We start from the raw sequence: 72,089 nt of genomic DNA, 5'->3' as shown, positions 1-72,089 counted from the left end.
TCCTCACATTTTGTAAAATTGTCATTTATAATGCATCTCATCCTTGGCTTTTATAGGCCAAGGAGGGAACATTGCCAGCAATAATTATGTTGGCAATGTTTATTTTGACCACCAAATTTCGGTGGTCTGAGACCATTGAATTTGGTGGTTACTTTCACACCATTTTCCTTTTTTAATTTTTTTAATTACAAATTACAAAAACAATCATTCATTACTATAAATTATAAAAATAGCACCTCATTAATTGAGACTTCACATCAATTTCCTTTTTTATTTAATTGTTTTAAATTAATATTTAATTTTTCTCAACATACATGTATTCGAGGTATGTTGCATAATTTCCATTAAATCATTGTCGTTACCTTTTTTTTATCAAATATCATATTGATTTTGGTACTGAAGTGTTCCCGGCCGAAACCAACGGCACCTTACAGAGAGAGAATTCTAATCAAGAAAGTGTTGACTAAATTATAATTTTATGAGGAGTGGATAGATAATTTGGGAAACTAAGAAGTACTCTTTAACTCAATTTTAATTTTTTTTCATACAACCTCATACCAAATAGAGACTCTTACACACACACACACACACATATATATATATATATGACTTAAACCATTTAACTTAATTTTGAACCACATGCTTGTCCAAATAAAAACCACAAATATAAGTCTAAACCTACACCATATATTAGTCCATATATCACATTATTGATCTATTTTCTTCACCCAAAATAAATGCATTTTTGACTTATGCATTCAAAGGAAGACTCCTCCCTCTCATCACGTGAACATGCTCAAGATTATCTTTTTTTTTAATTCAAAATTAAGTTTAATATTTTAACATACCCCTTAAACTTAATTTTTCGTGACTCCTAGTTGAGCTCTCAAATGCCTGAACGTATCGTACTTCAACTGCTTCGTGAAAATATCTGCAATTTGATCTTGAATCTTCACGTACTTCAATTTCACCTCTTTTTGCTCAATACACTCCCGAATAAAATGATACCTCGTATCAATGTGTTTACTTCGATCATGAAACACGGGATTTTTCGCTAATGCCAGTGCAGACTTGTTATCGATAAAAATCTCCGTTGGATCATTTTGACTCATCTGAAATTGTTTTAGCAATTTTCGGAGCGAAATTGCATGACAGACACATGAGGTTGCAGCAACATATTCAGCTTCACAGGTTGACAGCATCACAATTGTCTGCTTCTTCGAACTCCATGTAAATGCAGTATCACCCAGAAAAAATACAAAACCAGTTGTACTTTTTCGGTCATCCTTGTCACCGGTCCAATCACTATCACAATATCCAACTAATTTGAAATCGTCAGTTTTTGAATAATGTAATCCCAAATTAGTTGTACTTTTCACGTAACGGAGAATTCTTTTTGCTGCATTCTAATGTGACACCGTTGGGGCTTCCATGTATCGACTTACTAAGCCAACTGCATAGAGAATATCCGGTCTCGTACATGTCAAGTATCTGAGACTTCCGACCAAGCTTCAGAATAATGTCGGGTTGACTCTATCTCGACCTTCATCTTTTATCAATTTGATTCCACATTCGACTGGCGTGCTGACGGAGTTACAATTTTCTATCTTGAACTTCTTTAAGATCTCCTTTGCAAAACCAATTTGAGAAATAAAAATTCCGTCGTCATTCTGCTTCACTTCAATGCCAAGATAATATGACATTAGACCAATGTTAGTCATCTCGAACGCCATTGTCTTCTTGAACTCTTCAAACATCTTAGGATTGTTCCCTGTAAAAATGAGATCATCCACATACAAACAAACAAGTAACATATCTCTATTTTTCACCTTTGCATACAGTGCATATTCATGTGGGCATTTGACAAAACCATTTTCTTGAAAATATTTGTCAATGCGACTGTTCCAGGCTCGTGGTGCTTGCTTAAGACCATAAAGTGCCTTTTTCAATTTTAGCACTTTATTTTCTTGACCTTTCACAACATACCCAGGTGGTTGCTGGATATAAATTTCCTCTTCCAGATATCCGTTGAGAAATGCGGATTTCACGTCCATTTGATGGATTCTCCACCCGTGTTGAGCAGCTATAGAAATTACCAGTCTGATACTCTCCATTCTGGCAACAGGAGCAAAAACTTCATTGTAGTCAATTCCGGGTCGTTGACTGAACCCTTTCGCCACCAATCTTGCTTTATGTCGAACAATTTCACCGTTTGCATCTTTCTTTGCTTTGAACACCCATTTAACTCCAATGGGTTTTTGACAGGCCGGAAGTGATGTGAGATCCCATGTTTTATTTTCTCGATCGAATGAATCTCCTCTTTCATGGTTTTTCTCCATTTTTCATCTTTCATTGCTTCTTCTGGATCTGTTGGTTCATCATTAACAAAATGACAATAAAGAGTTAATTCATCATTGAGATTTCTTGTTACATCATAGAGATCTTTAATAGGTATGAATTTTTTAGGCTTTCCGGGTGGATGTCCATCTGAACCGTTTTCATCACTCGAGGACAAACTCGAACTGGATGAGCTTGCTGATGTCGAACTGGTTGCTGGTGTTGTGGCTGAGACTGTGGCTGGTTCTTCCTGGTCATTATCTTTATCCATCAAAAGATAAAAACTGTAGTTGTTTTCTTTTTCATTGGTCCAGTCCCAAACTGCTTTTTCATCAATGGTGACATCTCTACTGATGACGATTTTCTAAGTCTGAGGATCGAACATTTTGTACCCTTTGGAATGTTCTAAATAGCCCACAAACAAATATCTCTTGTTTTTATCATCTAGCTTCTTGCGTTCTTCATCCGGTACATAGACATGAGCAACACAACCAAAAACACGCAAATGAGAAATACTGGGTTTTATTCCACTCCATGCTTCTTGTGGAGTTTGATCCCAAACACTAACAGTTGGTGATCTGTTCAACAGGTAGACAACACAATCTACTGCTTCAGCCCATAACTCCTTCAGTAAATTTTTGCTTTTTAACATGCTCCTCACCATGTTGAGCACCGTTCTGTTCTTTCTTTTGACTACGCCATTTTGCTGAGGTGATCTGGGAACTGAAAGGAAATGACGGATTCTATGCTCGTCGCAAAATTGCTTGAAACGGATGGATATGTATTCACCACCTCTGTCTGATCTGAGTGCCTTAATAAAATGACCACTTTCTTTCTCTACTTGGACTTTGAATTTTTTAAATGTCTCAAAAACTTCTGATTTTTCCTTCAAAAAATAAACACAAGTTTTTCTACTATAATCATCAATAAAAAGTAGAAAATATTTATTTGTACCCAGGGACTGTGGAGTGATTGGTCCACACACGTTTGTGTGAACTAGCTCAAGTGGCGCCTTTGCTCTTGACATAGACTCCTTTGGAAAACTAGTTCTGAATTGTTTTCCAACAAGACATCCTTCACACAGTTGATGAGGCTGGTCAATGTGAGGCAATCCGTTTACCATCTGCTTCTGTCCCAACAGCTTCAGTCCTCCAAAATTGAGATGCCCGTGCCGTAGATGCCAAAGCCATGGAGGACTTTGCACACAAGCTTTCAAACATTTGGCCACATCCGTCTGAATGTTAATTGTGAACATTCTGTTTTTCACCATGGGTACTCGTGTAATCAACTCCTTTTTCTCATTCAACAGGAGTAGTTTTCCGTCCACCATGTGAACTTCATAATTTTTCTCCAGTAACTATCCCAAACTCAAAATATGGCTTTTCATGTTAGGAACATAATAAACATTATCAATGAACCGGTGAGCGCCATTTTTGAGCCGAATAAGAATGGTTCCTTTGCATGTAATATGAACCTTAAAGGAATCTCCAAATACAACATTACCGTGAGCGGATTCATAAAGTTCCACGAACATCTTCTTGTCACCACACATATGGTTACTTGCCGCATTGTCAATATACCATATATTATTTTCACGATTTTCTTCACCTTCGTAGGTAAGTAACACTGTGCCAGTTACTTCCTCATCTTGAATATTATTGGCAGTCTCTACCTCCTTAGGCAGACTCCAACATTCTACCACGTAGTGACCGTACTTAGATCAATTGTAACATTGAATGTTGGACTTGTCGCGTCCTTCATTCGGCCTCTAGTTTCCTCTTCCTTGACCGCATCCTCGGCCTCTTCCTCTGTGTCTGGTGAATTGAGTGCTTCTGTCATTGTTGTTGTTGTTGCCGCTTTCATTTCTGCCTCGACTTCTGCCACATCCTCGTCCTCTACCATTTCCTCCTCGACCTCTTCCACGTCCTCTGCCGGACTTACTATTTTCGCCATTTTAAACACAGTCTTCGTTACTAAGACTTGTTCTGTAGAATCTTCTCTTTCTTTTTCAAACCGCTCCTCACGTGCTTGTAATGACCTACAACTTCATCAATAGACATTTCGCTGATGTCTCTGGACTCCTCCATAGCCACCACTACGTAATCAAATTTTGGTAGTAGTGATCGCATAATTTTTTCAACAATTCTGGACTCTTCAATTTTTTCTCCATACTGCCGCATCTGATTTACGACAGATTTTACTCGGGATGAGTAATCACTAATGGCATCCGTCTCTTTCATCCTCATCGTCTCAAATTATCCTCTCAGCATCTGCAAATGAACCTTTTTAACTTTCTCCTCCCCTTGAAGAGAAACTCGTAGGATTTCCCACGTTTGTTTAGCGGTGGTAGCTTCAGCTACTTTCTCGAACATTAATTCATCCAAACCTGGGACTATGTAGCCTTTTTTACTGAGGGTATTGATAAGGAAGTTTGAGATCGCCTGACCTTTTTTATAGGGTCTGTTTGGCGGAAGACTGACTCTCGTAATATGGCTCTGATACCACTTTGTTGACTAAATTATAATTTTATGAGGAGTGGATAGGTAATTTGGGGAACTAAGAAAAATTGGCACAAAGCACTATTTAACTCAATTTTACCCATCATATATAGGGGAGGGATCAAGTGAGAACCCTCCTTTAGGTGAGAACACTTCTTAGGTGAGAACCACTTAAAACTACGTAGTAGGGTTCGAACTCTGGCCTCCTCACTTACACTCCACACTGCTTACCACTAAGCCATTTACTTTCCTTGTACATTTTGCCGTGCGCTGATTAATATACCAATGCCCTTGTAGCTTCTATTGTTTAATATTTGATGCATGCACTTATTAATATTGATTAAATTCGCATAATAATTATTAATAGAAAAAAACAAATGTGCATAATAATTAATTATTAATAGAAAAAAAAACCAAGAACATGCTCTAATTTCTTATTTATTTAATTCCTCTATATTTTTGTAATTTATGTTTTAAATTGTTAAGGACGATATTCTAAATATTGTTACATATGTTCTAAACTTTATAATTTGTGTTCTAAAAATTAAGATAATGTTTTAAAAAAATAGTAAATATATGGGCCATTTTTTTGTTCAAAAAAAACTCACATTCTAAATAACATAACGTATGTTCTAAAAAAACATAACATATGTTCTAAAGTTTATAGTTTGTGTTCCAAAAATTAAGTATAATTTTCTAAAAAAAACAGTAGATATCTGGATCATTTTTTCACTTGTTCTATAATATAATTTATAACTCATGTTCGAAAAAACATAACACGTGTTCTAAAAAACATAACGTATGTTCTAAAAAATATGTCGTACGTTCTAACTTCATAGTTCGTGTTTTAAAAGTTAAAATATATGTTATAATGTATGTTTTAAAAAATATATAGTTTGTGTTCTAAAAATTAAGTATAATGTTCTAAAAAATCAGTAGATATCTGGATCGTTTTTTCATTTGTTCTATAATATAATTTATAACTCATGTTCGAAAAAACATAACACATGTTCTAAAAAACATAACGTATGTTCTAAAAAATATGTCGTACGTTCTAAACTTCATAGTTCGTGTTTTAAAAGTTAAAATATATGTTCTAACGTATGTTTTAAAAATATATATTTTCTTATATAACATAAATTGCAAAAATATAAAGGAATTAAATAAATAAGAAATTTGAGCATGTTTTTGGATTTTTTTCTATTAATAATTCATTATTATGGGTATGATGGTTTTGAGAGTGTTGTAAATGCTAGAAATATGGGACATATTAGTTTTGTTGATGGTAGATATGATGATATTATTGGGAGAAATCCACATATCGATGATGATCATGCTAAGGGAGGTTATGTCGGAAACTTTGATAGGGATGATGCTTTTAAGTTAAAAATTGATTTTCCTTCGTTTGGGGTTGGACATCGAAGGGTTCTTGGATTGACCATCAGAAGTGAAGAGGTTCTTTGAGTATATTGGTATTCTAGATGAACGGAAGGTTCAGTTAGTAGCTTACTATTTGAAAGGAGGTGATTCGGTATAGTGGGACCAATTGAGAGAGGAAAAGAAGGGATCTATTTCGGTATTGGCTTCGGTATGGTGGTACCAATTGAGAGAGGAAAATTGTCCCCCATCCCCAACCTCATCCCCAATTTTTACGATTATTCCTCTTCCCGTCAGTTCGGATACCCACGGTTTTCGGATAATCCTCTTCATGTTGCCACCCCTAGATAAATGACTATATGTAAATAAAAAGAAGGAATTTGTAGGGTTGTGATTGACTATATGTAAATAAATAAAAGAAGTAAAAATTGTCGTAATTAAATGACACATATGAAAAAAAAGGAAATTATAGTAATTAAATTATCCTTGCACTTCAAAACGTTACAACTGACTTCCTCAAATTGCTTATTTGGAGCAAATAACCCCTCAAGTTGCTTATTTGGAATAAATAACTCCTAAACCCAAAATCATTCGACATAACATAAAAGATATTGAAAGTATCCGCTGCTACATCAAACTAATCTGCAATACATTAACAAAAGGTTAAAAAAAAACTCACAGAATCACGAATATTAACCTATTTGAGGGTTGATTTGTTCCAAATAAGCAAATTGAAATAGGTTAAGTATGACTTTTTGAAATTCGGGATCATTAGAAGTTTTTGAACGACTAGAGAGGTTTAGGCTGTTTTTTTTTTTAATTATTGGAACAACAAGAAATCTGTTTGGAAAAAATATAGGCCAATGTGTTGGGAAAAATTATAAGCTCAATCTGAGATAATTTGTTGCGGTCACGGTCACAACTAGGGATGGCAACGGGTAGGGTACCTACGGATAGTGACAATCTCAAACCCTTACTCGTTTATTTTTTAATTACCCATACCCTTTCCATTACCTTAACGGGTATATGTTTTGAATCCCATACATGTCCCATTTAATTCACGAGTACCCGCGGACACCCTTACCCGTTAAGAATCAATAAATAAAACAAAAAATATTCCAAATTTAACAAAGTATAAATTTAATAAATCATCCATCTAAAAATTGAAAAAATTGAACCTTAATCAATAAAAATAAAATAGTTTAGTGGTATCACTTAATGCTCGAAGAACAAAAGGTTGGTGTTCAAATCTCATATCTTACATCTAAAACACAATAATAGTTTTTAATATTTAAAAAAATTATGATGGGTAACGGGTAACGGGTACCCTGAGGGGTCTTCCCATACCCATCCCATTACCCTAACGGGTAATGGTTTTGATCCCATACCCGTCTCATACCCTTTTATACAGTACGAGTAGTCCCATTAGGGTCAGGTAGTGTTGGGTACCCACGGGTAGAGTACTCGTTGCCATCCCTAGTCACAACTCGTGTAGGGCTAAAATTCCAAATCAAATGTCAATCTTGAGGATCTTTTTTTTTTGTTGATTGAAATCTTGAGGACCTTTTGGAAGTATTGGAAAACGGTCACAAATCTTCGGATGCTTCTAGCGACTAGTGAGTATTAAAAACCTCTAACAGTAAATTGCTAATTCTTCTGGTTTAACCACATTTTATTTTGGGTTTTGCTATACGTCGCCCCTATTTTGCATATTGCCGTATCCTATTTGACATTTTCGCCCTTGTCATTTTTCATTGAAAAATCTAATATTCTCTCTATCTCGTGGCTAGTTGTGGATTTGCGAAAAAATGGACTCGAAAACTCCGAAAAAGGACGATTTCGAAGACGAGGTAAGCAAGTGATCCTAAAACTATTGAAATTTAACGAATTTAAATCGAAACGAATTTTTTTTGTTGAATTTGCTCTAAACAAGTAGCCCATGCGGCCCGGACCATGGTCCGACAGTATGAACTACCCATTCGGATCTAGGTCCGAACGGGTAGCCCATACTGCCGGACCACGGTCCGGACCGTATGGGCTACCCGTTTTCCCCTAGGGGAAAACCAGGGCCCATACCCGTTTTCCCTAAGGGAAAATGGGTACATCACACGTTTTCCCCTAGGGAAAAATAGGTGAGGGTCCCGTTTCCCCTAGGGAAAAAGGGGTTTTGGACCCGTTATCCCTAGGGAAAAACGGGTCCACCACCCGTTTTTCTTTAGGGGAAAACAGGTTTAATTTAATTTTTTTTAAAATTATGATAAATATTAATAAAAATTATGCTTAATTTATATAAATTATGAATTTAAGATATAATTTTTAATTTTTTGACTTGTCAATTTCAGACTATATAAGGATTTAAGATACAATATTTAATGTTTTGATTTATAAATTCCACACTATAATTTATCAATTTGAATAGCTTAGTATGTAAATCATAATTATTATGAATGATACGTTAATAATTATCATTTACGTAAATTTATCTAGTTTTATTCATAAATTAATATAGATATGCTGGAGTTAAAAAAAATTCAAATACGTTAACATTTAATGAATTTTTATCCGCAATGTATATATTTATTGAAGTGTTAACAATGTTTAAGATTATTATAAAGTTGAAATATTATGTTTACGTGTTTTGTATCCTAACAACTGATTTTGAGAATGCTAATATTAATTGTATTTCACCTGGAATTTACGTGCTTTGTACGTGTTACTCTATTTACAACTAATATAATATGCATTTAATTTCAGGTGCCATTAGAAAATTCATATGGCGACGGGATTGATTACAGTGTCCATTTCCAAACGGATATTGTGTTTCCTACAAGCTCTGACGCTATTGCATGGGCTAAAAGCATTGCAATTGCGAATGGATTCCAGCTAATAATTTCATCCTTCAAACATGGCGGAAAGCAGAAGCTCTTGAAATGTTCACGAGGTCAACGTTATAGAGGAGTTATACATATTGTTGAAGATTGTTTAAAAAGGAGAACTAAAACTAAAGCGTGTTGATGCAAATTTCAGATTAAAGCCATACAATACTCAGACGGTTCTTGTTGGAGGATATCGGCTAAGCCTGGGCTAACAGGTATGCACAATCATGGAATGATTGTTTATCCAGAGGGACACAGACAAACAAGCGGACTCAGTCCCGCCTAAAAAAATTGTTCGTGATATGAGCTCGGCTCAAGCAAAGCCGTGTGCTATATTGGCATCAATACAGGAAAAGAATCCAGGGGACCATCCAACAATTAAACATGTATACATGTATACAATTACAGGGAAAGATTGAGGAAGGAAGGGTTTCAGGGCATAGACGTGGCTAGTCAATTCTTTCATCTAGCATCTGAGAATGGGTACATTCATTCGACATTATTTGATCCCGAGTCTGGTGTGTTGACGCATTTGTTTATGGCACATCCAGAATTAGTATTATTATTTCGGACGTATTACTGGTACGTTGGCATTGATTCAACCTATAAAACTAACAAGTATAAAATGCCATTTGTTGAGATTGTTGGGATGAGTCCATGTAACACCAACTTTAAGATAGCTTATGCGATTATTAAGGATGAGACTGAGTTGAGCTATCATTGGGTCTTGGAGAATTTGAGGTCTTTGATTCGGGTTGATGTTAACCCGACTGCTATCGTGACTGATCGGGAGTTGGGGCTGATGAGGCCGATTAGAGAGGTTTTCCCACAAACAGCACACTTGCAATGTACGTGGCATATTAACAATGATGTAGAAGATAAAGTTTATAGATTACTCAATAAAAATAAGCAATATGCCAGTACATTCAAGAATGGAAAATGGAGAAGGATAATGCAATCCCAAACTGTAGATGAATATGAGAAGAATGTGTGATTGACGACGGATACGATGTCGAGGCAATACCCACGTGTTGTCTCATACGTTCAGGATACGTGGCTAGTGCACAAGGAGAAGTTCGTGGTTGCATGGACGAAGAATGTACTACATTTTGGCAACACAACATCTTGTAGGGTGGAGAGTGAACATGCAGGTTTAAAGCAATGGCCAAATTCATCTATTGGCGCCCTCGGCACGGTCTGGATGAAAGTGCACAAGGAAATTTAATCGCAAGTGACTAATATCAAGTATAGTACTGATAACACAGGAGAAACTTCTGATCGGATCACGTCCATGTGAGGCACCGTTGGGATCGGCCGGGGACACTCCGATGCCAAAGTCAGTATAATATATAGAGAATAAACTATATTGACGAAGCTTAGAGAATGTAAGAAAGTAAGTGTACCTTGATAGCCTAGAAAGATAGGCTATATATAGTTGGGAAATTCGTAACCTCTAGGTAACTAGAAAGTCTCCATTAATGCTCATTTAATGGCGGTTACAAGTTACTCTTAACCTGGCGGTTAAGACAATTAATGATTCGTTTAATGATCATTTATGGCAGAGACGGCGGCCAGCCGTTTATCGAGGTGAATGGAGAGATTCGCCTTAGAGATCCGCTAGCGGATCTCTTAGAGCTAATCCAGGGAGATCCGCCAGCCAGCCTCCTTTGCCACGTGGCATACTTAAGGCGATTATCTCTTTTGGTCCTTGCGATAATATCCCAATGTTATCAGAAGCCCCCCCCCCCCCAAAATGCCTTTAAAGTCCTTTAGGACTTTTGGACTTCTGCACGCCGTCATACGCTTCCTCATTAATGTGCACTTTGTTCAACGCCCCTTGATGGCCGACACGTGTAATAACACATTGCCCTAGGAACGCTAAAAAACCTTCTTCATCTTCGGAGTTTCTCTTTCTTCCTCATTTTTCATCTTCTTCCGTTTTCGAAGCTTTCCCCCAGAAATTTCAGAGATCCTACTCAAGCTTCTACATTTCCATGTAAGTGCTTTTTCTTTTATCCTGAATGTTTAGAAGTTCATCTTCATCCTCTGGGTCAACTTCTGAACTTTTTAATTCGACACCTCCTCTTAAGATTGAAGTAGATTTTAGTTGGACCACATCTTCATCGGAAAATTCTCAATCTTCTGTTGGTGTGATTAATTCTGGTTTAGCTGAGTTCAATAACTCGGCGCCTAATCGTTACCAGACTCGTTCCACCGGAAACCCTTCTTTCTTTTCCGGTGCTGCTCCGGCCGGTGCTCGTAATCTCGCATGAGTGCCGCGGATTTGGCGAATCTGTCGGATCGCTTTCCGTGGATCAAAAATTATGAAACCCAACTCGCAGCTTCTCATCAACGTCCTTCTAATCCGCCAAAAGACTTCTTTACCGTATTTTGTAGTCATGTTGAGAGAGGGTTTCGCCTTCCTCTTCCCAAGATGTTGGCGGATATCCTCTCATATTTTGACATTGCCGTCAGTCAGCTACACCCTAATGGCTGGCTTGACATGGCTTTAGATTGCTATCTTGCGTCAAATTTGGGCGTAGCGTATAATGACCGTATCTTTAGAGCCTTTCATAAGCCCTCCAAGAGGAAGTCGGAGTCTTATCTTACATTCGCCAAATTTGGTGTCTATTCGCCCTTTTACGACAAAATGTCCAACGTTCATAGCTGGGATGAGAGTTTCTTCTATGTGAAGATAAAGGAGGATGAACCGTTAGGTTTTCCTTCCGTTTGGAACTCTCGTCCGCTACATATGGCGGGTGACATGCGAATCTTAACACACAGTGATGAAGAGGTGGCGGATCTCATGAAGCAGATTAAGGCGGATGCATGGACGTATGCGGATGCCTTAGCCTTCATGATGAGTGACATTCCTCTGATCCGCCGAGTGGAAGATCAATTCGTTTATTCAAAAATTACTCAGTTTGATCAAGGTACCTTTCTGCTACTTCAGGAGTCTTGATTATTTTGATGTCTTTTTTTGGCAAGGGTGTATCTAAGGCAAATCATGCTCTTGCAGAGACGCGCAGGAAGTTTCTAGAAGATGAAGCACGCAAGAAAAGCCAAGCGGCTAACCCTCAACCTGATACGGGCAAGCGCCCTATAGAGACAGTTGTTGATCCGCCACTGAAGAAGAGGCGGCCCAATACTGTTGGTAGTACCAAGATAATGGCGGACGCGATTAGGTCCGCCAAACCTGCTGAGAAAATGGTTCAGGTAATTCGTCTCTTGATTTTGTTTCCTGCTCATCCGATTTTAAAGCGGCGTGTGGCTTTTTCTGTTTGCGCAGATGGCGAAGCCCGATATTGGAGGATATTGGTCTGTCAAGTTTGGGGCCCAGGGATCTTTTGAGAATGAATCTCTCCTGAATGATTTGGACGAGGCTTTAGGACAGGTGGGAGAGGTACAAAGGGATTACGACCAAATCCCTGGATCAATCCATGTCCATAAGGGAAAATCGGAGCTCCTCTCGGTGAGTATCAAGAGAATATGGGTATTGATGATTTCTTTTACTTCCATTTTGCCCTTGGACTACATCCTTTTGTCTTTCACAGCTGTACGCCCGCTTGCGTACTTTGGAAAATGGGCTCATCCAGAACGTGGCGGATAGGGCGACTATCGAAAAGTTAGAGAAAGATATAGCGAGTGCCAATTCCGCTATTGCCACCGCCAATGCGAACCTAGCTTCCGCCACAGCTGCTCTAGTTCTCCGAGACGAGGAGATACAAAGTTTAAAGGCAAAGATAGCTTCTGATGCTAAAAGCCACGAAGATGCTCTCGGGGAGGCTGAATACACAGCGGGTGAACATGAATTTTTTTATGGAGAGATGCTCATGGCGTACTTCTCCTTGGCCCATCCTGGAATTGATTTCACAGATCCTGAGTTCACCGTCCCCGAACCAGAGGACGTGGCGAAGTTCAAGAAGATGCCCGATGCCAAGGAATACCTCCGTAACTATGTACGGAGATGGATGAAGGGAACCCTGCCGGAAAACAAACCTTCTACCATAGTTGCGGCGGATAATCCCCCAGAGGTGCCGTCTAAGGCTGATTCGGAACCAAAAGGGGATAAGGAGGTATCTCCTGGTGGCGGATCTGTGACTATGGAGAAGAAGGATCCTCCAGCGAGTATTGTGGGCGAAGGAAGCACAGAAGGGGATGCCCTTATTATTTAGCTTTTACTTAGAGATAAAAAACCTTCTAAGTACAATTATGCTGTTTATTTATTTATTTTATCCTTACATTTGCGTAAAGAAGTATTTTTAAATATAAGCATGATAACATTAGGATATTATCATGAGGACCAAAAGAGATAATTACCTTAAGATATGCCACGTAGCAAAGGAAGCCGTCTGGCGGATCACCCTAGATCAGCTCTAAGAGATCCACTGGCGGATCTCTTAGGCGAATCTCTCCATTTACCTAGATAACGGATGGCCGCCGTCTCGGCCATAAATGATTATTAAATGAATCATTAATAGTCTCAAACCGCCAAATTAAGAGTAACTAATAACCGCCATTAAATGAGCATTAATGAAGGCTTTCTAGTTACCTAGGGGTTACGAATTCCTCAACTATATATAGCCTACCTTTCTAGGCTATCAAGGTACACTTACTTTTACATTCTCTAAACTTCGTCAATATAGTTTATTCTCCATATATTCTACTGACTTTGGCATCGGAGTGTCCCCGGCCGATCCCAACGGCGCCTCACAGGGACGTGATCCGATCAGAAGTTTCTCTTGTGTTATCAATTGGTGCGGTGAGCGTGGAATCCTTGATCAAATAAAGGATTTTTTCGTTCACATTGAAACATCATGACCGATGAAGGACCAAATCCCTCCTCTGGGATTGAATCACCAATAATTACACCATCTAGTGCTGGACGCACAAGCACAACTGCTCCTACAATAAATATTGATGGAAATATGCCCACTGCCTCTTTCATCGATATGTGTGCTCGGGATATTGAGGCACGATATGGGCTTGAGATAGGGAACCGCCTACGGGCATCCATGATTGTCCCTCCGCGTTGGAGTACGATATCTACGACAGCTGTCTCATCCTTACCTCCTTTAAACTTTGGTCTGGGACCGGGTGCCCATAGCTCTTCATTCCTTCAATCTCATAATATTGATTCCATGATAACCACTACGGCATCAGGTGACGGACGACAGGTTATCAGGGAGTTATTTCCTGGCGAGGGAAGTCGAAGGAATGATACGGTCCCTCCTGGCGGATCGGGAGTTCCAAGGTTTAATCTTGATGGACCAAATATACCCAGGCGTCCACGGACAAATTCGTCTCTTGGCGGATTTAAGGAGCCCATGCGTAAAAAGCATAAAAAGGATAAAAATAGGCGAGCAGGATCCCCACGCCGTGGCAGATCACCTCCATCTACTGGTCATAGAAGAAGTAAAAGGCCAGAAATAACATCTCATATAGGTGGACCACCGCCGCATCCATCTTCGGGAACTGTTGGACACACCTCGTCTGGAGGCCAGCAAGGAGGAAATGGTCTAACTCCACCAGGCAGAGGAGGCGGTGGAGGAGACGGGGGAGGAAGGGGAGGGAGCGGACGTGGTAATGCAGGAAGACATTCGCCATCAGATCCATCGTCTGAGTCAAGTTCTTCCTCTTCTTCTTCTCCAAGCAGATCGCCACGAAGGGGTCGCCCCAGAGCGGATCCGAAGAATTTTGATGATAGGGTGAGGGCCCTAGTACTCCAAATGAACGAAGAAAGTGCTAGGCATAATCCATTCGCCAATAGGGATTCGCCTTTTGCAGCCTGGATTGAGGCAGAGGAAACCGACAGAGCTTTCAAGATTCCCAATCTTGCAATATACACAGGCAAAGATAATTCGGAGGCTCATGTTCGAAAATACCGAATCTTGGCCAGACTCAATAGGGCCACTGAGCCCGTGCTTTGCAAAATGTTTGTCACCACGCTAGGAGGTCCAGCTTATTTGTGGTTTCAATCTTTACCTCCAGGCTCAATAAACAGCTTCGATCAATTGAGCAGGGAATTTTGTGCAAAATTTGCTGGCTGCATCCCTGCAGTGGTGAAATCCGGAAAGCTTTTCGAATTAAAGCAAAAGGCGAATGAACCCCTCCGAGATTATGTGGACACTTTCAACCAGTTGTGTATACAAATAGTTGATGTCGATATCTCCGTAGCTGTGGAATGTTTCGTGAGAAACACTACCTGTAAAAGTTTACAAGAGGACCTCATCCGCAAAAAGCCTACCAGCATGGCAGAGTTGATGGAGCGTTGCAAAGACTTTATAGAAGTTGACGATATTCGCCGAGGTTCTCCATCATCGCCAAAAAAGGACAAAGGCGAATCTCGTCCCCGAGATCGGGACAGAGACAAACGTCAGGATTCTTCTTCTCGGAACAAACGAAGGGATTCTAGGAACAAATCAACGTTTGTCACTTCCTTCACACCTCTCAATGCTTCTAAGAGCGAGGTTCTTATGTGGATCGAGAATAGTCAACACAAACGGAGCATTTCATACCCCGAGCCAAAAGGAGGGGAGTACACCAATAAAGGAAAGAATCCTAAAAATTATTGCAAGTATCACAGGAAAAATGGCCATGATACAGACGCTTGCTGGGAGTTAGCTCGAGAAATTGAGCGACTCATTGAAAGAGGAAAATTGGATCGGTTCATCCAAACAGAAGGAAAAGAAGATGATAGATCTAAGGAGGACCCAAAGAAGAAAGGAAAGGGTACCATCAATGTCATAGCAGGCGGACCTGGCTATCAGCCAGCATTGAAAAAGGCGAAGACAACCACCCTTGATAGGACATCGCTAAACCGCCCCTTCTCGGAGGCAGGTCCTGAGATTCCACCCCATGCGGACGCACTGGTCATCACTATGACGGTTGAAGGTTGGGAGATGAAGAGGGTAATGATCGATACGGGAAGTTCATGTAATGTCATTACCCGAGGAGCATTCGCCAGACTCCGGATTGATCCCGTCCAGGTGGAGCCAACGGTGGTTGACATTCTGGGAGTGACAGGTCATACCATTCAGACGAAAGGCCAAGTAACTTTGGATTGTGAGCTCGTTGATAATGATCAAGTTTGGAGAGGAGATTTGGAGTTCTCGATCTTGGATGGACAATTAGCTTATAACATTATCCTTGGACGACCTTTTATCTCCGAAGTTGCAGCTCTTATCTCTATTCGCCATTTGACACTTTACATTCCCACGGTCAAGGGAGGTGTGATGGTCAAAGGTTGTCAAAAGGTGGCCCAAGAAACATATTCGGCATCCTTAATGATTCGCCCTCAATCTAAAGAAGAAGATGAAGAAGAGCGTGTCACAATGGCCCTAGGTGAAACCGAGATGTACTTTGTGGCAGAGGAGAAGCAGGTGCGAATAGCTAAGGGGCTACAAGGCAAGATCCGGGATGCGATCACCAAAGTACTTTGTGAAGCTGAAGATGTCTTTGCATGGAAGGACGAAGTTCTCCCGGGAATCAGCCCAGATGTGATCACCCACAAGCTCAACATCGATAAAAATGCAGTTCCTGTGGCTCAGAAGCGGAGAAATCATGGTCCAGAAAGGCAAAAAGTGATAGAAGAAGAAATCGCCAAGCTCCAAAAGGCAGATGCCATTGAGGAAGTACTTTACACTCAGTGGTTGGCGAACGTAGTGCTAGTCAAGAAAGCTGGCGGATCTTACCGCATGTGCATTGACTTTACGGATCTCAATAAAGCTTGCCCTAAGGATAATTATCCTTTGCCATGCATAGACATGCTTGTAGATGGAACTGCTGGTCACGCAATGTATTCATTTACTGACGTGAAGTCAAGTTATCATCAAATCCCGATGGAGCCCTCAGATAGGATCAAGACCTCATTCGTAACGCATCAAGCGACTTATTGTTTTAAAGTCATGCCCTTCGGGCTCAAAAACGCAAGAGCTACCTATCAGAGGATGATGAACAAGATATTCGCGGACAGTAAGACTGATAATTATTCTGTCTATGTAGATGACATGATCATTAAAAGTACAACTGTAGAGAAGCATGCAGAGGATATAAGGGGGGTACTGGACGTACTTCGCCACCACAACATCAAGTTGAATCTAGAGAAATGCACTTTCGGGGCAACATATGGCAAATTTCTAGGGTTCATGATTAGCGAAAGAGGAATTAGCCCAAATCCTGACAAAGTCAAAGCAGTCCTAGAAATGCAACCTCCTCGGAATATCAGAGAAGTACAACGCCTCAATGGACGTATCATAGCCTTAGGCAGGTTTATCTCTTGCTCAGCTCGTAGATGTCAGCCTTTTTTTGAAGTTATCAAGGGACAAAAGGCGTTTGAGTGGAATGAAGATTGCCAAAATGCATTCGAAGGAATCAAGCGGTTCCTTACAGAGCCACCCATGATGAGTCGACCTATGAAGGGGGAGGATCTATACATGTATGTGTCAGTTACGGATAAAGTCGTATGCACAGTCATGGTGCGAGAAGAAGATGGCCAACAATTCCCTATTTATTATGTGAGCAAAGTTTTGAAAGATGCTGAAACCAGATATTCGAAGTTGGACAAAATGGCACTGGCTGTCGTGACCACGGCAATCCGCCTTAGGCCATACTTTCAGGCGCACACCGTGATAGTTCGAACCCATATACCGATGAGAAAGGTATTACAGAAGCCGGACACTTCGGGAAGGTTGATGGAATGGGCGATTCGCCTGGGCGAATTCGATGTAAGGTATGAAAGCAGGTCATCTTTGAAAAGTCAGGTCCTAGCGGACTTCGTGAATGAATTCACTGACGAGGGGATATCTCATCCCAAGCCTCCATTAGAAGAGTGGTCGATGTATACTGATGGAGCTTCCTCTGCAGATGGAGCTGGTGTGGGAGTTGTGATCAAAGGTCCCCACTACATAAGATTGCGATACGCAGCAAAGTTAAATTTCCATGCTACTAATAACGGTGCTGAGTACGAGGCTCTGATATTGGGCCTACGTCTACTTCAAGAAATCACCCCGGAACAGATCGTGATCTACAGCGATTCTAAACTAATGGTCAACCAAGTAATCAAGAATTACGAGGTGAAGGACGAGGTTCTGGCCAAGTGTGTAGCAGAAGTCAAAAAGATTCTGGATAACCTTGAAGCTAAAGAAACTAAGTGGGAATTGGTTCACATACCAAGGGAATCCAATACAGAGGATGATCAATTGGCCAAAATGGCTTCTTGTGAGGTAAACTGGGCGGATCCAGATTGTCCCTTCGAAGTAAAAATGGCTCCAGCATTTGCTGCTAAAGAAGTGTCCGTACTCACAACGGTGGAAGATGATTGGAGGACAGTCATCCGCCAATATCTACTAAATGGAATATTACCTGAGGACAAGGAAGAGGCGAGGAGGATTGTCAGGAGATCAGCTTACTTCTCCTTGATCAATGATGGTCTTTATAGAAAATCCTTTAGTCATCCTTGGCTGAAATGCATTCTACCAGAAGAAGGGCAGCAGATCCTCAAGGAGCTGCATGAGGGATCTTGTGGGTCGCATGAAGCATCCGCCACGATCTTGAGGAAATCCAGGATAGCAGGTTTCTACTAGCCCATAGCTGAGTTAGATGCCCAAAGTTTGGTAGAATCTTGTCACAGTTGTCAGATTCATGCGAATGAGTCACACACTATTAAGCACATTCAAAGGCCAATTATTGAAGGTCGTCCGTTCGCCCTTTGGGGAATAGACATCGTTGGCCCGTTTCCTCCAACTCGTCGGTAAAAGAGGTATGTAATAGTAGCGGTGGACCATTTCACCAAATGGGTAGAAGCCGAGGCCGTTTCCTCCATTACAGCAGAACAGATAGTGGAGTTTGTCAAGGATAACATCGTGGGAAGATATGGCATTCCACATACCATCATCACTGACAACGGGACACAGTTTAACTGTGGCAAATTCAAAGCTTTTTGTGAGGGATTGGGCATCCTAAACAGATTCGCCTCCGTTTATTATCCCCAGTCCAATGGAATGATCGAAGTGACCAATCGAACGATTGTAAAGGGGATAAAAAAGAGGTTGGGAGAACACGACAAAAAATGGGCGGACCAGCTTACAAGTGTTTTGTGGGCCTATCGTACCACCCCAAGAACTGCTACGGGAGAAACGCCATTCGCCCTTTCTCATGGAGTGGAGGCCGTAATCCCCGTTGAAATACAAGTCCCCAGTGATCGAGTGGCCTTTTATTGTGAAAAAGACAACGATAAGCGATTAAGGGAGCGTCTGGATCAGGTTGAGGATCGCAGGAATCAATCCTATGTACGCATGGCAGCATATAAACAGCGGATCGCATCCTATCATGATAAAAATGCCAAGCTTGTGGATCTAAAGATAGGAGATCTTGTGCTTCGCAAGGCTGATAAAGTCCAATCTCGAGAAGGCAAAGGCAAGTTGGGGATCAATTGGATAGGTCCATACCAGATAGTGGAGAAGGTGGGACCAGCCACATTCAAAATACAAGATACGGAGGGCAACACGCTGCCACGCACGTGGAATCTCCAAAATCTCCGCAAATACTTTGTTAGAAAATAAAGTATGGTCTTGAGTACTCTTTTTCCTTTAACAAGCTTTTTCCCATGGGGTTTTTCTTGTTAAAGGTTTTGATGAGGCTCATCTATAAAAGACCTGTCCGCTGTAATAAGGTGTTCATCCCATTAATAAATATCGTTGGTTTTATTATTCATGTTCTTTTTATAATTTACTGCTGCAATATCAATATTCCAGTCTTAAAAAGAAAGGGGAGGCACCCAATGCTCTCCACATTCGCAATATATCGCTATCTTAAAGCACATAAGAGGATCAATCTTATGGGCGGATCCGTCTCCGGGCGGATCCCAATCTCCAATAAGAGTTAAAACGATCATTGGACGCAAGGTCTTTACACTCTCCTATCCTTTTCAAAAAGGAATTCACAAGTCCTACGGGCGGCTCATTTCACCTCAAAGATAGGTAGCAAGTTGAACCCCTGGGCAGCTTTACTTCCTCTAAAGAAGGAATAGAACAGCTTCAAACCTTCACAAAGGTTCATACAATGAAGTATGGCTGGCCACCTACTTCAAACAAAAATCCTAAACATACTCACATTGAAAACACTGTCCTACGCAAGGATAAAAGTAACATAATGTTTATACATAGCAATGTTTGGAATTATACTTGAAAAGTTTTTACAAAAATTGCTAACTAAATGATAATAGGAGCATCTTCTTTTGTGCTTCCTTCGCCCCCAACGCTCGCTTGAGGGTCTTTCTTCTCCACAGTCAGGGATCCGCCTTCAAGAGATACTTCCTTATCCCCTTTTTGTTCAGAATCAGCTTTGGACGGCATCTCTTAGAGGTCATCCATCACAAATGTGGTAGAAGGTTTGACATCCGGCAAGGTTCCCTTCATCCATTTTCGCACATAGTTGCGAAGGTACTCCTTGGCATTGGGCATCTTCTTGAACCTTGCCACATCTTCCGGTTCGGGGACAGCGAACTCAGGATCTGTGAAATCAATTTCAGGATGGGATAAAGAGAAGTACGCCATAAGCATCTCTCCATAAAAGAATGCATGTTCGCCCGCCGTGTATTCCGCTTCCCCAAGAGCATCTTCATGGCTTTTAGCATCAGAAGCTATTTTTGCCTTCAGATTTTGTATCTCCTCGTCTCGGAGAACTAAAGCGGCTGTGGCGGAAGCTAGGTTCGCGTTGGCGGTGGCAATAGTGGAATTGGCATTCGCTATCTCTTTCTCTAACTTTTCAATAGTCGCCCTATTCGCCACATTCTGAAGAACTCCATTCTCCAGAGTGCGCAAGCGAGCATACAGCTGAGGAAAAACAAAAGGATTTAGTCTAAGAACGAAACAAATCATCACATTCTTTTAATACTCACCGAAAGAAGCTCAGACTTTCCCTTATGGACGTGGATCGATTCGGGGATTTGGTCGTAATCCTTTTGTACTTCTCCCACCTGTCCTAAAGCTTCGTCCAGGTCATTCAAGAGAGATTCATTCTCAAAAGTTCCTTGAACCCCAAACTTGGCGGACCAATATCCACCGATATCAGGCTTCGTCATCTGCGCAAACAGGAAAAACCATACGCCGCTTTAAAATCAGATGAGCAGGAAACAAAATCAAGAGACGAATTACCTGAACCACTTTCTCAGTAGGTTTGGCGGATTTAATCGCGTCCGCCATTATCTTGGTACTCCCAACAGTATTGGGCCACCTCTTCTTCAGCGGCGGATCGATAGCCATCTCCATAGGGCGTTTGCCCGTATCAGGTTGAGGGTTAGCCGCCTGATTCTTCTTGCGGGCTTCCTCTTCTTGAAACATCCTGCGCGTCTCTGCAAGAGCACGATTTGCCTTAGACACACCCCTGCCAAAGAAGATATCAGAATAATTAAAGCTCCTGAATTATACAAAGTACCTTGATCAAACTGAGTAATTTTTGAATAAATGAATTGATCCTCCACTCGGCGGATCAGAGGAATGTCACTCATCATGAAGGCTAAGGCATCCGCATACGTCCATGCATCCGCCTTAATCTGCTTCATGAGATCCGCCACCTCTTCATCACTGTGTGTTAAGATTCGCATATCGCCCGCCATATGTAGCGGACGAGAATTCCAGACAGAAGGAAAACCTAACGGTTCATCCTCTTTTATCTTCACGTAGAAGAAACTCTCATCCCAGCTATGAACGTTGGACATTTTGTCGTAAAAGGGCGAATAAACACCAAATTTGGCAAATGTAAGATAAGAGTCCGACTTCCCCCTGGAGGGTTTGTGAAAGGCTCTAAAGATTCGGCCATTATACACTACGCCTAAATTTGACGCAAGATAACAATCTAACGCCATGTCAAGCCAGCCGTTGGGGTGTAGCTGGCTGACGGCGATGTCAAAATACGAGAGGATATCCGCCAACATCTGGGGAAGAGGAAGGCAAAACCCTCTCTCAATATGACTACAAAATACAGTAAAAAAGCCCTTCGGCGGATTGGAGGGGCGTTGATGAGAAGCTGGGAGTTGGGTTTCATAATTTTTGATCCACGGAAAGCGATCTGATAGACTCGCCAAATCCGCGGCACTCATACGAGACGAAGTAGACTCCGCTCGAGGATTCTTTTTTCTAACAGGAACAGAAGAAGAAGCCATTAAACCCAGAAACCGATTACGGGCACCGGCCGGAGTAAAATCGAAAAAGAAAGAAGGGTTTCCGGTGGAACGAGTCTGGTAAGGGTTACGCCTCGAGTTATTGAACTCAGTTGGACCAGAATTAATCTCGCCGACAGAAGATTGGGAGTTTTCCGACGAAGATGTGGTCCAACTAAAATCTACTTCAATCTTAGGGGAAGACGTCGAATTAAAGAGTTCGGAAGTTGACCCGGAGGATGAAGATGAACTTCTAAACATTCAGAGTAAAATAAAAAGCACTTACATGGAAATGCAGAAGCCTGGGTAGAGTCTTTGACGTTTCTGAGGAAAGGCTTCGAAAACGGGAGAAGATAGAAAATGAGGAAGAAAGAGAAACTCCGAAAGATGAAGATGGTTTTTGAAACGTTTCTAGGGCAGTGTGCTATTACACGTGTCGGCCATCAAAGGACGTTGGACAGAGTGCACATTAAATGAGGAAGCATAAGACGGCGCGCAGAAGTCCAAAAGCCCTAAAGGACTTTAAGGGCATTTTGGGGGGGCTTCTGATAACATTAGGATATTATCATGAGGACCAAAAGAGATAATTACCTTAAGATATGCCACGTAGCAAAGAAAGCCGTCTGGCGGATCACCCTAGATCAGCTCTAAGAGATCCGCTGGCGGATCTCTTAGGCGAATCTCTCCATTTACCTAGATAACGGCTGGCCGCCGTCTCGGCCATAAATGATTATTAAATGAATCATTAATAGTCTCAAACCGCCAAATTAAGAGTAACTAATAACCGCCATTAAATGAGCATTAATGAAGGCTTTCTAGTTACCTAGGGGTTACGAATTCCTCAACTATATATAGCCCACCTTTCTAGGCTATCAAGGTACACTTACTTTTACATTCTCTAAACTTCGTCAATGTAGTTTATTCTCCATATATTCTACTGACTTTGGCATCGGAGTGTCCCCGGCCGATCCCAACGGCGCCTCACAGGGACGTGATCCGATCAGAAGTTTCTCCTGTGTTATCAAAGCACGTTTAGGATTTTGGTTTGGAGTAGGTGGCCAGCCATACTCCATTGTATGAACCTTTGTGAAGGTTTGAAGCTGTTCTATTCCTTTTTAGAGGAAGTAAAGCTGCCCAGGGGTTCAATTTGCTACCTATCTTTGAGGTGAAATGATCCGCCCGTAGGACTTGTGAATTCCTCTCTGAGAAGGATAAGAGAGTGTAAAGACCTTGCGTTCAAGGATCGTTTTAACTCTTACTGGAGATTGGGATCCGCCAAAAGACGGATCCGCCCATAAGATTGATCCTCTTATGTGTTTTAAGATAACGATGCATTGCGAATGTGGAGAGCGTTGGGTGCCTCCCCCTCTTTTTAAGACTGGAATATTAATATTGCAGCAGTAAACTATAAAAAGAACATGAATAATAAAACCAACAATGTTTATTAATGAGAGAAACACCTTATTACAGCGAATAGGTCTTTATAAATGAGCCTCGTTAAAACCTTTAACAAGAAAAACCACATGGGAAAAAGCTTGTTTAAAGGAAAAAGAGTACTCAAGACCATGGACATACTTCATTTTCTAACAAAGTATTTGCGGAGGTTTTGGAGATTCCACGTGCGTGGCAGCGTATTTCCCTCCATATCTTGTATTTTGAATGTGGCTGGTCCAACCTTCTCCACTATTTGGTATGGACCTATCCAGTTGATCCCCAACTTGCCCTTGCCTTCTCGAGATTGGACTTTATCAGCCTTGCGAAGCATAAGATCTCCTATCTTTAGATCCACAAGCTTGGCATTTTTATCATGATAGGATGCGATCCGCTGTTTATATGCTGCCATACGTACATAGGATTGATTCCTGCGATCCTCAACCTGAACCAGACGCTCCCTTAATCGCTTATCGTTGTCTTTTTCACAATAAAAGGCCACTCGATCACTGGGGACTTGTATTTCAACGGGGATTACGGCCTCCACTCCATGAGAAAGGGCGAATGGCGTTTCTCCCGTAGCAGTTCTTGGGGTGGTACGATAGGCCCACAAAACACTTATAAGGTGGTCCGCCCATTTTTTGTCGTGTTCTCCCAACCTCTTTTTTATCCCCTTTACAATCGTTCGATTGGTCACTTTGGTCATTCCATTGGACTGGGGATAATAAACGGAGGCAAATCTGTTCAGGATGCCCAATCCTTCACAAAAAGCCTTGAATTTGCCACAGTTAAATTGTGTCCCGTTGTCAGTGATGATGGTATGTGGAATGCCATATCTTCCCACGATGTTGTCCTTGACAAACTCCACTATCTGTTCTGCTGTAATGGAGGAAACAGCCTCGGCTTCTACCCATTTGGTGAAATGGTCGACCGCTACTATTACATACCTCTTTTGCCGACGAGTTGGAGGAAACGGGCCAACAATGTCTATTCCCCAAAGGGCGAACGGACGGCCCTCAATGATTGGCCTTTGAATGTGTTTGATAGTGTGTGACTCATTTGCATGAATCTGACAACTGTGACAAGATTCTACCAAACTTTGGGCATCTAACTCAGTTGTAGGCCAGTAGAAACCTGCTATCCTGGATTTCCTCAAGATCGTGGCGGATGCTTCATGCGACCCACAAGATCCCTCATGTAGCTCCTTGAGGATCTGCTGCCCTTCTTCTGGTAGAATGCACTTCAGCCAAGGATGACTAAAGGATTTTCTGTAAAGACCATCATTGATCAAGGAGAAGTAAGCTGATCTCCTGACAATCCTCCTCGCCTCTTCCTTGTCTTCAGGTAATGCTCCATTTAGTAGATATTGGCGGATGACTGTCCTCCAATCATCTTCCACCGTTGTGAGTACGGACACTTCTTCAGCAGCAAATGCTGGGGCCATTTTTACTTCGAAGGGACAATCTGGATCCGCCCAGTTTACTTCACTAGAAGCCATTTTGGCCAATTGATCGGTCTCTATATTGGATTCTCTTGGTATGTGAACCAATTCCCACTTGGTTTCTTTAGCTTCAAGGTTATCCAGAATCTTTTTGACTTCTGCTACATACTTGGCCAGAACCTCATCCTTCACCTCGTAATTCTTGATTACTTGGTTGACCATTAGTTTAGAATCGCTGTAGATCACGATCTGTTCCGGGGTGATTTCTTGAAGTAGACGTAAGCCCAATATCAGAGCTTCGTACTCAGCAGCATTATTAGTAGCATGGAAACTTAACTTTGCTGCGTATCGCAGTCTTATGTAGTGGGGACCTTTGATCACAACTCCCACACCAGCTCCATCTGCAGAGGAAGCTCCATCGGTATACATCGACCACTCTTCTAATGGAGGCTTGGGATGAGATGTCCCCTCATCAGTGAATTCATTCACGAAGTCCGCCAGGACCTGACTTTTCAAAGATGACCTGCTTTCATACCTTACATCGAATTCGCCTAGGCGAATCGCCCATTCCATCAACCTTCCCGAAATGTCCGGTTTCTGTAATACCTTTCTCATTGGTATATTGGTTCGAACTATTATAGTGTGCGCCTGAAAATATGGCCTAAGGCAAATAGCCGTGGTTACGACAGCTAATGCCATTTTGTCCAACTTCGAATATCTGGTTTCGGCATCTTTCAAAACTTTGCTCACGTAATAAATGGGGAATTGCTGGCCATCTTCTTCTCGTACCATGACTGTGCATACGGCTTTATCCGTGACTGACACGTACATGTATAGATCCTCCCCTTTCAAAGGTCGACTCATCATGGGTGGTTCAGTAAGGAACCGTTTGATTCCTTCAAAGGCATTTTGACAATCTTCATTCCACTCCAACGCTTTTTGCCTCTTAATGATTTCGAAAAAAGGCTGACATCTGTGAGCTGAGCAAGAGATAAACCTGCCCAAGGCTATGATACGCCCATTGAGGCGTTGTACTTCTCTGATATTCCGAGGCGATTGCATTTCTAGGACTGCTTTGACTTTGTCAGGATTTGGGCTAATTCCTCTTTCGCTGATCATGAATCCTAGAAATTTGCCATATGTTGCCTCGAAAGTGTATTTCTCTGGATTCAGCTTGATGTTGTGGCGGCGAAGTACGTCCAGTACCCCCCTTATATCCTCTCCATGCTTCTCTATAGTTGTGCTTTTAATGATCATGTCATCTACATAGACAGAATAATTATCATTCTTACTGTCCGCGAATATCTTGTTCATCATCCTCTGATAGGTAGCTCCTGCGTTTTTGAGCCCGAAGGGCATGACTTTAAAACAATAAGTCGCTTGATGCGTTACGAACGAGGTCTTGATCCTGTCTGAGGGCTCCATCGGGATTTGATGATAGCTTGACTTCACATCAGTAAATGAGTACATTGCGTGACCAGCAGTTCCATCTACAAGCATGTCTATGCATGGCAAAGGATAATTATCTTTAGGGAAAGCTTTATTAAGATCCGTAAAGTCAATGCACATGCGGTAAGATCCGCCAGCTTTCTTGACTAGCACTACGTTCGCCAACCACTGAGTGTAAAGTACTTCCTCAATGGCATCCGTCTTTTGGAGCTTGGCGATTTCTTCTTCTATCACTTTTTGCCTTTCTGGACCATGATTTCTCCACTTCTGAGCCACAGGAACTGCATCTTTATCGATGTTGAGCTTGTGGGTGATCACATCTGGGCTAATTCTCGGGAGAATTTCGTCCTTCCATGCAAAGACATCTTCAGCTTCACAAAGTACTTTGGTGATTGCATCTCTGATCTTGCCTTGTAGCCCCTTAGCTATTCGCACCTGCTTCTCTTCTGCCACAAAGTACATTTCGGTTTCGCCTAGGGCCATTGTGACACGCTCCTCTTCATCTTCCTCTTCTTTAGATTGAGGGCGGATCATTAAGGATGCCGAATATGTTTCTTGGGCCACCTTTTGACAACCTTTGACCATCACACCTCCCTTGACCGTGGGAATGTAAAGTGTCAAATGGCGAATAGAGATAAGAGCTGCAACTTCGGAGATAAAAGGTCGTCCGAGGATAATGTTATAAGCTAATTGTCCATCCAAGATCGAGAACTCCAAATCTCCCCTCCAAACTTGATCATTATCAACAAGCTCACAATCTAAAGTTACTTGGCCTTTCGTTTGAATGGTATGACCTGTCACTCCCAAAATGTCAACCACTGTTGGCTCCACCTGGACGGGGTCAATCCGGAGTCTGGCGAATGCTCCTCGGGTAATGACATTACATGAACTTCCCGTATCAATCATTACCCTCTTCATCTCCCAACCTTCAACTGTCATAGTGACGACCAGTGCGTCCGCATGGGGTGGAATCTCAGGACTTGCATCCGAGAAAGGGCGGTTTAGTGATGTCCTATCAAGGGTGGTTGTCTTCGCCTTTTTCAATGCTGGCTGATAGCCAGGTCCGCCTGCTATGACATTGATGATACCCTTTCCTTTCTTCTTTGGGTCCTCCTTGGATCTATCATCTTCTTTTCCTTCTGTTTGGATGAACCAATCCAATTTTCCTCTTTCAATGAGTCGCTCAATTTCTCGAGCTAACTCCCAGCAAGCGTCTGTATCATGGCCATTTTTCCTGTGATACTTGCAATAATTTTTAGGATTCTTTCCTTTATTGGTGTACTCCCCCCCTTTTGGCTCGGGGTATGAAATGCTCCGTTTGTGCTGACTATTCTCGATCCACATAAGAACCTCGCTCTTAGAAGCATTGAGAGGTGTGAAGGAAGTGACAAACGTCGATTTGTTCCTAGAATCCCTTCGTTTGTTCCGAGAAGAAGAATCCTGACGTTTGTCTCTGTCCCGATCCCTGGGACGAGATTCGCCTTTGTCCTTTTTTGGCGATGATGGAGAACCTCGACGAATATCGTCAACCTCTATAAAGTCTTTGCAACGCTCCATCAACTCTGCCATGCTGGTAGGCTTTTTGCGGATGAGGTCCTCTTGTAAACTTTTACAGGTAGTGTTTCTCACGAAACATTCCACAGCTACGGAGATATCGACATCAACTATTTGTATACACAACTGGTTGAAAGTATCCACATAATCTCGGAGGGGTTCATTCGCCTTCTGCTTTAATTCGAAAAGCTTTCCGGATTTCACCACTGCAGGGATGCAGCCAGCAAATTTTGCACAAAATTCCCTGCTCAATTGATCGAAGCTGTTTATCGAGCCTGGAGGTAAAGATTGAAACCACAAATAAGCTGGACCTCCTAGCGTGGTGACAAACATTTTGCAAAGCACAGGCTCGGTGGCTCGATTGAGTCTGGCCAAGATTCAGTATTTTCGAACATGAGCCTTCGGATTATCTTTGCCTGTGTATATTGCAAGATTGGGAATCTTGAAAGCTCTGTCGGTTTCCTCTGCCTCGATCCAGGCTGCAAAAGGCGAATCCCTATTGGCGAATGGATTGTGCCTAGCATTTTCTTCGTTCATTTGGAGTACTAGGGCCCTCACCCTATCATCAAAATTCTTCGGATCCGCCCTGGGGCGACCCCTTCGTGGCGATCTGCTTGGAGAAGAAGAAGAGGTAGAACTTGACTCAGACGATGGATCTGATGGAGAATGTCCTCCTTAATTACCACGTCCGCTCCCTCCCCTTCCTCCCCCATCTCCTCCACCACCTCCTCTGCCTGGTGGAGTTGGACCATTTCCTCCTTGCTGGCCTCCAGATGAGGTGTGTCCAATAGTTCCCGAAGATGGGTGTGGCGGTGGTCCACCTATATGAGATGTTATTTCTGGCCTTTTACTTCTTCTACGACCAGTAGATGGAGGTGATCTGCCACGGCGTGGGGATCCTGTTCGCCTATTTTTATCCTTTTTATGCTTTTTACGCATGGGCTCCTTAAATCCGCCAAGAGACGAATTTGTCCGCGGACGCCTGGGTACATTTGGTCCATCAAGATTAAACCTTGGAACCCCCGATCCGCCAAGAGGGTCCGCATCATTCCTTCGACTTCCCTCGCCTGGAAATAACTCCCTGATAACCTATCGTCCGTCACCTGATGCCGTAGTGGTTATCATGGAATCAGTATTATGAGCTTGAAGGAATGAAGAGCCATGGGCACCTGGTCCCAGACCAAAGTTTAAAGGAGGTAAGGATGAGACAGCTGTCGTAGATATCGTACTCCAACGCGGAGGGACAGTCATGGATGCCCGTAGCCGGTTCCCTATCTCAAGCCCATATCGTGCCTCGATATCCTGAGCACACATATCGATGAAAGAGGCTGTGGGCATATTTCCATCAATATTTATTGTAGGAGCAGTTGTGCTTGTGCGTCCAGCACTAGATGGTGTAATTATCGGTGATTCAATCCCAGAGGAGGGATTTGGTCCTTCATTGGTCATGATGTTTCAATGTGAACGAAAAAATCCTTTATTTGATCAAGGATTCCACGTTCACCGCACCAATTGATAACACAGGAGAAACTTCTGATCGGATCACGTCCCTGTGAGGCGCCGTTGGGATCGGCCGGGGACACTCCGATGCCAAAGTCAGTAGAATATATAGAGAATAAACTATATTGACGAAGCTTAGAAAATGTAAGAAAGTAAGTGTACCTTGATAGCCTAGAAAGATAGGCTATATATAGTTGGGAAATTCGTAACCTCTAGGTAACTAGAAAGTCTCCATTAATGCTCATTTAATGGCGGTTACAAGTTACTCTTAACCTGGCGGTTAGGACAATTAATGATTCGTTTAATGATCATTTATGGCAGAGACGGCGGCCAGCCGTTTATCAAGGTGAATGGAGAGATTCGCCTTAGAGATCCGCTAGCGGATCTCTTAGAGCTAATCCAGGGAGATCCGCCAGCCAGCCTCCTTTGCCACGTGGCATACTTAAGGCGATTATCTCTTTTGGTCCTTGCGATAATATCCCAATGTTATCAAGTACATTCAATCTTTAAAATGTTTTTATTTAATTTGCATTCATTAGTACATCTTTTACTGATAGTATGTTTTATTTCTTATCAGGTTCGGTCTTGAGCAGTCAAGACATCGTTCAAGCGTCGTGTTTTCAGGATTTCCGATGAACTACCTATCGTGCAGAGTATCCTACCACTGTTTCCAGCTGATTAGTGATTAGTACGGACGTATGTGTGGTTTGAGTGATGAAGTGAATGAGCGCTGCGATTGTATGGTGAGAACATCCCATCAGATCCCATGTGCACGTGAGATTAGGAAATGCATGGATTCTGGTAACGCGATCAGTGTTGACAGTGTCCACGTCTTCTAGAAGACACTTGTATACGATTGTGCTAACTCTGATGCCAACGTCCAATCAGACCAATTGACAGAGGAACGACGATACTTTCACTCACTGGTCGAGGAAGTCGAAAAATGTGACCCAAGCTTTATGCGGAACATTTCTATAATCATTCACAATCAACTACACCCGGAGCTAGCCAAATACAGTGAACCGGAGGTGAAAATAAACATTCGAGGATGACCTAGGGGTAGTTCATCAATGAAATTTATGCCGAGTGCCTGGGAGTATGCGACAGGGGTCGCGGACGTGGTCGGTCTTCTAGTTCATCTCGGAGTCGTGGGAGAAGCTCATCATCATCCCTATATAATGCTGGAACCACTGGTATTTTTATACACTTACTTATCTTTACTGTTATTATTTATGCAATTATATGTTTAATAATCTTGCAATATATTATAACAACAATGCAGATGGGAGTCAAGTTGATATTAGTGATTATGCACATTCAGATAAAATACCTGGAATAACTAAACCATATGTGGAATCATATCTAGATGTGGTAGCTGATGGCAATTGTGGGTTCCGTGTTGTTTCATCCTTTATTTTTGGAACTGAACACAGTTGGCGATTAGTTAGACAGTGCCTACGAAATGAACTTATTGCTACTGTGCTTTGTACAGTCCATTCTGCCTTGACGGGGTTGATAGTGCAATCACTCGGATTAGGTGGGATGGTTCTAATTGTACGGAAGCACATTGGATGCATGTTTGGGATGACTTGTACCTGATTGCAACGTTATATAATGTTGATGTCTTTTACTTCGGATACGGGAATGGGCAAAGCTTAATGGAGTGTTGTACCGTTTTACCGTTGTATGCACCCTCTACTGCTATGCGACCAGATCGGGAGATTGTTATAACACATTTAGGGACTCACTACCAACACTTTACTCGCTTAGATTTGATGCCTAGTTTTCCGGCACCCCCTATACTACAATACTGGTTCAGTTATCATCTGTGTAGCATAGAAGGTTGGGAAAACTTGTATACTGAATGGAGAGAACAGTGGGATATGTTGGTTAACCTTAGGGGAAGTTAGTGATTTTTGGGACGTTGTTATTTTTGCTTTGTAACATTAATTTATGTGTAGTGATACCACAAAACAGTAACATGACTGAAATGATATTATGATCTTAAATGTGAAGGAAGTTTAGACATTGCATGGCTACAACTGAGATGTCACAGTGAAATCTTAGTTACAGTATAAGATGGCTATATCTGTGATATCACAGTCATATCTCAGTTAAAGTTATGTAATGTGTATACTTTCTTCACCTTTAAGATCATATTATCGTTTCAATCATGTTACCGTTCAGTGACATCACTAAACCGTAACATGATTGAAATGATAATAGGATCTTAAATGTGAAGAGGTTTACACATTGTATAACTTTAATTGAGGTATCATAATCATATCTCAGTTACAACTTAAGATGTCCATAATTGAGATATCAATATGATATCCAGTTAAAGTCATCCAATGGGTAAACCTCATTCACATTTAAGATCCTGCTATCATTTCAACCATGTTTTGGTTTATTGAGATCGCTGAACAGTAACATGATTGAAACGCTATTAGGATCTCATACGTGGAGGAGGTTTACACATTGGATGGCTTTAGCTGTTATATCATATTGATATCTCTGCGTACAGGTGTAGATGGCCACAGATGAGATATCAACGTGATATCTCAATTAAAGCCATCCAATGCGTAGACTTCCTTCACGTTTGAGATCCTATTAGCGTTTCAATCATGTTACAGTTTATCGATGTCACTATTTTATTGATGTATAGTTTCCCATTTGTTATAATTCAATTAGATGTTACAGGTTGTATGATATCAGTTTAGAAATGAGATGATGTTACTGTTACAGGTTCAATGATATCAATTAATGAAATGTTACTGTTACAGGTTGAATGATATCAATTTAGTGATATTACTGTTACAGGTTGAATGATATCATATCAGTTTAAAAATGTTACTGTTACAGGTTGAATGATATAGTTTAGAAATGAGATGATGTTACTGTTACAGGTTAAATGATATCAATTAATGAAATGTTACTGTTACAGGTTGAATGATATCAATTCAGTTTAGAAATGTTACTGTTACATGTTGAATGATATCAATTAATGAAATGTTACTGTTACATGTTGAATGATATCAATCCAGTTTAGAAATGTTACTGTTACAGGTTGAATGATATCAATCCAGTTTAGAAATGTTACTGTTACAGGTTGAATGATATCAATTAATGAAATGTTATTGTTACAGGTTGAATGATATCAATTCAGTTTAGAAATGTTGCTGTTACAGGTTGAATGATATCAATTAATGAAATGCTACTGTTACAGGTTGAATGATATCAATTTAGTGATATTACTGTTACAGGTTGAATGATATCATTTCAGTTTAAAAATGTTACTGTTACATGTTGAATGATATAAGTTTAGAAATGAGATGATGTTACTGTTACAGATTGAATGATATCAATTTAGAAATGTTACTGTTACAGGTTGAATGATATCAATTTAGTGATGTTACTTGTTGAGCGATTTCCGCAAGTGCACGGTATACGCTTGTAGTAATAAAAGATATCGATCCCACAGGGAACGTTTTTTTTAACAAAAACTTATTTTGAATTGGTTAAATATAATTTTAAGATTTATAATATGGAAAATCGTTAAATCAGATTTGGTTTTGAAATTGCTAGATTGAGAATTAGATTAGAGTATAAAAAATATTAGAAAATACTTCTGATTTAGGAATGAATTTACAAGACAGGATTGTTTAGTTCTTTAGAAAAGTAAACAAGTGTATTCGTTTGCATTAAGCAAAGAAAACAACTTTAAACTTTGTATAAATTATAACGATGAAATAAATGACGGAACCTCTAATTTTTAGGCTTTGAACTGTAGTCAATCCTCCTACGGTCGGGTTAGATCGCTACCTTAACCAAATTAAAACTCTTTCGAGATAATAATTTGTCTAAGTGTTCAACAAAGTTTCCTTGTAAAGATTTTGAATTAAACTACGTTTTAATGAAAACACCGGCAATCCACTTCGGATCCTTTACCAAAGTGCTGCATGAAAATCTATCGAATAGAACAGACTTGATTAGATGAAATATAAATTGATACAAGTTTACAGAGAACAAGGAGCATGAAAACATTCGACGACTTGCAAGTGAACGGGTTGTCAATCCTTCCCTTGGGTTTCGTTAGAGTTTGTCAGACTCAGGGGCAGATTCTCTACTCAATCTTCTCGTTGAATCTTCGGAATAGAGACTGGTCTATCTACTACCAAAATGTAAACTAATATGAACAAATCTAAACGCTACTGTGTTTGTAATTATTGAATAAACAATGTGTGTACACCATAATGCTTTTTACAGAAACGAACTTCTAATCTCTGACTCATTTCTGAGTCAGAGTTTTTGCATAACTCCTGCACTAATCTTAAAATCTAACTCTCCCATCCTTTTTCAACTCTCAATCAATACTTTATTTATAGATGTTGAAGAGTCGTGATTGAAGTGTCGTGTTCGTTGTGGAGAGTCGTATCCGTTGCGAAGAGACGTTTCTATCCACCCGAACGAACGCGTTTCTTGGATTTTAAACATGTGTTTGTTGTGCTTGCAGAATTTCTGATCTTACCGAGAATAATTAATTCTCGACTGAGAATGAGGAACTGATTTTTCAGCCTTTGAACGAAAGAGAGAGGCACCAGACTTTAGCGTGTTGCGACCGAGAATTTGGGATTCTCGGTCGTGGCCCACAAATTCTGTACCGAGAATTTGGATTCTCAACCGAGAATATGAATTTTTCTTCCGTTTCTGACTTCGTTCTCGTCTTCCTTGTATTGGTGTACTGATTTCTTCGTCTTTTGGCTCCTAACTTAGAGTTTTTCCTTTGTTTTTGACCTCTTTTCGTTCCTATTTGGCTTTTACCAAATATTTAGGTACCTTGCATGAAAGAAACATATTCGGACGTAAAAGTACTCTAAATAGATATAAACAGCACAAATTCATAGCAAAACTAATGTAAATATTAATGATATTTTAGGTATATTTTGGGCTTAACAAATCTCCACACTTAATCTTTTGCTAGTCCCGAGTAAAATTTCACTGAATTTATTCTTTAACTAATCTTTTATTAACATAGAACATATATCTTGGTATTACCTTTTAAATTAGTTAAGCCGAAAAGACTAACTTCGCATGACAAATTTATACGCAAAATATCAAACTAACTTAGTATAAAGGCGATATATCATTCGTCTTGTATTTTCAATTTTGAATTGAAGTATTCGGGATGATATAAGCACACATGTTATTGAGTCTTTCGTCTCAAGGCATTTCAAAGCACAAAATTTCATTTTCCAAACCTAACTAATATATGAAATATATTAAATGAATAAGTACTTGGGTTAATCTTATTTGCTTAGTTACGCCCGAGATAAGGGTGGTCTTGATCGTAACTTTATACGTATTTTTATTGTTTAGCGTTCGCTTAAGAGGTACCGACAATGCCATTGGTGGACGCAATCGTTACTTTAAACTTAAACATGCTTAATTTTTGTCTTTTTTTAACGTTCCTTCCATACCTCGATTGTGATAAGGGTGGTCGCAATCGTGGCCAAAAGTAAACGGTACTTAATTTTCTTCCCTTTCATACCTCGATTGTGATAAGGTTGGTCGCAACCGTGGCCAAAAGTTAAGAATTCAACTAATTGATTAATTAATATGAAATTTTGAATTGTAAATTGGGAAAAAGAAAGATAGCACATTCATCCTATATTGACTTAAAATTCAACATGTATTATGGCTAAAGTTTCCTTAAAAACTTCAATTGGTGTTAATGTAAGACGAAATCAAACCGAGCTAAAATTGTTAGTTCAATTTAATGCCTATAAACCTAATTGAAAATTTAAAATAAGATTTATTGTATCATGAATTTCATGATATAAAATAGAGATTGAAAAGTTTATTTACTTAAATACATTCACTCGAGACGTTTTACTTAAAATCGTATCGGAGATTTATGAAAAATTTGAAAAATAATACCCGTATAGAAATATCATTTCTATCGATAATGATAACCTAAAAATAATCATAAGTTTAAATAAATTTGTAACGTTATGAAAAATAATGTTAAATAAATTGTGTTGCAATATATGTTGCATTTGCATAAAACAAGTGTTGCATTAATAAATGTTGCTTAAAAAATTTATGAAGTTGCATTTATTCGTATGTATATAAATGATATATGTATATCTCCTCCCACACTTAAATTGGACCATGTCCTCATTTGGTGCAAATATTGAGATACCATGAAAAATAAGCACGAAATAAAGCAAAAAGAAAATATATAAATATGAAATGGATTTTATCCAACATAAATAGAAATGAAAATTGTACCAAACTTAATAAAGAATAACAGAAGAGAATAAATGAGTGGACAAAAGATAAGATAAAACCTATTCTTATGAAGGTGAACCCGGTGGAGATGGTGTAGTCACTACGTTTGGACGACGGAAACATTGATAATAACTAGCGTCATGTTGACGTGTGATCTCTCCCCAAAGTATGGATATGTGCATCCACCGCGTTGAATCGTGAACTCATCGCTTGATTATTCTCCATAATAGCATCGAACCGCAAATTCATTCGCCGGTTGTGTGCATGCATTTGGTTCAAAATTTGATGCAAAGTAACGTGAGCATCAACATTGTGCTCTTCATCAACATTGTGCTTGTTAATGCATATCGTCACCCCCACCAAAATGTGTCTGCTTATTACCACCCCCTTGAATACCATTACCATGTGAACTTGGAATTTCAACATCGAAAAATAAGTAGGAGTAACTGATGGAAAACCAGTCCAAAATACTCGTATCATCCAAAACAAGACCCGTAATCAAAGTACACATAGTAACGTGCTTTATTGGTTGAAATGGAAACATGGACTCAATTGTCAAAAGGTAATCCAATTTAATCTACCACGAAATCCTAGAAGATGTAATCCAAAAATGAACAAACAAAGCCGGACTTCGAATCCTGATCTTTATAAACTTATCAAATCTAGGCAAACTATGTCCAAACCAGAGTATTTTGAAAATCGATGGGCTTAACAATAAATTATTTTGTATGATATCCAAACCATACACTCATCTCGTCATCCCCAACTTCATAAAATTAACCTAAATCCCTAAATGTAATCCTCACATTCCTCTTAGAATAGGAAAGAGTAACCAATACAATAACGTCTATTTCACTACGCACTATGTCCATAATAGTGCTTGTACCACGTGCCCAACCCCATCTTAAATAATGCTGAATGGAGGTAGAGGGAACCTGATGAGTAACCTTCTTATGTTTAGGCATGGTGTGGAAAAAGGGTTAGGATATGGAGGTGGGGTTTGGGAAAGATGTATTTTGGGTAGGTAAAAATTTGGTAAAAGTAAAGGTGATATGGTGTGGAATTAATTGTACTGGGAAGAGTTTGGATTGTGTAATTTGGGAAAAATAGGAGGTGATGTAAGGTTTGTGTAAGGGATGGGTATATATAGGTATGAATTTAGGTGTTTAGGAGTTAATGTAAAAATAGGAAAAGGTTGCAAAATTGGATAAATTTGTGCCTATACTCGTCCTACAGGGCGCGTGTCGCGACCGAGAATCCAGATTCTCGGTCGCGACTCGTCATTTTCAGAGAGAAAATCTCACTGAAAAATTACATGTCTTCGCTGAAGTTGCCGCCGAGAATCTGCACCTGGCAGCGACAAAATGTGCGTAAAAACTCCGTTTGTGCAATTTTCTGGGTAAATATGTCCTATAATGAAGTAAAGGTATACCTGAAACTTAAAAACATAAATTAAAACATTAAATTCAAGGTAAACCAAAGGTTTATCCTTAGGAAATTGGAATAAGGAAACAAATGAATGCCTTAAACATAGTTAATGTAGAATCAATGGTTCATTAATTCACATAAGTTGAATGAATAAGCATTTGAATCGAAATTAATCTTCTAAGATGTAAAAATAAATGTACATTAACGTAAGTTCAATTAGTCACCAATTCATGGTAAAACTTAAACATTACATCTTAAGTAGAAGATTTAAATTTCATACAGATTCATATGAAAAGATATATGCACTGGTACATGTTAATAATTAGCAATGTTAACATAAATGAATCAAAAACTAAAAAGTAAACTTGACGATTGAATTTAAAATGAAAATTCACTATCATGTTCAATAGTTAATATTGATTATAACTTATTAGCATTGACGATATATATGAACAGATTCATTTGCTAATAGTGTATAAATTTTAACAGACATAAACCAGAACATAAGATTAAAGTATGAAATGAATTTGAATTCTTATTGCATAACACATGTGTACATAAATGAAGAAAAACATATGTACTAGAAAAATTAAAAACAAACCTATATAAAAAAAATAAACAAATGAAAATTAAACAAATCAAATTATTAATCACTTATTCAAAAATGAACAAGAACATAAATGAACAAGGAACGTTTAGGCAAATCTGAATGCTTCAGATTAATGAAATGATAGACAGATTTATTTTAACATCATATACATATTTATGTTTGAAGTTTATACTAATACATTTTAATATTATAGACAGATTCATTTTAATAACTTGCATAGTTAACATATACTAATAAAAAATAACCAAAGAATCAAAGTTGATATGCTATCAAAATCGAAAAACATATGTACATAACAAAACTTAGAATTATCATACAAAATGAATGTTCATGAACTTGTTCAATAGTTATCAATGATTATACCGTATTGGTATGTAATATATATGAAAAGTCAGATTGTTCAGAAACATTTCTGAAATGAATACAGATTTATTAAAAATAATGACAGATTCATGTTAAAAGTTATACTGTTGCATTTAAACTGAGATTTGGATGTATTCGTATAACTTGTATGGTTAACATATTTTAAGCAAAAAGAATCAAGAATCAAACTTGATAGATTTATTAAAATTAGAAGAACACATATACATAAAATCACAAAGAACATACATATGTAAAAATGAAAACAAACCTATGTACAAACTATACACACAGAAAGTAAAATAAAACAAAATAAAGTAAACTAATTTCTCATCCCTTTGAATTGGGATACGCATAGCCCGGATAACGATCAATCTTTGCTTGCATGAAGATCTGTCTTTCTTCTGCAGAAAGAAATCGTGGGCCAACTCGGAAAATTCTCTAGACAAATCCCTCAGGAATTCATAGTCAATGATAGGGAATGGTTCTTTATCAGTCCATGGAACCGAAATAATGTGTTTGGTTCCTAAAATAATTTCACATAGTATATTCCCGTATCAAATTGTTCTTTCCATGGAACATGAAGCGGCAACTAATCCCTCCATTAAGATTTTTGAGGAATGAATGGTGTTTGCCTTGAAATATGTCTCCTAACATATATATTCCTTCATCATGAATAGAAATAAGAAATGGTTCTCCAAACTCAGAAGCTATACATTCCTTTATCATGTTTGGTGAATAAAGAAAAAAAATGCGTCTGTAACTTTTTGGAAAAGTTTGAATAATATGGAGAAGAATATCAGATTTTAAAGAGATGAAAAGTATGGAAATCTGATCTTTTCGAATTATTTATAATGATGTTAGGATGAATTAATGTGTCTGTTGGTGGCAAAAAGGTGCAAATTCACACCATTTGAACATGAAGAAACTTAATTGTTCAAAATTTTCAGAAATGGTGCATGAACTGAAGAAGAAAGAAAAGATACAGGTTTAATATACGCCCGTGTCGCGACCGTGAATGGCGATTCTCGGTCGCAAATTTTTTTTTAGCATTTTTTTAAGCGCTTTCTTTTTTAGCGTTTTCTCAATTTAAGAATCTAGTGATTTCGGTTGAATGTTCGAACTTCAGGTTCAGGCCTCGAATAAAAAACTACGCACATGAACTGAAACTTTCAAAACTATATTAAAAACATACAATTCCTTCCTGACGGATAAGGTAATTTCATCCTACTTCTGATATATCTTGTCTGAGAAGATGTAGGCGTTTAAGGTAGTGATAAAAACAGAAATTATTTGGGTTTAGTGTAGGAATTGAATAATTTTCTTAACAACGAGATATGATGTTTTGGTGAAGGATTTAGTGTATAGAAAAGAGGTAAATGTGTTTGGGAAGAGGTAAATTTTCTGGAAAAATCATCTGTCACGTCTGACATCCTGTTTCATAAAATTTTCTTTTCCTTCTGATGTAATTGCAGGCTTAATTTCTTTTCTGTAGACTCCTTCTGTGTATTTCATTGATAATCAAATCTCCAGGTTATCTTTGAAAAAACTTGAATTTTTTATCTGCAAACATCTAATTACAAACGTTAAATAACAACGAGGATTTAGTCCTAGTGACCATCCTCAAAATAAAAAACTATAAAAATAAATAAATACATATATTATAAACCAAGGTTCGAAATAAAACACGAAAAACATAAATTTTTATTAAAAAATTTGGCGTTCCCCGACAACGGTGCCAAAAACTTGTTGAGCGATTTCCGCAAGTGCACGGTATACGCTTGTAGTAATAAAAGATATCGATCCCACAGGGAACGTTTTTTTTAACAAAAACTTATTTTGAATTGGTTAAATATACTTTTAAGATTTATAATATGGAAAATCGTTAAATCGGATTTGGTTTTGAAATTGCTAGATTGAGAATTAGAATAGACTATAAAAAAATGTTAGAAAATACTTCTGATTTAGGAATGAATTTACAAAACAGGATTGTTTAGTTCTTTAGAAAAGTAAACAAGTGTATTCGTTTGCATTAAGCAAAGAAAACAACTTTAAACTTTGTATAAATTATAACGATGAAATAAATGACGGAACCTTTTATTTTTAGGCTTTGAACTGTAGTCAATCCTGCTACGGTCGGGTTAGATCGCTACCTTAACCAAATTAAAACTCTTTCGAGATAATAATTTGTCTAAGTGTTCAACAAAGTTTCCTTGTAAAGATTTTGAATTAAACTACGTTTCAATGAAAACACCGGCAATCCACTTCGGATCCTTTACCAAAGTGCTGCATGAAAATCTATCAAATAGAACAGACTTTATTAGATGAAATATAAATTGATACAAGTTTACAGAGAACAAGGAGCATGAAAACATTCGACGACTTGCAAGTGAACGGGTTGTCAATCCTTTCCTTGGGTTTCGTTAGAGTTTGTCAGACTCATGGGCGGATTCTCTACTCAATCTTCTCGTTGAACCTTCGGAATAGAGACTGGTCTATGTACTACCAGAATGTAAACTAATATGAACAAATCTAAACGCTACTGTGTTTGTAATTATTGAATAAACAATGTGTGTACACCATAATGCTTTTTACAGAAACGAACTTCTAATCTCTGACTCATTTATGAGTCAGAGTTTCTGCATAACTCTTGCACTAATCTTAAAATCTAACTCTCTCATCCTTTTTCAACTCTCAATCAATACTTTATTTATAGATGTTGAAGAGTCGTGATTGAAGTGTCGTGTCTGTTGTGGAGAGTCGTATCCGTTGCGAAGAGACGTTTCTATCCACCCGAACGAACGCGTTTCTTGGATTTTAAACATGTGTTTGTTGTGCTTGCAGAATTTCTGATCTTACCGAGAATAATTAATTCTCGGCCGAGAATGAGGAACTGATTTTTCAGCCTTTGAACGAAAGAGAGAGGCACCGGACTTTAGCGTGTCGCGACCGAGAATTTGGGATTCTCGGTCGCGGCCCACAAATTCCCTACCGAGAATATGAATTTTTCTTCCGTTTCTGACTTCGTTCTCGTCTTCCTTGTATTGGTGTACTGATTTCTTCGTCTTTTGGCTCCTAACTTAGGGTTTTTCCTTTGTTTTTGACCTCTTTTCGTTCCTATTTGGCTTTTACCAAATATTTAGGTACCTTGCATGAAAGAAACATATTTGGACGTAAAAGTACTCTAAATAGATATAAACAGCACGAATTCATAGCAAAACTGATGTAAATATTAATGATATTTTAGGTATATTTTGGGCTTAACATTACTGTTACAAGTTGAATGATATCATATCAGTTTAGAAATGTTACTGTTACAGGTTGAATGATATCAATTTAGAAATGTTACTGTTACAGGTTAAATGATATCAATTTAGAAATGTTACATGTTACCTGTGTCGCGCCCGTGCCCGCGGATCGCGAACTTTATATATTCGATTCGACATGGCTCTCGCTCTATTGGTTTGATAACGGTGCTAGACAGTCCCTCCAAGGAGACTAATCAAATGGGTTTTGAGTCGCCACCAATCAGTTTGACGGTCTGATTGGACACCGATTTAATTTCAAATTGACCCATTCGGGTAAGTTCGGATAAGGTGGTGGTCTGCGATGATTCTAAGTTCGGTTTCCAGTTACGTGTAGGGAAGAGATGTAATCTCACCCTACCTCGCCCGATAAATCGGTACTGTTGTACTTATACATGCTTGCTCTTATGTGTTTGTGTTTATTATTGCTTTGGAGAGTCATTAGTTGTATATATTCAAGCTATTGACAACGCTCGCAAGGTTTTTGTCGTATGTTTACCGAGATCACTATCCAGTGACCAACATGATATGATCGTTATATAATCGTTATACAACGATCGAATATTAAGACATAATAATGTATTAAAATATAATAATCGGTTTCAATTATTTGTCATTTATTTATACGAATCACTATTCAGTGATCGAGGTAATATGTTCGTCATATGACCGCTATTCAGCAATCAAAGCTTGATAATGGAAGTTGTATATTATTAATATTTGTTGATAAAAACATAGTTTTAATGGGATTGACAAGGGAAAATTATTATATTTATTAAAACATAATAATATACGATTTATTAATTATTTATACGAATCACTATTCAGGGATCAAGATACAGACCACTATTCAGTGATCGAGATAGTTGTTTAATAAAAGGATAAATTAGTGCAATGACTAAATTGCACCAAAAGTAGAAATAATTAGCTAATTAACCTAAATGCTTGAATTAAAATAATCTGATATGAATTATAAACTAACTAACTAAATTATTTATCCATTATTAAAGGAAATGGATTAAATTAAAGCTTAGATAAGTAAAAGGATGACAATTGTGATAGGGAAGGGGCATAATTGAATCCAATTTTAAAGATTGGGTCAGTGTGCATCAGATTGAATAATTGGGGGTTCAATTTGTAATAATAAAAAGAAATGAGGTAAGAACCTCACATTACGGATTAGGGTTGCATTCCAACCCATTCACCGCCTCCATTTCCTTTTCCTCTCTCTTCTCTCTCAAATTTTTGCCGTTAAAGAAGAAAGCAGCGGTCATCCGACCGGCCGCCGTTCTTTACCGAGTCTGCTTCATCGTTTCCCGTCCATCCCTTCATCGTTCACCTCGGTCCGCCGCTGATCAGATCGGTAACCACAGATTCTGGCTAAATGGCGGTTCGGCTGATCAGATCGGTAACCACAGATTCTGAACCCGGTAAGATTTCATCACTGTAACTAAACCTTATTTGTTTTTTTTAACCTTATTTTTTTTATTTATTTATTTAGTTAGATGTTAACTCATGTTTGGAGTTAATATCTTTTATCCGGATTATAATCGTTCTATTCTAAACCTTGCTCGTTTTTCGTAGCTCAGAATACTTGCTATATCAGACAGATAAAGGAAAAACTCGACACATCTAATGAGGACAAGAGTAAAAGGAAAAAGGTAATCAATCTAGCCTAACTAATTTTAATAGTTAATGCTAGCTTATATTTTCTTGGGTTATGACTGAAGTTGCAATATACACTTTACTGAAAAGAGTAAAAAGAGCTCAGGAAAGGGGGTACTGAACTCAGTTGGATTGATATCCTTAACAACGTATTTCAGAAATGATGTTATTATTGAAAGAGTTTCTGTTGTTTTTGCAATTTTAGACATTTTCAGGTCCTTTTTAGAGGTTCTTTTTAGTTTGGCCATTTTTGAAACTTTGTTTGCTGTGTTTCTTTTTATCCCCCATTTTATGTTGGCGTTATGTTTTGTTTTATTTCCAGAAACCCATTTTTCATTATATATTCACAGCTTCATTAAAAAGTAAGGATTAGTAAATCAAAAGTCCAAACAAGTTCCATTATGCCTCTGTTTTATTTTCTATGGACCTGATACATATAAAAAGGTTTTGATTTCATTTTATTTTATTTATTTCTCATTGTTTTGTGTCAACTATTTTGCTATTTGGTTGTTTATTTCAAAACGTAAATGCTATCTTTAAGGAAAGTATAAGGTTTCTGTATGTTAGGGAGAAAGAGCTACACAGCTCCATCTCCAGATACGCCCCTCAAGTAACCATCTGGTCACTTCAGGATATACTAAACACTTGTATTAAAAGGTCTCCTTTATTTTTACCCTACTGCATCTTTTCTGGTTTAGATGTTTGTTTTCTTAGGGGTATATGTACATGATTAGAATTCTTTGGTTCATTGTGTTTTTTCAGGGTCCTTCATGACTATGGATTGGGCATTTTAACTATCTTTTGGTTGAAATTTATTCAGCTGGAAAGGGCATTGTTGAGGTTGAAGGGGCTGAGGTTGAAGGATTCTTATCAAATTTGGGTTCTATCTTTCTAAACAGGTATATACAGTGGGTTTTCTCTTACAATTTGTGCTACTACTTGGTATTCTTGCTGGTTGGAACCTTAAATGGGGGAGTCCTTAATTAGTAGATCACATTTTTCACCAATATTGAAAGATAAGAAAAGGCTACATTCTTTCTAATCCTATGAGGGCTTAAGACCTTACTAGAACTCAGAACAAATAAATGGATAGGGGCTATTAAAGCTTTAAATTAAACAATGTGCAAATAATAAAGCTTTTAAATAAGAATCAGGATAGTAAACTTAAACATTCGACATGTACTGAAACTAAAAGACAGGGACTTAAACTTGCAATAGAAAACTGTATTGTATTACCAACCTTACAAAGTAGGTTTGACTTTGAGCCTGGAGATCCTTAGTTAGAATGCTCCTTGATTACAGATAGATTTTTACAGCAAAGAACCCTCAGTACAGAAGGTTTGATTCTTGAAAGAAAGTACAATTCAAATCAACTCTCTAAAATGTAGAACCCTCTCTATTACAAGCCTATTAGATTTTGCCTCTCATTTTCTTGCTTTTTTTCTGTTTTTTCTTGCTCTTTTCTTGCTGATTTTTGCTTCCTTTTTTGCCTCTTTTGGTCTAATATTCTTGCTGCCCCCCTGTTTCAAGTGCTCAACCCCTCTATTTATAGAGGTCCAAAACATCCTGGGATTGAGAAAGATGTTGTCCCTTTTGTGATGAATTGTCTTATCTTCTGCATTTTGCAGTGGCTGGTTTCAAGGTGCAGGCTGCTCAACTTTGGCTCCTTCTTCTTTTGGATTCAAGTCAAGCACAGATCTGTCTTCCTTCTCTCTTTGGACTCAAGCTAAGTAATGCATTTGTCCTTTGTTTCAGAATGGCTGTTTTCAAGATGGTTCAGGATGCAGGGACTATCTTCAAGATGGAGAGTTTGTCCTTTCTTGTTTGAATTTTTTGGATAGAAGATTGTTTTGGCTGTACTTTGTGTATGTATTGGCTGTAGAACATCGAAATTAGTTTTTGTAAATGTAGAATTTATTTTTCTTAATAATAATAATAATAGCACTTTATCTTATTTTTGATAGTGCCTTTATTTTATTTTTATTCCAGTGTATTTTCAGTTTATTAATTCATTTGTTGTAAGCTAATTTTGGAAATTATATTCTAAATATAATTTATGAACCAAAATCATTTTAAAAGTAATTATGGATAACTTTTAAAAATTGAATTTGTCATAGCTTTGTATTTAGATTATAGGGATTTTCAATATAATTTCACAACTAATGAATTAAAGTTGGAAAATTAATCTAACAAAAAAGATACAAGTTGAAATTAACTAATAAATTTGAAATATAACCATTCCAAAAATCATATTTAGAATACAACCAATTATATTTCAAATATAATTTATGACTGAAAAATAGTTCTATTCCAATAAATCACATCTCTAATATAATTTGATAATTATATCGAGATATAAAAAATTGGTATAAAATATAATTTTTCTTAATAAATTATACTCGTAATAGAAAGTTTGCATTTCTAATATAATTCACGAATTTGTTAGAATTCCAAATATAATCAGTTAAAGTTTTTTTTTTTTAAAAATGTCCCGGACAAAAATGGGTATCTACACCTGCCCCCCTTTGTATATCTGCATTGGAAATGCAGTATACAAAGTACACATAGATAGCCATTTTTGCATTTTATTGAGCGAAAAAATAAAAACTTAGAAACAATGAAAGGTTTAGTAAAACTCCCTGAATGTTTGGATCAATCTGTGTTGATCTGACTTGAGTCGTGTTGATTTGATTTTGGTTTGTGAGTGTTTAGAGCGGCTCCCCGCAACCTATATGTGAGTGTTTAGAGCGGCTCCCCGCAACCGATATGTGTGAGTTTTCAGAGCGGCTCCCCGCAACCGATGTATGAGTGTTTATAGCGGCTCCCCGCAACTTGTGTGTGAGTGTTTAGAGCGGCTCCCCGCAACTGATATGGAGTATTTAGAGCGGCTCCCCACAACTTGTGTGTGAGCTTTTAGAGCGGATCCCCGCAACCGATATAGAGTATTTAGATCGGCTCCCCGCAACTTGTGTATGAGCTTTTAGAGCGGCTCCCCGCAACCGATATGGAGTATTTTAGAGCGGCTCCCCGCAACTTGTGTGTGAGTATTTAGAGCGTCTCCCCACAACCAATATGGAGTATTTAGAGCGGCTCCCCGCAACTTGTGTGTGAGCTTTTAGAGCGGCTCCCCGCAACCGATATGAGCTTTTATAGCAGCTCCCCGCGACTTTGAATGAGCTTTTATAGCGGCTCCCCGCGACTGGGATATGAGCTTTTATAGCGGCTCCCCGCGACTTGAATGAACTGATGTGGTGGACTTTTTAGTCCACGATGATGTTATTTGAAGTGGTTATTTTTCTGTTATTGATGATGTGATTACGGACGTTCTCTATCCATTATTTACATTTGCTTTTGATTTTTTTCAAAGTTTGCTGGGACGATATTGCTGATCGTTCATCAAGCTCTTACTGCATTCCTGCAAAATAACTCGGTGGCTATGCAGGATGAAATGTATTGATGCACATGTTTAAATGCATGAAAAAGTTCTTTTTATCAAGATCATTGTTCGGAATTTTGGAAAAACAAAATTCATCGCCCTTTTTTTATTTTATATATGTTCTTTTATTTTTAATTATTTTGCCCCTTGGCTGGCATCGTCTCGTGTACTAATATGTTGCTCCCGAACATCGCTGTTTTAGATCGAGACTCTTGGGATCGAGGTAAACTGAAGATGTCCGGAAAGTGGTTGGGGAAGCTGTCAACTTGTTTTCAACCTAGCAGGCTCTTTATTTTCTTTGCCCCACTTTTGCCTAAGTTGCCCTTACGGGTTTTCAACCTAGCAGACTTTTTATTTTGCTTGCCTTAACTTTTGCCTAAGCCGCCCTTATGGGTTTTCAACTTAGCAGGCCCTTCATTTTGCTTGCCTTAACTTTTGCCTAGATCGCCCTTACGGGTTTTCAACCTAGCAGGCTTTTCATTCTTGTATGCCTTAACTTTTGCCTAGATTGCCCTCACAGGTTTTCAATCTAGCAGGCTTTTCATTTTGATACTATTTTTCTTTTTCTCTTTAAAAAAAAAAAAAAAACTAGAATGAGACCCCATTTCAATGTATTTTATGATTCAACAGTTTATTTATTTCCAGTGAAGTTTTCTTAAGCGCATGTAGATGAAAGGAAAATTTGCAAAAGGAAAGTGCGAAAGGAGGTATGGACAAGGGTCAGACGCACATTTTATTTATTCAGAAAAGATTACAATCTTGACATACATGAAAGTCATAATCTACGCATAATATCTCTTAACAGCATCTGAGTTTATGGGATTTTCAAGCTCTTCCCCATCCATGTTGGTGAGGACTAAGGCTCCTCCTGAGAATGCTCTCTTCACCACATATGGTCCTTCGTACTTCGGAGTCCATTTTCCTCGTGGGTCTTGATGCCTCAGGAAAATCTTCTTCAGGACGAGATCCCCCTCTTGAAAGTTTTTGGCTCTTACTTTCTTGCCATACGACCTTATCAGTCTTCTCTGGTATAACTGCCCGTGACAGATTGCAGCCAACCTTTTTTCTTCGATAAAGTTCAACTGATCATATCTTCTCTGAACCCATTCCGACTCATCGAGCCCTGACTCCAACATGATTCGTAGCGAAGGAATTTCTACTTCAACAGGTACAACGACTTCCATCCCATAGACCAAAGAGTATGGTGTAGCTCCACTTGATGTCCTCATAGTAGTTCGATACCCATGTAAAGCGAATGGTAACATTTCGTGCCAGTCTTTGTAAGTGAGCGCCATTTTTTGCACTATTTTCTTGATATTTTTATTAGCTGCTTCTACGGCGCCATTCATCTTTGGACGGTACGGGCTCAAGTTATGATGTTTAATCTTGAACTGAGCGCACATCTCCTCCATGGCTTTGTTATTGAAGTTCTTGGCATTATCCGTGATGATCCGTTCTGGTAACCCATACCGGCATATGATGTTATTCTTGATGAACTTCTTTACAACTGCAGTGGTTACATTGGTGTATGAGGCTGCTTCTACCCATTTCGTGAAGTAATCGATGGCTACAAGGATGAAGCGATGACCATTTGATGCTTTTGGTTCGATAGATCCAATAACATCTAACCCCCACATTGCGAAGGGCCATGGAGCCACCATCACATGTAATGGTGTGGTCGGAGCATTTATATTATCTGCGTATATTTGACACTTGTGACATCTCTGAACGTACTTGATGCAGTCCGATTCCATGGTGGACCAATAATATCCCATCCTAAGAATTTTCCTTGACAAGGCATGTCCTCCTAGATGAGTACCACAAAAGCCCACATGTACTTCTTCTATTAGTCGCTTGCTTTGTGCATGATCAACACATCTTATTAGTGTCGTGTCAGGACTTCTCTTGTAAAGAACGTCTCCGCTAAGGAAGAAATTTGTGGCCAATCATCGTATTGTCCGCTTATCTATTTCTGAGGCTTCCAAAGGGTACGCTTGGTATTGGATATATTTCTTAATATCGTAATACCACGGCTTCTCATCAGTCTCTTTTTCTATGTTCCCACAGTAAGCCTGAGATCTCCTGAGTTCAATCTCTATTGTTGGGAAGTCTTTGCATTTTTCTAGCTCGAATGCCGCAGCTAGCGTTGCCAAAGCATCTGCCATTTGGTTTTCTAATCGGCACACATGTTCAAAGTGAATGTCGTGGAATCCTTCAGCCATTTCTAAGATGTGTTCTTGATACGGGATTAGTTTGGCATCCCGGGTTTCCCACTCCCTATTTAGTTGATTGATCACCAAAGCGGAATCCCTATAGACCTTTAGCTTGCGGATATTCATCTCCAAAGCTGCTTGAATGCCTAAAGCACATGCTTCATACTCAGCTATGTTGTTTGTGCATTGGAAACAAAGTCTGGCGGTAATCGGAAAATGCTTTCCTTTTGGGGAGATTAGCACCATGCCTACACCATGACCTAGGGCATTTGAAGATCCATCGAACCTCATGACCCATTAAGTAGTACCATCTTCTTTTGTGTCTGCCACAGTAAAGACTTCCTCATCTGGGAGAGAAGCATCCAATGGGGTACCATGTTCCACCGGATTATCCGCTAAAAAACTAGATATTGCGGCCCCTTTGATCACCTTTTGAGGCACGTAAATTATGTCATATTCTGCCAACAACACTTGCCACCTTGCGATTTTTCCTGTCAGTGCCGGCTTCTCAAAGATGAATTTGATTGGATCCATAGGGGAGATCAAATGAGTAGTATTGTTCAACATATAATGTCTCAATCTATGTGCTGCCCATACTAACGCTGCGCAAGTCTTCTCTAACGGAGAATACCGGGTTTCACAATCTGTGAACTTCTTGCTGATATAATAGATGGCACGCTCCTTCTTCTCAGATTCATCTTTTTGTGCCAAGAATGCCCCCATTGAGTTCTCGTGCACCGTTAGATATAATAGTAATGGCTTTTCCGGATTTGGTGGGTGCAACACTGGTGCATTCTGTAAGTATTCTTTGATTTTATCAAAAGCTGTTTGACATTCTAAATCCCATTTTCCTGGATTGTTCTTTCGGAGTAACTTGAAGATGGGTTCACATTTCATCGTCATTTGAGCAATAAAACGGGCAATATAGTTAAGCCTTCCTAAAAAGCCCATAACCTCTTTCTTTGTCTTCGGCGGAGGCATCTCCGAGATTGCCTTGATCTTTGTAGGATCTGCTTCAATGCCCCTCCGACTAACAATAAATCCTAACAACTTTCCCGATGTTACCCCGAACACACATTTATTGGGGTTCAGCCGAATACTGTACTTTCGCAGCCTTTGGAAGACTTTCCTTAGTATTTCCACGTGATCTTCATTTTCCCTGGACTTGGCGACCATATCGTCCACGTAAATCTCCATTTCTTTGTGCATCATGTCATGGAACAATGTCACCATGGCCCTTTGATAGGTGGCTCCAGCATTCTTAAGTCCAAAAGGCATCACTTTATAACAGAAGGTTCCCCAATAGGTTATGAAGGTTGTCTTTTCACGGTCTAGCAAATCCATCAATATCTGATTATACCCCGAAAATCCATCCATCAAGGATAACATGTGAAACCCTGCAGTGTTGTCCACCAACACGTCTATATGTGGTAAGGGAAAGTTATCCTTTGGAGTTGCTCTGTTTAAATCCCTATAATCCACGCACATTCTAACTTTTCCATCCTTCTTCGGGACTGGGACTATGTTTGCAACCCAATCTGGATAATTTGACACAGCTAGGAAACCAGCGTTAAATTGCTTCTGAACTTCTTCTTTTACTTTAAGGAGAGTTTCTGGCTTCATTCTCCTTAACTTCTGCTTGACAGGTCTAGATTCTGGCCTAAGCGGGAGCTTATGCACTACAATATCTGTATTTAACCCGGACATGTCTTCATAAGACCAAGCGAACACATCCTTATACTCTCTTAGCAAAGCAATTAGTCTTCCTTTGGTTTCTGCATCTAAGGATCCATTTACTTTGGTCTCTTGTGGCTTATCATCTGTACCCAGGTTTACTATCTCGATATTGTCTGTCTGTGGTTCCATACTCATTTCCTGTCGTTCTAGCATTCTCTCGATTTCAATAGGGACTTCTTCTTCAAATTCTTCATCAGATTCGACCTCATATACTGGACAATCAAAATTATGCGTAGGTTTATGATCATCAATCATGTCAATTTTATGATCGTCCCTGAACAAACATTCATAAAGGAAAAAGGAAAAAGCAATAAGCAATGGAGGGAAGGATGACACAAGAAAGGTGGATTAAAAATGCGCTTTTTATTGATCAACATCAACGAAAACATTGCCTTTTATTTATTATCTTTAAATCTTAGGCATAATTTAAAGATTTCACACAAAATTATTACATCGAAATGGGAAACTCGTGAACATTCCAATTCTTTAACTCTTCCTGGCAGTCAAAAACCCAATCTTGATCATTTTCAGCTTCATTCCTCTCCAAGATTGCTGCGATTGTGGGCGTGTATGTCCCTGCCTTTGTGAAGGTGACACTAATGTGTGGGATGTCGAGGGGCATGTCTCGCACCAGCTTACCCTCAATCTTGGCTATGCGCTTCTCCTTCATGCGAGCATAGAACTTCCTCATGTCTTCTGGAGTGAGTTCATATCCTAAACCCTCTCGGAAGCGATTCCCCTTAACATCTATAACTTCTCCCATTTTGACTGGTTGTTGCCCCACAACTTGCCCCCGAGTCATTTCTTTGGTGACCATGATGGAAGCAGGTGAGAAGCGAGGCTCAAAATATTTGGGTCCTTTTGCTGTGTATACCACATTTACTGCCTCGAATACCTGAAAGGAGCTCTCGATGACATCCTCCTCTTCTTCTATGTAAGGAAATGACGAACACTGGCTGATTAGCAAATCTTCTTCTCCGGACACCTCCACTAGCTGATTGTCCACAACGAACTTTATCTTCTGGTGTAGAGATGAGGGAACCGCTCCAGCAGAATGGATCCATAGTCTCCCCAGCAACATGCTGTATGCCGGGTGAATATCCATCACTTGGAAAGTGATATTGAAAATGGTCGGTCCGATCTGTATGGGCAAATCGATGTCTCCTATTACCTCCCTTCGGGTACTATCAAAGGCTTTCACGAATATGCGACTAGGGCGTATGTAGGAGCTATCAATAGGCAGCTTGGCTAGTGTTTTCCTCGGTAGTATATTCAAAGCCGAACCATTATCAACCAATACTTTTGCCACCGAGAACTCCTTGCATTTGACGATTATATGCAGAGCTTTGCTATGGCCCGTTCCTTCACAGGGCAACTCATCTTCCGTAAAAGTCAAGCAATTTGCTGCAACTATATTGCCGACAATGTTATCCACATTCTCTACAGATATGTCATGACTGACATATGCCCGGTTTAACACCTTAAGAAGCGCATTTCGATGAGATTCCGAGGTCAAGACTAGTGTTAGTAATGATATCTTCATCGGGATTTGATTTAACTGTTCAATCACCCGGTACTCACTTTGTTTCACAATTCTCAAAAATTCCAACGTGTCATGGTCAGGGACGGTGTTTCTTACTGGAGGTGTATCAAATTCTTCCTCAAAGTGAACTTCACCTTCTTTGGCCTTCCCTTTCCTTCGCCTGTCGACTTCTTCTTGGCGTTTCTTGGCAATTTCTTCAGAAGAGAAGCAACGGCCGCTTCTGGTCATTCTTGACATTCCAGCGACGTCTTCCCTGGTTTGAGCGCTATTACATGACTGAGGTATTACTTTATTACCGTATATCCACGGCACAGCTTTGTCATTCTCGTAGGGGAAAGGAGAAGGGACTTGGACTTCTAGTTTTACAAAGGACACCCCGAGGTCATCCGACTTCACCGGATCTTTTGGGACCCAATCGATAACTAGTTGAGTTGGCTTCATCAATTCATCCCCACGTAACATATTTATCAAATGCATACCTTCATTCCTTCTTCCGAAAGACAGAATTCCTGAGTTCATACATTCTTGGACCTTTTTCCTAAATAGCTCGCATTTCTGAATCGAGTGGTCAACGTCCCATTCGTGATACCAACAAGTAGCACTTCTTGCATCCCTCATTTCTATAATTAAACCTGTCTCACACATGGCTTGATATACCTGCTCCATTGGCATAACGATGTTATGCGCCTCAGTCCTATACTCACACCAATCCTCATCCCAAATGGCGTTAATATTAGTGTTCCCATGGCTAGGCAAAGGGTTGTTCTTAACATCTGGCTTTTGATTAGTCTGATTGAATTTCAACCAACCTGCCTTTACAAGAGACTGGACTTTCCTCTTGAATGCGATGCAGTCCTCGATGGAATGTCCTACAGCCCCAGCGTGGTATTCACATTTGGCGTTTGCATCATACCATTTCGGATATGGCGGGGTCACAGGAACCGTTGGCGTAATCGATACCTGTCTATTTTGCAATAGCTACGGGAACAGCTCCGCATAAGTGATGGGAATCGGCTCTATAGGCTCCCATTCTCTCGTTCGCCCCCTGGTTCTTTGATTTCCAAAGGTGTTTCCTTGGGGGATGTTTGCTACATAGTTATCCCGAGGTAAAGTCATCCCATAAGTAGGCACTTCATAAGAACGCTCCACCATGTGAGCCTCTTTTTTGAATCCATTTCCATTTTTCTTCATAATGGACTTATCTGAAGATGCTCCATCCAATTTCCCACTATTGATGGCTATTTCTACTCTCTCTCCGGCCACGACAAAATCAGAGAAACGTGTCGCACTGTGGGCAATCAAAATCCCATAGTATGGGGATTTGAGGGTTTCCAGGAAGATACTGATCATTTCTGTCTCTGTTAGGAGAGATTTTACCTGAGCCGCCCGGTCTCTCCACATGATGGTGTACTCTCGAAAAGTTTGGTCCCTTTTCTTTTCGGTCATCCTCAAATCCTCCCTAGTAGGAGCTAAGTCCACATTATGCCTGTATTGTTTGATGAAGGCATCGGTTAAATTTCTCCAACTCCGGATGTGGATCTTCTCGAGTTGCATATACCATCTCAAAGCCGCTACTTGCAAACTTTCTTGGAAGACATGGATCAGCAACTTGTCGTTGCTTGAGTAAGATGCCATCTTGCTGCAGTACATGGTTAAGTGCTCTTTTGGACAGGTTGTCCCGGTAAACTTCTCAAAGTCCGGGGTTTTAAACTTGTAGGGTATTACAATATCGGGAATTAGGCATAGGGATCTCGCGTCTATGACCTCGTGGCTCCCCTCAATGCTCCTCAATCTTTCCTCGAGCGATTCCAATCTTTCATTGCCTGCTTTCACCTTATCAAAGTCTGGCACTACAATTTCAATATTGTCTTTCTGGAGATTTGTGTTATTGTTTCCAGACCCTTCCCCCTCTGCATCGTCCTTATGTCCTTCAGGGTTAGAAGTTTCAGGTCCTCCTGCGGCCGGACCCTTGTCCTTAAGCAACCTCATCAGTATGGCCATTTGCTCCTTCAGTTCTTGAATCCCTGCTAGTTGTCCTTTCATTGCATCTACCTCCCGTCGAAGCTCTTCATTCGATCGGTCATCCATAATCCTAGTCTTTGATCGCGTTTGGTAGCGGTAAGCCAGGAAGAATTTTGTACACGAGACTATACTTCCAGGGGTCTGTTTTTTTCAAAAAAAAAAGTTTATTTTAAAAGTTTTATTTTAAAAGATTTTTTTTAGAAGAAAAGAAAAAAAAAATGCATGAGAAGTGATGCGATGCTGAAACGAAACACAATTCCATTAATTAAAACTTCTTTCATACAAACTATCAAATTAAAACATAAACAACAACATTTGACAACAATCTCATCCTTCAGTTAAATTCACCATAGTGCGCCATCTCCTCGATGAGGTCATTCAAGCGTCCATACAATTCTGCCCCCTGAGCATTGGAAACCACTAGTCCTACTTGTATACCGGCCAATTCACGTGATATGCTTCCTGCTCTAGCCGCTATTGTTCTGAAGATATTTGTGGCTCGAATGATCTGTTCGTCTCTTACTTTCCCCTCTTGCTGGTATAAATAGTTATGATCTTGCAACTCACGGATCTTGTTGTCATAATCCTCGATTTTTACCGATGTGGTGTCGAGATAGTGTCGGTACTCGTCAGAAATACTGTTCCTTTCCTCTTTTATCCACTGATTCTCAACTTCCAATTCAAGGATCCTCCTTTGTAGGCGGCCGATTTCGATCTCCTGGGCTGGATTTATCGGGATATCTAAGTCCATAAGTTCTTCAGATCCTTCCAAGACAGTGAACCTCCTTTCCCGGCTCTGAACCCAGCTCCGATGACCATCGCTTGCTATAGTTCTGAGTTGAAAACGATCAACTTTCCTTATTTTCCCCCAAGCCACGAGTATGGCTTGTACCTTGTTTTTTGCACCAGGTTCTTCATAAGAGAAGTTGGACTGCCCTAACCCGGCGGTCACAGGTACAAATTGTCGTGCTCCGAACTGTCTACGCACCATACGAGGCGCATAACTAATCCCACCCCATGGTCCGAGGAGTGGCACCCATAAGTAGTCGCAGCATCTAAAGATAGCTTCTTCTTTGATGTTCCATTTAGCCACCCATTGTATTTGGTTTTCTCCGAGTCGCTCTAGGAACCTTAGCCAATTTCTCTTAGAAGGTCCAGTTTTGGGCCAACCCACTTTTACAAAGTCATTGATGTAGTTTTTTGCCGGATCGTACGCTTTGTTGTATATCACCCTTGGGAAATTAAAGCGTTCAGGACAGTGCAAGTGACTCAGGGCCCATATGCATAAAAGTTGTGTACATCCTTCAAATCTGCCTCCCAACATTCGGCATTTGTCAAGCGATCGAAACGTCTCTGCTAAAATCCCAATGATCGGATTTTCTCCATATGCCCTTCGCTGAATGACTCTAGTGAAGTACAAAACCACTTTTGGGTCGACCTTCCCTTTTCGCTTGGGAAACAGAACCAAGCCATAAACCAAGAGAGCTATCATCTTCAGCCCCTTCTCATTGTCACGGTTCTCATCCGCGAATGCTAGCATTTTGGATGTGTCAAACTCATTACCCGACCTCCATTCTCTGATGTCATCAGACTGCTTCCCAACCATTCTAGCTAATTGCCTCCACGGTTTCTCATCCTTATTGTAGACATATACCCTATGCCCATCTGTTAATGGAATATTCAAGAGTTGATGGTATTCCTCCAAGGTCGGGGTCAGATCATGTTCTCCGAAAGTGAAACATTTATAGATTGGGCTCCAAAAGTTTACCAAAGCTCTGATCAATGCAGGCTGTATCGGAACATATAACAAGTGCACAATCCACCCATACTGTATGGTTAGGCTTCTGAGAGCTTCATTTGCCAATCTATCAACAATAGTCTTTAAGCCTTTGAGGTCACTCGGGCTTGAGTCAACATCAACCAAACCTGAAGGTAAAACCATACCACGGGGAGCCTTGCTATCTCTATGAACTTCCTGACTCCTTCGAGACCAATCATCAACTGCTCCTTCGCCTAAAACTTCTATCATGTTTGAGGATGATGCCATGAGATTGTGTCAAAGTATTCCTGTTTATGTTTTTATTCGGTAAATGACATGAAAGAAAGTAAATGAGACATTAATATAAAAGAATTGTGTTTCGCTATGGAACCAATGTATAATAAAATTTCCCCATTTAGGTTGTAGTCAATGCCAATTTAGTATTCATCGGAAGATCCATTTTACTTGTTATTTGATAAATCCTTTTTATATCCCGAGAAATGATTTTTCCTTAAGATAACATTATAAAACCTTTAGGCATGTGTGATTTGTCATTTTACAACCTTTATTGGGAAAATCATGTCTTATTAATGTCGACACAAATATAAAAGGGTTAGACATAATCATAGATACGTCAATCAAAACACACCAAACAATTTTATATTATGATGCACATCCTATAGGGTTAACCTGCACAAAAGATTGGCTTCTAGTGGGTAGCTCTTGGATCTAATTCTAAAGGTAGAAAAGTCGTGGTTCGGGTCACAAATCCTTAACCCCAATCATTGCTAAATGGGGAAGTCCAATTTGCGTTGAGTGCGTTTCAGGACCCCAACCTCGGTGTTCCCGAGAGGACAGTCCGTACTTTGCCTCGTCCTAGATCTTAGAAAAAGGGTAAAATCATATACATGACCTTTGAGTGCGAGTGTGATTGTGTAGCTTTAATGATATGTCAATAAAAGCAACTATAAGCAAAGCAACAACACATAATTATGAACACATAGTACAAACATATAGAAATACGCACACATCCGGGAAAACTAAGGTCCCCAGCAGAGTCGCTAGCTGTCGCGCCCGTGCCCGCGGATCGCGAACTTTATATATTCGATTCGACATGGCTCTCGCTCTACTGGTTTGATAACGGTGCTAGACAGTCCCTCTAAGGAGACTAATCAAATGGGTTTTGAGTCGCCACCAATCAGTTTGACGGTCTGATTGGACACCGATTTAATTCCAAATTGACCCATTCGGGTAAGTTCGGATAAGGTGGTGGTCTGCGATGATTCTAAGTTTGGTTTCCGGTTACGTGTAGGGAAGAGACGTAATCTCACCCTACCCCGCCCGATAAATCAGTACTGTTGTACTTATACATGCTTGCTCTTATGTCTTTGTGTTTATTATTGCTTTGGAGAGTCATTAGTTGTATATATTCAAGCTATTGACAACGCTCGCAAGGTTTTTGTCGTATGTTTACCGAGATCACTATCCAGTGACCAACATGATATGATTGTTATATAATCGTTATACAACGATCGAATATTAAGACATAATAATGTATTAAAATATAATAATCGGTTTCAATTATTTGTCGTTTATTTATACGAATCACTATTCAGTGATCGAGGTAATATGTTCGTCATATGACCGCTATTCAGCAATCAGAGCTTGATAATGGAAGTTGTATATTATTAATATTTGTTGATAAAAACATAGTTTTAATGGGATTGACAAGGGAAAATTATTATATTTATTAAAACATAATAATATACGACTTATTAATTATTTATACGAATCACTATTCAGTGATCAAGATACAGACCACTATTCAGTGATCGAGATAGTTGTTTAATAAAAGAATAAATTAGTGCAATGACTAAATTGCACTAAAAGTAGAAATAATTAGCTAATTAACCTAAATGCTTGAATTAAAATAATCTGATATGAATTATAAACTAACTAACTAAATTATTTATCCATTATTAAAGGAAATGGATTAAATTAAAGCTTAGATAAGTAAAAGGATGACAATTGTGATAGGGAAGGGGCATAATTGAATCCAATTTTAAAGATTGGATCAGTGTGCATCGGATTGAATAATTGGGGGTTCAATTTGTAATAATAAAAAGAAATGAGGTAAGAACCTCACATTACGGATTAGGGTTGCATTCCAACCCATTCACCGCCTCCATTTCCTTTTCCTCTCTCTTCTCTCTCAAACTTTTGCCGTTAAAGAAGAAAGCAGCGGTCATCCGACCGGCCGCCGTTCTTTACCGAGTCTGCTTCGTCGTTTCCCGTCCATCCCTTCATCGTTCACCTCGGTCCGCCGCGGCGGAAGCTTCGCGGACGACAGAGGTAACCGGAGACGAGCGGATCCGTGTCTCGGCGTTCCCGTATTTCTTCAGGTACCAGTTTCGTGATTTTCATTTTTTGTATAGAGCTTTACTCGTTTTTTTTTTTGGTTGTTTACTAAGACCTGATGTTTTTTTTTTACTTTTTAGCTCAACTGTGTCGTGTTTCAAGATAACGGTGAACTGAAATGGTTTCTGGCTAAATGGCGGTTCGGCTGATCAGATCGGTAACCACAGATTCTGAACCCGGTAAGATTTCATCACTTTAACTAAACCTTATTTGTTTTTTTTAACCTTATTTTTTTTATTTATTTATTTAGTTAGATGTTAACTCATGTTTGGAGTTAATATCTTTTATCCGGATTATAATCGTTCTATTCTAAACCTTGCTCGTTTTTCGTAGCTCAGAATACTTGCTATATCAGACAGATAAAGGAAAAACTCGACACATCTAATGAGGACAAGAGTAAAAGGAAAAAGGTAATCAATCTAGCCTAACTAATTTTAATAGTTAATGCTAGCTTATATTTTCTTGGGTTATGACTGAAGTTGCAATATACACTTTACTGAAAAGAGTAAAAAGAGCTCAGGAAAGGGGGTACTGAACTCAGTTGGATTGATATCCTTAACAACGTATTTCAGAAATGATGTTATTATTGAAAGAGTTTCTGTTGTTTTTGCAATTTTAGACATTTTCAGGTCCTTTTTAGAGGTTCTTTTTAGTTTGGCCATTTTTGAAACTTTGTTTGCTGTGTTTCTTTTTATCCCCCATTTTATGTTGGCGTTATGTTTTGTTTTATTTCCAGAAACCCATTTTTCATTATATATTCACAGCTTCATTAAAAAGTAAGGATTAGTAAATCAAAAGTCCAAACAAGTTCCATTATGCCTCTGTTTTATTTTCTATGGACCTGATACATATAAAAAGGTTTTGATTTCATTTTATTTTATTTATTTCTCATTGTTTTGTGTCAACTATTTTGCTATTTGGTTGTTTATTTCAAAACGTAAATGCTATCTTTAAGGAAAGTATAAGGTTTCTGTATGTTAGGGAGAAAGAGCTACACAGCTCCATCTCCAGATACGCCCCTCAAGTAACCATCTGGTCACTTCAGGATATACTAAACACTTGTATTAAAAGGTCTCCTTTATTTTTACCCTACTGCATCTTTTCTGGTTTAGATGTTTGTTTTCTTAGGGGTATATGTACATGATTAGAATTCTTTGGTTCATTGTGTTTTTTCAGGGTCCTTCATGACTATGGATTGGGCATTTTAACTATCTTTTGGTTGAAATTTATTCAGCTGGAAAGGGCATTGTTGAGGTTGAAGGGGCTGAGGTTGAAGGATTCTTATCAAATTTGGGTTCTATCTTTCTAAACAGGTATATACAGTGGGGTTTCTCTTACAATTTGTGCTACTACTTGGTATTCTTGCTGGTTGGAACCTTAAATGGGGGAGTCCTTAATTAGTAGATCGCATTTTTCACCAATATTGAAAGATAAGAAAAGGCTACATTCTTTCTAATCCTATGAGGGCTTAAGACCTTACTAGAACCCAGAACAAATAAATGGATAGGGGCTATTAAAGCTTTAAATTAAACAATGTGCAAATAATAAAGCTTTTAAATAAGAATCAGGATAGTAAACTTAAACATTCGACATGTACTGAAACTAAAAGACAGGGACTTAAACTTGCAATAGAAAACTGTATTGTATTACCAACCTTACAAAGTAGGTTTGACTGATCGGAAAGCTGAAGCAAGACGAGATCATCGAGCCTATCAAGCCTCTCAAGATGACTGACAATGAACGGAACAATGAGCGGCACCCTGAGAACACCGGACCAGAAACCGACACTCGTCTAATGAGTGAGATCCTGGCACCGCACCGACATCAACATCTGTCAGGCATTGCTGCTCCAAACATTCAGGCAAATACATACGAAATCAAGTCTGGTATAATTCACTTGATCCAACAGACTGGACTGTTTGGAGGAGAAGCACATGAAAGTCCGAATGATCATCTGGATCGCTTCCTAATGTGCGCAGACACTGCAAGGACCAACGGGGTCCCCCAAGATGCTGCTAGACTGAAACTTTTCCCATTCTCTCTGACGGGGCAAGCTTTGGAATGGCTGAGAACACTGGAGCCTGGTTCAATCACAACATGGGCATGGTTGGAGAAGGAATTTTTGTCCTACTACTTCCCTCCCTCGAAGACAGCAATGCTCAGGGGTGAGATCACGTCCTTCCACCAACCCGAGCATGAGGCGCTCCACACATCTTGGACTCGATTTAGGAAAATGCTGCGCATGTGCCCTCATCATGACATACCTAAGCATCAGTTAGTGAGCGTCTTCTATCACGGACTGACACCCACAAACAGAGCCATTGTCGACTCCACAGCGGGTGGAGATTTGTTTAGAAAGACAGCAGCAGAGGCATATGACATGATTAATGAGCTGGCCAGAAAGAGCGTGCAGTGGCAAGAACAGAAGCTCGCCGGCCCCACTAGGTAGCAGGTATTTGCTGTGGAAGAACAGGAACAAAATCCAGCTGTTGCAGATTTGAGTAGGAAGATGGATGTACTGTTGGCTACGCTTAGCCGACCTCCCACCTGCGTGCACTGTGGCGGCGACCACAATGGAAAGGATTGTCAAGCAGGTAGCCCTTTCGCTGGAGATGGAGTGGAGATGGTCAATTATGTTGGGGGGCAGCCGAGATACAATCAGAACTACAACAACGGTAACCCCAACAACTACAACTCCTACAACAACAATGGCAACTACAGAAGGCCTCAGCACCCGAACCTCTCTTACGGGAATTCAAATCAGAATGTGCTCCGACCTCCTAGCGGATTTGTTCAAGAGCATAGAGAGCAGGGGCTTGGCATGCCCCCATACCAACAGCAAAATCAAGGGCCAGTGCAACACCCTAAGGAATCTGACGAAGTGATCACTCTTCTGAAGGAGATCTCGGCTAGGCTTGCCAACAACGAAGCCTTCTGCAAGGACTTGAGCAATCAGGTGGCTCAGATTAATAGGGACAGGCAGGAAAGGCCACAGGGTTCTCTCCCGAGCACAACGGAGAAGAATCCAAAGATCCTGAGAAAGGATTGAGTAAGGGGGAGAAATCGGGTTCTCCTCGATTTTAATCCAAAGTTTGAACAATTTGATTCTGCATTTTCCTTTTTTTTATTTTTTGCTCTTATTTCCGTTCATTATGTTGGTTAATTGAATTTTGATCTCGTTTTTACTGTCAAACGTTGTTTCCCCCGCACTCTATTATAAAAAAAAAAAAAATTTCGCCCAACCCAGGCGAGTTGGGCACTGCCCAGCTCGCCGGGCTGGTCGACTGAGCCAGCCGGCTCAGCCGACACGGGCTGTTCGGGATTTTAAAAATCCTGAGCCAAAAAAAAAAATATAAATAAATAAATAAATAAAATAAAAGAATAAGAAAAGAAAAAAAGGGGGGATGACTCATCATCCCCTTCCCCACCTTCTTCTTTCCTTCTCTTTTCTTTCTTTTCTTTTTATCATTCTACCATTTTTCCCCTCTCCTTCTCTTTTGCTTCTTCAAAACCTAACCCCCCAAATTCTTCATTCCAACCCGAATTCAAGATATAAGGTATGAATCTTTACCTATTTTTGATTTCTAACATGTTTATAGGCTTAGATTTTAGCTTAGGGTGATAATTTTTGAGGTTTGAGAAAAACTTAAGTTTTGGTTTTTTTTTTTTTCCCTTTTTCTCAAATTAGTGTCTTGTTTGCTTCTAAATTCTTGATTTCCTTGCAATTTGTGTTAACATAATGATTAATTTATAGTTTGGGTGTGATTTCTATTCTCAATTTGTGAATATTTGGAGAAATTGCTCAATTTGGGCAAAATCCCCATTTTAGCTCAAAGTTCAACTATTCAATTTATAGTTAGAAACTTGTCAAAAAGGTTGTGAATTGCATTCTTTTTATGTTTTAGTCATTGGGTATCTTCAATTTTGCATGAATTTTGTGAATTTCGGGTAAAACACTTAGGGACCAAATGCTTATGATTTGGTCCCTAAGTGCCTAAAGCTATGATTGTGCCTATGAATGATTTATTGAGGGTTTATGTTGAAGCTTGTAAATAATTTCTAACTCTTCCATTTTTGGTCTATTCCTCAGGAAATATGGGTCGGTAAGGAAAAGCTAAGATCGTCGTCGAGAACGAAGCCGAATCGGAGGTCGAATTCGACGAGAATCTCCAAGCTAAGTATGATCCACCCTTTGGCCTTATTGATGAACGTGAGAGACTTTTGTATGATAGGTTTTCCAAACAAGACCTTGCCACACATGTAATTGTCGATCAAGCCTATTTATCGAGTCTAGGGTTAAAAAAGGATTTCAATGAAATCCTCAAATTCCACGGCTGGTATAGACTAGCCACAACCCAGACTCCGGTTTATCACAATTTTACCATAGAATTCTTGACAACTTGGAAAAAGGAGCTACCCTTGGGCGGTGGGAAGCATTCCTTTAGGCTAAACGGTAAACCCTACCGCCTTGATGCTACCACGCTAGCAGCCCTAATGGGGGTTTATAATCACCCAGGGGCGATCTCAGACTTTGAGAAGCCTATAACAAAAGATATAGCTTGGGAACAACTCACAGGCATATCAGACTTTAACTTCCAGACTGCTAGCCCAATCGCTCTCCTAGACCCACTTCTCAATCTTGTCCACAAATTTGTGGCCCACAACTTATTGGGCAAAAATGAGAGCAATAAAGTCTCAAAGACGGAATTGCTCATATTATGGTGTGTGGCCAACCATAAACCCGTGGACAATATCAAGGCCATATTTGAAGGCTTTTCAAGCCAAACAAGTAGAAAACGTGGTTCCCTAGGTCTTGGACACCTAGTTACCAACCTACTTGAGAGCCAATTCAAGAATTTAGATAATCCCGAAATTGCTATTTATCCTACTCTGCTAAACTCCAAGTTTTTGGAGAAATCTACTTTTCAAGAAGTCTTAAACAGGAACCCAACTGGAGGAGCAAGCTCCAGCGGAGGAGGAAGAAAAAGAGCACGAGTTCCACAACAAAGAAGGGATGAAGAACCTGAGGAAGAACCTGCGACGGCAGGAGACCAAAGGGAACACCAAGCGTCGGGGACGGAGGCCCAGTTCCAAGCCATCAACACCATGATGACAGAAATGCGGAATCTGAACCTACGGACCTTTAACACTGTTCAACAGATGGACCAACGGTTCACCAACTTTGAGCAGAATATGGACCGAAGGCTTTCGGGTCTTGAATACGTAGCGGCTGACTACTGCGAGCGCTACAACATGCCTTGGCCATACCCCCGGCCGATCAGTAAGTTGTCTTCTCCACCCTAACTTTTTACACTCGTACTTCATGATTTATGATGCAATGTTGGAACTTATTGCATATTTTTAGTGTGAGGAGAAGGGGTAGACAAACTTACAAAAATTGTATAAATTTTTAAATTTTTGTTGCGTCGTGTCTAGTTTAGGTTTGCGTTTTGGTGTTTTATTTTTGCTTTATTTATGTTTTTGCATGTTTAGGACCTAAAACCGTGAACCTCCTTCGAATCTAAACTTCGTTATTTGTCTTTGAGGGCTGAAAACCGAATCTAAAATTGCATGACAACTAGTTTAGGCGTAAGACACAACTCTTGTATTTGTAAAAGCATGAGCTACAGTTTGCATTTAGACCATACTTTTGAAGAAATGCTAAAATCATTATTTAGGTAGATAACTTAAGAATTGAAGGCATGTGATATTAAACTTGAGTTTGGGGAAAACTAGTAAACACAAAATTGAAACCCAAAGAATTGTGAGCTGAATTTGAGCCTAAGAGCGAACATCAAAAAGCTCTTTTTCTTGACATTTTTGTGTGAATGCTTTGACTTGTGGAAGATTACAGATTTTGCACCTAATACTATGTTGAACCTACATGCAATGATTTGAGATGATAAACGATGAATCAGCCTCATTAGAATTAACCCTTTTCTTTACCTTGTTTTTCTTTTTCATCCACTCTACGAAGCCCCTTTGAGCCGACATTTTTGTAGTTTGTAGATTTTTCTTTCGTTCTAACCCGTTTTTGCGAACCACAACTTGGTTCGCCACTTAACCCTTGTTTTTGCAAAGCTCGAACTGAGCCTTTGTTTTCTTCTAGCGCTTTATCTTTGTTTATGGCATTACAGTAGCAAGCCAAAAGGCTAAGAAGTGAATGAGCATTACTATCCCAAAAAGAAAAAAAAGGGGAAAAGAAAAACAGAAAAAGAAAAGAAAGGAGACGAACAAAAGGGAAGAACTCCATTCCCCAGTTCCTAAAAATAAAAAAACGTCGCAAGAGAGCATCCCAAAAGAAAACAAAAATAATAAGGGATGAATAAAAAGCTCAGTCACTTCATGATTGCTAAAGCCATTTTAACTCTGTTTTTGTAGCGGTAGAACATTTAACCCTTGTTGTACCTTTAACCCTCTAACCACATTACAACCCCAATTAGAGGCTGTTTTTGATATCATCGGAGTCATATAGCATAGTAGAGGAACTCAGATGAACGTGCAAAATCAACGTAATCCTAAGCAAGAACATAAGCCGAGAGTAAACACCTTAGCCACCAAAAATTGTGTGAATGAGTGAACTACCTATGGTGAGGCGTTTTACTTAGCGATCCCCTCAAGCTCGTTTAATTGAACATGTGTCCATTTGCTTAAAACTATAACCTATGATAATTGAAATGCGGCTTTTGGATATCGTGTCTCTATTTTGTACTTCCGAATGCATGTAATTACAGATGCTCGAAATTATGTCAAGCACCTAGTCAAACTGGGAAGTTTTCTAGCTTGCTTGTGATGGCGGGTTTAGTTTTTTAGTTTACTTGGGGACAAGTAAAGTTTTAAGTGCGATGAGGTTTGATAGGGGTCAAAAACCCCTATCTTTGGGTACGGTTTTAGGACGGTTTTAGGGTTATTTGGCTAATAAGCGAGCAATTCTCGCATTTAAATGCTTTTGTGTGAGTTAGTCAGGAATTGAGAACATTCTATTTACTTTTCGTCGTTTAGGCTCGTTTTGTAATCAATTTAGGCAAATACGGCCAAAATAGCATGCGTATTAGAATTCCGTTATCTTTTGAAGCTAATTGGTCCGTCAAAAGTCGCACCAAACGAAGCGTTTGCTCAAAATAAGCGATTGACGGATCAATTTGGCTTTTGGACTAATGTGTTCTGGAGTTTTTATGCGTGTGCAGGTGTAAGTTCGGACGAAAAAGGGTTTGGAAGTCATCCGGCACGGATCGAGCGCGCTTCGGGCGAAAACGCTCGGCGAGCAGGGCCCCCCGGGCCATTTCTGCTCGCCGAGCAGGCCTCTGGAGGCCTGCTTGCCTGCTTGCCTGCTCACCGAGCAGGCCCCTGGTGGCCTGCTCGCCGAGCAGGGGGCTGCTCGGCGCGAGCAGCCCTGCTCGCCGAGCAGCCTTGCCTGCTCGGCGAGCAGACTTGCGGGAATTGGTCAAAAAGACCAATTCCGCCCCCACGAAGTCACGTTCGGCCCCACGTCTTCCTACACCAACAAGGACACGAAAATAGGTCAAAACGAGGCCCGAGACGCGTCTATAAATAGGAATTTTCAATTGTACATCAGATATCTTTTACTTTTGTAATTTCCTTAGCTTTCACCTTGAGAAATCCTCTCCACCTCCTCCATATCCTTCAAACCTCCATTGAAGATACCTTCGAAGCTCCGTTCACCGAGGATTGCTCAAGCTCCATCCTTAAATCCTAGAAAGACTGTCTGCATTGGTAGACAGGATCCCTGAAAGGGATTTTTCTTCTTTTATATTCTGTCTAGCCTCTGATACATGCTATGAATTCTAGGTTTATTGTAACTCGTGACAACTCATCCATCTTTGATATATAATATAGTTTTTGTTCATTCAATTGTTTTGATATTTTAATCTTTGTCTTACGCTTTGTCTGATTGGTTTAACTCATTCGATAATCCCAAAATTAGGTTGGCACATATTGCGAGCTGAATCTGACCTAGTCAGTGCCTATAGGATTGACGACCCTATAGAAGATTAAGCCCAAATTACTGAGCCTTAGAGCTAGTTTCGGCCTTACAAGGGAATCACGAACTAGGGACTTTAGGAGGATAGGTCGGGTTAATCGCCTTGGACATAAGTGACTTAGTTTCAATTCAATTGCTTAAACACTCTATCTTTGTTATCATCGTGTTCCTTCATATTCATTCAGTTAATTGCTTTGGTAAAAGATCAATTAGGGGTAGAGTAATTTAGTTAGGGTTAGAATAACTTAGCTAGAACTAGATAACTTAATTAGAATTAGTGTAATTCAATCTAGGAGTAGATTAATTAAACAAAACCAAACTCAAAACCCCCTAAGCCTAGATAATATTCGAGATCGAGTAGCTTGATACTTGTAGAAATAAATCCTGTGGACGATAACCTGGACTTAAACCGGAAATTTATTACTTGATAACGACGGGGTACACTTATCCCTTAGTGAGGTTTCGCAAGAAACCGCATCAAGATCCTTAGTTAGAACCCTCGGTATAGAAGGTTTGATTCTTGAAAGAAAGTACAATTCAAATCAACTCTCTAAAATGTAGAACCCTCTCTATTACAAGCCTAGTAGATTTTGCCTCTCATTTTCTTGCTTTTTTTATGTTTTTTCTTGCTCTTTTCTTGCTGATTTTTGCTTCCTTTTTTTTTGCCTCGTTTGGTCTAATATTCTTGCTGCCCCCCTGTTTCAGGTGCTCAACCCCTCTATTTATAGAGGTCCAACACATCCTGGGATTGAGAAAGATGTTGTCCCTTTTGTGATGAATTGTCTTATCTTCTGCATTTTGCAGTGGCTGGTTTCAAGGTGCAGGCTGCTCAACTTTGGCTCCTTCTTCTTTTGGATTCAAGTCAAGCACAGATTTGTCTTCCTCCTCTCTTTGGACTTAAGCTAAGTAATGCATTTGTCCTTTGTTTCAGAATGGCTGTTTTCAAGATGGTTCAAGATGTAGGAACTATCTTCAAGATGGAGAGTTTGTCCTTTCTTGTTTGAATTTTTTGGATAGAAGATTGTTTTGGCTGTACTTTGTGTATGTATTGGCTGTAGAACATCGAAATTAGTTTTTGTAAATGTAGAATTTATTTTTCTTAATAATAATAATAGCACTTTATCTTATTTTTGATAGTGCCTTTATTTTATTTTTATTCCATTGTATTTTCAGTTTATTAATTCATTTGTTGTAAGCTAATTTTGGAAATTATATTCTAAATATAATTTATGAACCAAAATCATTTTAAAAGTAATTATGGATAACTTTTGAAAATTGAATTTGTCATAGCTTTGTATTTAGATTATAGAGATTTCCAATATAGTTTAATCAGTTAAAGTTTTTTTTTTTAAATGTCTCGGACAATAATGGGTATCTACAACCTGCTGCATAATGATACCAGGTTGAAAGATATAAGTTTAGAAACTTTAAATGTTTGACAGAATATGTTAAAGAAGTGAATATTCTAGTTTAATATAACAATAAATCAAACAAACTTAACATCCTACATAAAACGAAATGTATTAAACAATCCCAGCTAATATAAGAAATAAACTACAGTACGATCACAAATCATTTGGCCGCATTCCAGGCACTCATAATAACTGCCACTTCTTCCGCATGCATTTCCGCATCATCCTCGCTATACCCTCGCAACGTGTCTAACATACGGTAACACTGGGTAGCCAGCCGGCTCACCCACTGAAAAAAAACTAGTAATAATTACAAGATATTTTTTATTTTTAATTTATCTAATATGGCTAAAATCAATATAACTATTTCATTAAGTACTAGAGAGGTTTTATATTTTTTAAATAATATGAATAAAATCAATAGCACTAACCAGCTCGCTATTCGTACGCGTCTCAATAATCGGTGGGAGTGAACGAGTGTCGTGAATGAGACGAGGATGTGAATGGCGGAGGTACCACACCAAGTACTCGTCATCACATGCCAAAGGAGTCCGAGCGGGCTCCAAATGAGATACGGTGAGCATGGAACCGAGAGGAAATGCTGACCATGTGTCTACTGCAATCACATCAGGCACCTCAACCCTATACCTCGTACTAGTCTAGGGACGAAAGGCCTTCGCCGGCCTGAAAAACGGCTGTGGAAGTTTCTGCTGATACCCCAACTGGCGAACGCATCTATCGGGCATGTAAGGCTCAATCACATCCCGGTATCGTATCCATCCGGTGTACAAGGTCCTCGGATTGCGGGATATGTCAGAACGGCCGTACAGGAGCCACATCACCTATGTACGTATACAAATATATTAGTGAGTACAATAAATTAATATATTTTAATTGCATAATAGTTAGTAATAAATTTCAAATTATACCTTATCAGCAGTCAACCTATCAAGCCGGCGTCGAAATGCTATCACCCGATCCTCTGTCTTATCCATAACATAAGATGGCCACATGGAAGCCCTAGGTACGTCGGGGTCAACTAGTAATCCCTCCCTATGAGGCCTGAAGCACGAGAAGTACTCGTAAATCCGTGCCTGAAGAAGAGTCAGACAACTCGTAATCTGGCTGCAGTCTCCTCTACTAGCAATACCTAAGTAATGATATAGGTATGCTAGTGCAGCCGAGCCCCATGAGTATCCACTCGCTCTATCTGCCCCATCCTGCACCTCCAGTAAACAGGCGGGCCGGATCCGGTCACCACTCTTATCTACAAACAACGTGGATCCCAATATAAGCCACATCCAACCAATCGCCTCAGTCTCTGGAACCCGTCCTACACTACATAAACTGACGATGGAACTGGCACGTATACCACCAGAGCGGTAATGGATCATCAGCAACTCATCGCTAGACACCCCGAACAAATTGCAAACAGCCCCGTGAAGCTCATCTGTATCCAAGTCAGCCGTCACCATATTGCCCTACACTGGGATATGCAAAATCTGCCACACATCATGTAGCATAATGGTCATGTCACGTCCGTGTCTAAATTTCTAAAATTTATATTTTGATATTAGTATATATTATAATTATTGGATGTGTAAAGTTAATTCGGTGCTATAGGAAAAGTTTGGAGTTAATTCGATGGTTTTAGGTGTAAATTAAAAGTTTAGAGTAATTTTTAAAAGATTATATAAAGATGGAGGACCAAACTGGATATTCACCAGATTTGGATATATATATTGCGAAGAGGTGGAGATAGGATTATCTTTTTTTTTCTTTTTTTTCTGCTTCTTTCATTTTCATCTTCTTCGTCGTTCTTCGATCATTTCTCCACCGTTTCTTTGATTTATGAAGATTCGACCCTCTGAATCACTCGAAATTGGAACCATAGCATCCTTATGCATAGATCCAAGTCCTAACCGAAGAGTTTTTGAGTTTTGGCAGTGATTGGAGGGAAACGTCTTAGACAGAATTTAGAGGCGAATTGGACGGATGTGTTTTCTTTAATTAGTAGCCAAGGTAAGTAACTATCAACTATATTTTGAGTTTTATGTATATATATATATATATATATATATATATATATATATATATATATATATAATAAAAGAATTTTAAGAAAGTGATATTTTAAGGTTATGCAGGAATTTTGTAAATTGGAGTTTTTCACGATCTTGCTTTTATTGTGAAATTATGGTTCAAATGAAGCTATTGACTATGCTTCTATGTGAATTTCACATTTTACTTGATTATGTTGATTTAAGGCTTAATTTGGTTGATTTACATATATACATATATGCTTTTGGTTTCAATGTATATCTATATTGAATAAGATGAATTTGATGATTTCTTACGAATTGTTTTTGGATTGAGAAATCTGTTGCGGTTATTGTTGTTATTATTTTGGATTGAAGTCCAAATTTGATTTTTATGAGTTGTGATATTTTGAAAGATAAAATGGTTTTGTCCATCTAGGATTTCCCGGGGTTGGAGTTGTAAGTTGTAAGACCATATCTAATGGCAGTATGGCCAGAGTGCACGGCTGGTAGTCCTAAATGTTAGGCAATGAACGAGATATAAATGAGATATCTCAATTATTGATATGATTGATGTTATGATAAGCTACACGAGTGGAATTCGAGCATGGATACACATACACAAATTTTATTTTATGAACTTAAGTTTTGAGAATGTTTTATAAGGTTTTGATGATTATATGATAAACTTATGTTTTGAGTATATTTTATAAGGTTTTGATTAAATCCCTTTATAAATGTATATATGTAGCTATGTTAAGTAAAGTTGGTTTTTATAACTGATAATTGCTTACACTACAAAAAAAAAAAGGATTTATGGGTACAAATTGTTTGGGACAATTTATACTTTTTGTCCTCGATTATAATTTTGAAATTAATATAGGGGATGATTATATTAATTGCCCCCAATTCTTTTTTAATATATAATAGGGGACAAAATTAAATTAGTAGAAAATAATTATATTTTTATATATGAATATATTAACTACAGGCACAAATATTTTTAAGTCTAACAAACTTTTACTTTCTTCTCTCTCACACGCTTTAAACCCAACAAAGTGAAAGCCCCATCCATCCCCATCTTTTGCGATACTTCAATCCCTATTCTCTAAATTGAAATCTTCAAATGCCCTGGAATCACTCAAATGATCGATCATCACTCACCTTCGTTCATCTCCGTCCTTCCTTCCACTTATTATTTTCTTCCCCAATGGCAGCATGTAATTTCTCTTCTATTAATTGATATCCTTGTGGTTATGAGGTTTGGATTACATTTATGCTCTTATTGCAGCAAAAAACAATTGTTGCTAAGAAGATTCTTCTCCTCACTAAGCTCTTTCACGATTAAGGAAGGAAGGATGAACCACTGCAACACCGACGACGGGAGGAAGAGACACCACCCGGAATTAGACTGACGTGGTGAGGAGAAGCAGCCGTCTCCGCTGCTTAAGAGGAGAGAGACAGAAAGAGGTAAATCTTTAATTTAGATTTTTAATTGCTTAGGGATTTTAGTTTTAGGTATTTTTAAGATTTTAGTTTTAGGATTTTAGGGATTTTTATTAAATTGAATTGGTGAATTAAATTGGATTGAATTGGTGATATTTAGGGGTTTTAAGGATTTTGATTAAATTAAATTGGTGAATTGAGTTGAATTGAATTGAATTGGATTCAATTGGTGAATTGAATTGGATTCAATTGGTGAATCCAATTGAATTGGTGATATTTAGGGATTTTAGGCATTTTAGTTGTAGGGATTTGGAAGAAATTTCTCGAAAAGTATTTAGTGCTCATTTTGGCCAACTCTCCATCATCGCATTGATTGAGGGTCTCCTCTTTCCTTTCTTCCTAATCCCAATCCAAATCCATGTCGCCCTCCCTAACCCTAGTTACTTTAATATCATACCTGGAAAGAGTAAATGTCAAGCCAGAGCTAGTCTATAGCGATTCTCACCCTAGGGTTAGGTATCATAATAGAGTCAAGTAGAACAGAACGATTAGCTTAGCAGTGAACAAGAATCATTCAATCAGCTCCCGTGTTGGGAGTTCTCCTTCTTCTTTTGCTATTTCAAATAGGATATGAATTGAATGAAGAATAAATTCACTTAGATAGAGATAGAGGCAAGGCATAATAAGCGATGTTGGAGGCAGGGCTCCTAGAAGTGAAGCTCATACCCGTCGAAAGGGAAATGATCCTTAGGTAAGAAAGGCCCCTCTCTTCACTAAGCTA

General features: G+C 39.3%; 3 long non-coding RNA genes and 1 pseudogene across 7 annotated transcripts in view; 3 read left to right on the top strand and 1 right to left on the bottom strand.

Moving 5' to 3' along the window:
- Window positions 1-42,788: 42,788 nt before the first annotated feature.
- On the top strand, window positions 42,789-45,235 carry LOC136227854 (uncharacterized). Its single transcript, XR_010688297.1, has 4 exons — window positions 42,789-43,046; window positions 43,206-43,277; window positions 44,044-44,180; window positions 44,910-45,235. It is a non-coding gene; the product is annotated as an uncharacterized lncRNA (long non-coding RNA).
- A 2,264-nt stretch (window positions 45,236-47,499) lies between these two features.
- On the bottom strand, window positions 47,500-54,298 carry LOC136227218 (uncharacterized; annotated as a pseudogene).
- Window positions 54,299-58,129: 3,831 nt separating this feature from the next.
- On the top strand, window positions 58,130-67,542 carry LOC136228077 (uncharacterized). 4 transcript variants are annotated; one of them, XR_010688414.1, is made up of 7 exons: window positions 58,132-58,393; window positions 58,490-58,588; window positions 58,748-58,819; window positions 59,586-59,722; window positions 62,500-63,690; window positions 67,117-67,229; window positions 67,343-67,542. It is a non-coding gene; the product is annotated as an uncharacterized lncRNA (long non-coding RNA). The 4 variants fall into 4 exon arrangements; XR_010688413.1 differs by having other exon boundaries at window positions 58,130-58,393; window positions 62,500-67,229; XR_010688412.1 differs by having other exon boundaries at window positions 67,117-67,542.
- A 3,587-nt stretch (window positions 67,543-71,129) lies between these two features.
- The window catches only part of LOC136227210 (uncharacterized), a 3,067-nt gene continuing 2,107 nt past the window's right edge, over window positions 71,130-72,089 (top strand). For both annotated transcript variants that reach the window (XR_010687983.1, XR_010687982.1), the window contains exon 1: window positions 71,130-71,332. This is a non-coding gene — a long non-coding RNA (uncharacterized lncRNA). The remainder of the gene's footprint in view (window positions 71,333-72,089) is intronic.

Source organism: Euphorbia lathyris, chromosome 4 (assembly GCF_963576675.1).
Source record: "Euphorbia lathyris chromosome 4, ddEupLath1.1, whole genome shotgun sequence".
Classification (NCBI taxonomy): Eukaryota; Viridiplantae; Streptophyta; class Magnoliopsida; order Malpighiales; family Euphorbiaceae; genus Euphorbia; species Euphorbia lathyris.
The sequence above is the reverse complement of the archived record's forward strand: the minus strand, read 5'-3'. Positions and strand labels throughout refer to the sequence as shown.